The sequence below is a fragment of the Tamandua tetradactyla genome, chromosome 15 (genome assembly GCF_023851605.1).
Source record: "Tamandua tetradactyla isolate mTamTet1 chromosome 15, mTamTet1.pri, whole genome shotgun sequence".
Taxonomy (NCBI): domain Eukaryota; kingdom Metazoa; phylum Chordata; class Mammalia; order Pilosa; family Myrmecophagidae; genus Tamandua; species Tamandua tetradactyla.
In genome coordinates, this window is record NC_135341.1 from 90,620,285 (window position 1) to 90,692,373 (window position 72,089).

The 72,089-nt window shown below is 38.6% G+C and overlaps 1 pseudogene; it reads left to right on the top strand.

Moving 5' to 3' along the window:
* Positions 1 to 3,078: 3,078 nt before the first annotated feature.
* Positions 3,079 to 42,815, top strand: LOC143656766 (CYFIP-related Rac1 interactor B-like; annotated as a pseudogene).
* Positions 42,816 to 72,089: the final 29,274 nt, after the last annotated feature.

A 72,089-nucleotide genomic window follows, 5' to 3' on the forward strand; every position in this document is an offset into this window, starting at 1 on the left:
TTGATCCTTATTTAAAAATATGAAAGCTAGTACTGTTATAAAGGAATTGTTTCAAATCTTTGAAAATGATCATGAGATTTGTCCAGACACATCCTGATGTGAGTTGTATATGCAGTATTTTGTCCTGTGTGTTACACATTAGACGTAATCTCTGAATCTTTGGGCTGTTGTACCTGATCAGTGGTTCTCAGCTAGGGACAGGTTTGTCCCTCAGGGGACATTTGGCAATGTCTGGAGATTTTTTTTATCATAATGTGGCAAGGGCAGAGAGAGGATGCACTACTGACACCTAATGCATAGAGGCCCAAGATACTGCTAAATATTTATATTTACAAGGTTGGACAGACCCTCCCACAACTAATTATGTGGGCCCATATGTCAGTAACACTGAGATTGAGACACCCTGAACTAAATAAAATGAACTGTTTTCCAGGCTAAGTGTCTGTGTATGGGATAAAGATGTAAGACTATTTTCAGAACCTGAGTACTTCGGAGAGTGTAAAAATCAAGCCCAGTAGCAAATGGTACAGGATCATTTAGGTCAAGGTGCCTGGAAAGAAGAACTAGACAGAGGAAGAAGTTTGTAGAGGGGGCTGTAGGAAAATGCAGTGGGCAAACTTGGCTTCTTTCATCATTTTCCTGAGAGTTGACAGACTGTGGGTACATCCAGGTAAAAGGTGAAGAAACCTAACTTTTCTTTTCTCCCTCTGAGTGCAAGAATCAGCAAGATTCTTGTTTTGAGAAAATGGGCTAAAAATGGCCTTTGTGTGATTTAGTCTGATTTATAACCTTGAAATTCATATTGATAAATGAAGACTTTGGTTTATGTTATAAGATATAGTCATTATTTTTAAAGTTATCTGTGATTTTGGGTTGTAAAAACAGCTAATATTTATTGGATGCTTTCTCTGTGCCAGACACTGTGCTTGATTCCAGTAAACCCCACAGTAATCCTTTGAGAGAGTCATTGTAATTATCTACATTTTACTGAATTAAGAAAATGAGTTCTAGAGAGATTTAACTACCATCCTCACAGTCATAGAGCTGTTAAGCTAGAGTTTGGAATTCTGGTTGGATTCCAGAGACCGAACTCTAAACACCATGCGGTATGTTACCTTTTTCTCACTAAAACCAGTTACAGCCCTTTTTCATGACATGTTGTCAGTCTGTGGTCACACTGTAGTATATGGATACCTCTTGATAATTATTTGTATATTTGGTTGTAGTTGTTAAAGAATTTGGTCCAGATGAATTTGAAAGCTTTTAAAATCGAAGTTATGAGCTGGCCACAGTGACTCAGACAGCAGAGTTCTCACCTGCCATGCTGGAGACCTGGGTTTGATTCATGTTGCCTGCCCATGTAAAAGAAAAAAACATTAAAGTTATGAAATGTTCTATTTCCAAATGGTTCCTAAAAATTGATTGAATGAATTTAATAACTAATTTGAGGTAAATTTTTGGATATGATGATATAGGAAATGCTTATCTTTTCCTTAAATTTAAAGCTTTGTATTAGTACATTTTTATAATGTATAAGATAGTTTAGATGAAACAGTAAATATTTTACCCCTTACCTTTAATCCCAACTAATCAATCCATCTATGTAAAATGCTGGGAAAAAATCAGATTGTTGGAATTCAGTGTAACATTTTTTCCTGAAACTTTTTATTTTGAAATAATTTCAAACTCACAGGACAGTTGCAAAAATAATACGAAACCCAAACAGAATTTTAACATACCCTCACCCCAGCAGATATCCAGCTAGACCAATTGTAATATTTTGCCACATTTGCTGTATCATTCTATCTCTCCACCTATTCTGTCAATATATCAATAAAATAGAAATATTTACTATCAAACCTAAGATAGAGCCCTACTCCAGTTGGGGGATTACTTTTCAAAAGTGAGGGACCATTCAGTGTTTACCATATTTGGGAATAAATTGACATATTTTAACATTTTAAAAGAAATGTATATCTCAATCCATCAGACTTTAGCCTCTAAAGCAGATAATTTTTATATTGTTTTCCTCTCTGGGAAGCTTGAAGCTTAAAGTAGAAGAACAGAAAGCACACCGGTAGCTAGAACTACTAACTCTTCCATGCTTGTAATCAAGATTAATAATAGGGTGTTTTCTTCCACTGATGAAAATATTGTCATTTTTGTTATGTTTACATTACAAGCAGTTTGGTATTTGAATAGAAAGTATTGAGACAGAGATTGGGGGTGGGTGGGATCATGGGAGCTGTGATACTGTCACTTGCCTCCTCTCTAACTACTGCAAATTTGAGGTTTGAACCTGGTTTTCTAGATGTTCCTGACACCTTCATCCTCCTCATCCTTATTGTGTTATGACACATTTTGGGGCAATGTTTATGCCAGTGCCTTATTTGTACTTGCTTCTCTGCAAATTGACTAAAAGTTGTGATAATTGTTGAATCCCTATATTTGCTATTTTAACTTTTAAGTGATGAGATACAGTTAAATATTCAGTCTGAGTTAAATAATACAAAATTTGATTGATCTCAGTATAAAAGATATAAGAAATACTTGTTTATGTGGTAAAAATTTTTAAATGGGTTGTTATTGATAACTTACTTTATTCTTTAATGGTTAAATGTGGTGTGAACATTAGCATCCATTTAATCCCAAATAGGATTTGAGTCTGCAGAAAGGAAAAATATCTTTTATTATTTAAAAATAATGCTCTCAATATATATTCTGAGAAATCTATTTTTGATGTTAATTTAAATTGAGAAGATATGCATCAAAAATTTTAAGCATAATACTAGCGTAGATATTAATCAAATGTAAATATTGGGAGTTATATCTGAACTATAATCTTTTCTCCCATCTTGATTTATGTAACTTTTTTGATATGTGGAAAAGAGGGACAGAAGTTATAAACTAAGAATCCAAAGTGTTTTTGTTGTTCCAAGTTTTCAGTGCCAAAAGCATATAAACCTGCACCTGCTGGTAATTATGAGCAAACCAGCCTTTGCCAAATCCCAGACCTTTGCTTAAATATTTTTACTGGAACTAAATGATGTTGCCATTTTTATTTTTAGGTTTGCTGACATGGGTAATCTCATTAAGGTGCTAACCAGGGACGTAGACCACAATGCAGCATGTTTTTTCTTGGACTTTGAAAGTAAGTCTCTATAGCCCTTCACAGCTGGTGCATAATGGTAAATTTGCAAGATTAATTATACTCACACCACAGTGAAGGCCAGCCAGAGTATCTGTTGCTAAAACATGGGGATCACAAAAAGGTTGCATGATTTTTTTTCTTAATCGTAGGCAAACATCACCATCATGTATAATTCTTTAGTTTTTCATTTGCTAAACTCACATTGAGTCTGTAGCCAGTGCTGTCCTTTCATTAGTCCATGAAGCAAGTAGCCTTATGATGAACATTCTAACAGTATACTTTAGTGACTATGTTGAAGTTTGTTGATTTATAATCCTGTAATTTTTTTAAAAAAATCAGAATTGTGCTGCATGTCCAGAATCAGTCCTTTAAATGACCTCCAAATTACTATTCATCCAAATTTGCTTAGGAATATATACTATATTTAATGGTATATAGGAAGTAAGTTTTACGTTCTGCTATGAATTGTAAAGGTGAGTTTTAGCCAAAACTCTTAATATTTGGCTTTGAAATAAATTGTTGTTTCAGTGCAATATTAAACAAGATGGCATGTAAATAATTCTTAATCAGAGTTTTATTTTTCAGAATACTAGCACTTTTGGAATACTTAAAAGAATTTTTCATTATAAGGCCATTAATGAAACTGACTTGGGAGAATTTTGAGAAGAATTAGAGCAACAGGTGTGCCATTTTGTATGGGAAAACCACAGTTCACCTCTAGGTCCTACAAATCAACATGTTGAGAAGCAGGTTTGCTGTCTGCCAGAGTACAGTCTGGGTAACCAAAAGACAAATTCATGGCCTAAAGAACATTTTCCCTGTTACTATTTTTTAAAATAAATTTCAGATGTTCTTTATATAAAGTGATATTTTCTCTTTCTCATTCTTGTCTTGACAGGTACCTTAACATGGGGAATATTCTTAAGGTTTTAACATGCACAGACCTTGAGCAGGGGCCAAATTTTTTCCTTGATTTTGAAAGTAAGAATATGATTTTATATCTATTTATCTTTGCCTGCAGTAGACTGTGTTTGTCTTGCACTAAATGAATGTTTCCGCTTTGCCATCTTTTATAACTGCTCTGCATGAATGAGCTATGAATTGTTTGGTAAAATTTCTGGTGCCTTCTAGAACTGGAAGTCATATTTTATAGACTAAATTGTGATGATAAAATAAAATTTCATTTTGACTTTGTAAGAGATTTTATATCTCTTAATTGGGCATTATTTTATAATTTGAAATCTGTTCTCCAATGAAAACATTTATATGAAAAAATTTTGGTGGAAAATGCAAATACTGTCTCCAGACTTATTAACAGAGCCAATATCATGGGGAGAAATTTTATTACAATTGTGAAAGATGGACCTAAGTTTCAACAATTTTGTGTACATGTTGAAGTGTTTTAAATACAAATCTGTTCATGAAGGCCATTCAGAGCTCAGTAATTTGGGCATAATATTAAAAGGTAAGTGTGAACCTAAATTATTTAATCTTTGCAGGTAATTAATTTGAAAAGTTAAAAAATTATATATATTTATTTCAGGAATTCATTTTTTTCTAAACTGAATAAAAGAAAAATAATGGGTTCACAGACCTTTAAGTAATTTGCCTTCTGTTTGTTTTATGTTGCATGACCTATTGTAATATGGTCTAAGAGTGGAAGGTAAGTGTCATTGAGCCCAGCGCATGTTAAAAAGCTTTTGCTGTTTTTTGGCTGTCAGTATTGCTTTAGCTTGTCTGTATGTCAAATTGAAAAAATATATATATTAAATTGATGTTTTAGTGTGAATGTTGCAATTTTAACTGATCATTAGCAAATTGTTAGGAAAGGGTGAAGAGATAGCCTACAGGTTTTTAATTTATATGACCCCTTACCTGAGATACAACACTTATCCAGATTTAAAAATACTTAAACCTTTTCTGGTTTTAAAAGCAAAAGAAACGAAACAAAAGAAAACAAACAGAAAAAACCCACAAAGAAGCAAAAGAAACAAATCCTTTAAACTAACCCCCCTCAAGATGCACTGCATTTTCCTTCATCTTCTATTAGTTTATATGATGTTATACAATATAATTCATTCTATTTTATAAATTATTCTTTAAACCAGAGTAGTTCATATGAGCACATTAATGTATAGCTTATCTCCATTTTACAGAATAATTTGTGTCCTCTGATATTTTTCTACTTTAGTACATTTCTATAAAAATTCTGTAACAATTTGGATACTATGTGCAGGCTATCAAAGAGTAGTAATGTCTGTATTAGGATCATATTAAATTGTTGGGTTTTAGGGGCAAAAAAATGTATTAGAAAATAATAGTTTTCTTGATCCTTCTCAACAATTTAACAATGCTATTTTAAGTGCATGCTTAGCATGAATTTTAATCAGCTTGGGAACATTGAGCAGAATTGCTGACTTGAAGATTATTCTTTTAGATGAGGCAACTTACATTAGAGCTGTATTTTAGTTTATTTGCATCTGTTTCAAACTTGGTCTTGTATATCTTTCTGCTATTCTGTCCCCTTTTTCCCTTTGTCTCAAATTCCTTACATTTGCAGAATCTTGGCTTTGATCCAGTCAAGATCTTGTTCAAGACTTAGCACCTGATCTTTTTATAAACCTAGCATTATGTTGTGGTCAAATGATAAGCAGAAATTTTATGTAGTATATTTATAATAATATTTGGTCTTGGTGTCCCAGTCTGGGACTTTGGTTCATTATTTTAAAATTTTAAATAGCTAATTTACTGACAGGAAAAAGTTAAAATTGTTAACAACAATAATAATAATCAGCAATGTAGAATGACAAGAAAAGTATTAACAGATATACATTAGAATATGATACTTGTTGCTTGTAGCAGCTAATGTTGAATTTTTGTTTTAACACTTAACTGACATACTGTAAAAGAATATTAGTGAAGATATACTATGTACCAGGCCAGGGTTTGTCCATTATTATTTCTTATTTAGATTTGTAAATATGTTTCCTTTTTATTCTAACTGTAGTTCTGTTATTCAATTTCATCTTTCATCTATTTACATGTTCTTCTTGTTGGAAATAAGACCTTATAAAAATTTACCTTATTGTTGAGCTACTGTAGTGACCCTGGCCATCAGAAGGATTCTTCTTATATTGTTAATGCCAGACTCAAAATTTCCAACACAATTGACTTTGCCAATTGTTTATGATTATGTGGAATAAAGCTACATTCTATTTAGTAAGCAGGGTATTTAGTACTATAGGTTTATTTCTAGATACACAATAATATCAGAATAATTTAAAGTTTCACTATTTCTATTATTCTAATTGATTAAATCTAGACATTTCTTCATGGTTGAACAACTGCAGAAATAATTCCAGCTAATATAGCTAATTCCAGCTAGTATCTCACCTTTTGTGTCAGATTTTATATAAATGAACTATTCCAATGTATTTTAAATGTGATTTAATGGAATCCTGTAGTTTACAAAATGAAGATGATATCTTTAAATAATTATTCTCTTAATTCACATTTTTTTCTCCCCTCTTCACTCCCCCTCTCCAGTACCAATTTTCACTTGAGTTCAAGGTACATTTATGACATGCCTCCCATGTGCCAACAAGTAGGTGCTGGAGATACAGAGGTAATTATGATAAAACCCCTGTCTTCAGAGAGCTAGTAGGGTAGATAGTACCCTATCTAGTAGGGTAGATAGAAATGGAAGCTAAGGATTTCATTTACATAATTTACATTCAAGGTATAGCTTAGGAACAGATTAATTTTGCAAAGCAATGAGGAGTGGAATGGAAATCATGGAAGATTTTGGTGATATTTGAGTTGGGTTTTGCAGGGTGATTTAGAACATTTCAGGTTAATTTAGTGAAGGCCATTGTAGACAGAAGAAACAGTGTTGTAAATGCTTTTGTAATGATGGTCTGTGTTCACTGAAACATTGTTTTTTACTCTCATGGTACTAGGGGAATATTTTCCCTTTAAAACAATTCATATCTATATATTAAGATTTTCTTTTAAGAATGTCTCAGTTAAGACAAAAGCCCCAAATTGCCCCATAAAATTTAACAGTAGTTGCACTACTGACAGCCTATAGAAAGCACTGAATGTAGGTCTTTACAGCCACTTCTAAATCTTGGAATTTCCTAATACTTTATGATATTGTAAATGTATAGCCATTCTAATGATAAGCCTTTATTGCCACAAATATTTATTAGTATCTACTTGTTCACTAAGTTGTGGTTCTTGGGAGAAGAGGGAGTTTTTATTTTTTGTGTCCCTTTCCAGTATATATGTGCTTTGTAAAATGGCAGAAACCTAGTATTTGTTCATTGAACTAGACTTCTTTAGTTATTTATCTCTAGATAGACCAAAATAGGAGAATAGAGAGAGGTGGTGGTTTGTAAGGGGGAAATAGAATCTATCTCTGATTCTTTGTGTCAGTGTCTTTCCACTTAGTCATACTTTTCCTCTAGTTCTTGTGTCTTTTGTGTTACTTGTTTCCCCATCTTTAAAAAATATTGATACCAACTCTTTTAGCCTAATTTATTGTTCCCTTTCACTTGTCTTGCATATCTTCAGCTGCTTTTGTATTGTACCTAAAAAAAATCTTCATCCTAGTGGCATCTTTTGTATACTTATTTTTCTAAAACTTATAGAATTACCTTTGCTCAGAGATGAAAATACCTAATAGCCTCCTTTAAGTAGCCTCCTTTAATACTAGAACTATTTATGTCTCTGTAACTTTTTATTCATCCTTTTTTATATTCATTCAACAGATATTTATTATAGAAAATCTAAATATTGAGTTCACATACTGTATAGAGGTTCATACTGTACATTTGATGAACTTATGGAGATAGATAGTAAACATTTATTGGATAAATGAAAGCACAATTAAAGTAGAAAGCTTCCTTGTCACAGTTATACAATTTTTGTGTTGACTTTTAATTTTTCCTTTCAAATTAACTTTGCCTCATTTAGTGCATAGCTTTTTCAACTTTGGCAATTATTTTTAGTGGCTTTTCTTCTTCCTTCTACCCTGAAGGAAATGGGTGTGAAATTAAAATATTTCATTTAACCTTAGGAGTAGTAGTCATTGAAACATGCTTTAATTTCCTTTGAAGAGCCTTTAAAGCTCAGCATGGTGAATAATCACTATTGACTACTCTCAGTAGTAGAAACATTATTTGCTATCACATGAATGTCCTTTTGTTAGCTAGCTAAGTAGTACATTTTTCTTCAAATAGTAAAGCCATTCATTGCTCTGAAAAATCAAAGTGACAAGTCTTGGTTGCATTGTATAATAACCATTTTTAAAATGCTTTATTTTATAGTCTTTTGCCCTGCTTAGTATTTCACCCTTTTGCATGACTTGCTATCATATCAAAGTAGTGCTTACTTGTCTGCTATTTTCTGTTTGTCTTCATTTCTACAGCAGTCTTCAGCAGCTTTCAAAATTATAAATGTGACTTTCCTGTGACAGTCTAAAAATGTTCAATCAGTGTGATGCTGGGTGTTTATCCCACCCTAAGGGGAAACATGAATCATCTCCTTTATTTTTTAATTTCACGGTACTTATTAAACCTTTAATTTAATAATTATTAACCACTTACAAGTTATTTTTTAAGGCTACTTGATAATGTTTTGTTTGTATGTAAGTCTCAGTGTCACATTTTTATGTTAAAGCTAATCACCACACCAAAGAAGGCATAGTATTTTCAGACTTCACGAATACCTTTTAATAGTTAATGATAAAATCTTGTCCTTTGTCATGAATTCCCACTTCATGAATTCAAACAATAATATGTGTCTACTATTGATGTTATGTCTGTAGTTCCACAGCTCCATATGAAAAGGATAAAATTGCCAATTTTGCGTGTAGAACATATTTATCTTTACCACATCTGGTGTAAGTATAAAAATATGAGGTGTACTTTTTTAGCATGTCTATTACTTTAGAAAATATAGTCTAGCTAAATATGAAAAGTATTACTGCTAAATGACAGGTCTAATTTTCAAAATAATTAATCATTTAGCCATAGTATCAGTATTTGCTTCTAGCAATACCTTTATTGCTGTGGACAGTCTTTAATTTTTCAATTGGCTCCTCTTGTGTAATTATTTTGTCACAGTGTTTTCATTCTAAAAATGTAATAAATGATTTCTGAAAAGAAATTTGAAAAAAATAAGTGAATCTGTAAACACAAATTCTTAAGTTGGCTTTGCACAGAATGTTATTTTTGTTACTGTAGTACTGTTCATGTTGAATTTGAAATTTGGTACTGTAAATGACTTTTTTAAAGTATATGGTATATTTTTTGACTAGAGAGTTTTGATACATGGAATTTAATTATGATTTTATCCCAAGCACAAAATAAAATTTTAGTTTTAGGCATCTTATTCCTAGTTTCATGTATGAACTTAATTTATTTTTAAAATTTCAAGGTAAAGAAATGAATACATCATTTTGAATTAGTGGGGAGGTAAAGTGAGTAGAGAAAAGTCTAGGTGCTAGTTTTATATTATTCTTAGAGAGAGTTACCAGAAACTTTAATTCATATTATAAATTTGGACACCTCTCTCACCCAAAAGGAAGAAATTTTAATGTGGAAGAATTTTGCCAGCATAATTTTTTTTTCAAAAACATTGTGGTGAACATAATGTTTAACATATTAAGTGCTTTATACCTTATGCATTGTGTTGAATTTGGGCTACTTGGAAACATTTATGAAAAACATGGCTTCTTAGTGGATTCCCATTTTTCTGTGTAAAAGAATCAATTGTATTAAATAATAAAGATTGATCCTTAGAGATACAAATGACCAAGTTATTTAAAATATTTATGGGGTTTCTGTTGCCTAAAATCTAGCAGAGAGAAGTCCATATACAGCTGTTCATTAACGTATGTTTTGTGGCTAATACCACAGGTGGTAAAAATGCCTATACTCTGATTATACTTTTTTTACTGTAATTCTCTCTTCAATTTTTTCTCACTCAGTCCCAACTGAATAGAAACTCAGATTTGCTTTAGTGTTTCAAATTTTCAAAGATAAGTATCATGGCTTAAAGCATATCATTTTCAGCAGCTCAATAATTCAGGAGCAGTTTCATAATTAGAACTCCAACACAAGAATCTTGATCTTGTGTTCATCATCAGAGAAATTCATTGACACTGTCCTGGATTTGGACTTTGATGCATATTTTCTCCCTTCCTTAATTTATAGAATCATATAAATTGAGCTAGATTTAAAGTGATGTCCAGAAAAGGGGAGCATCTAAAAACTATTGTTTTAAAATGGTTTTTATTTTTTGTATCAGAATTCAGTTGGTTAAAAGTAAAATTACTTTTATGGAAAAATAGTTTCAATCTTAAACTATAGTTGAGCAAGGTATGAATAGCCCTTTCACTTCTGTCACATTAAAACAGATTATTATTAATAAAGTTTCACTTATTGACTGATGAATGATGTGGGAAAAAAGTGATTATTTAGACTGTCACTGTTTGAATTTTTTGTTATAATTCTCAAGGTGGCTTAATATACCAGGTTATGATTTGTAGCTTAAACTAAATAGTAAATGCTTTGTGTCCCCTTGTTTCCCTGTGATACTTGCAAACTTCAGGCTGGTTATTCAAATGTAGAATGATGGAAAAATGATTGATCTCTTCCAAGAAGTGCAAAGTTAACACATTGACTAAAAAGTAACTAATCTGTGGAAATTTGTATTTTTAATTGTTTAGGATTTTACATGTACTTAAACAAATTCATGTCACTGTAAATTTTCTTCTGCTTTCCTGCTGTTTAGATGCCCAGCCTACAGAATCTGAGAAGGACATTTATAAGCAGGTGAATGTGGTATTAAAAGATGCAGAAGGCATCTTGGAGGACTTGCAGTTGTATAGAGGAGCCGGCCATGAAATACGAGAGGTAAAACATGTGTTATTTTTCAGAAGACTAAATGTTACTAGGTCCCTCCCTCCTTTGCTCTGTTGTTTTCTGTACTTTAAAATTCTCAGTTGTGTATTATTAAGTATTATAGGAAGATCACTTGCGTTATTTCAGAAATGGTTGCAGTGATGTAAAAATAAAATAAAAACGTTTCCTAAGTGTGTAAATTACTTACATCAAAGAAAATTCCACTTGTTTATTTGTTTATTTTTGGTTGTTCTCAAACCTGGAATTTAAAATATCTGTGAATTAGGACTATTTGTAATCACTTGGGTTTTTTTGAGGGAGCATAACTCTCTGTGGTTTTGTTCTGCCAGTCTTTTTTCCACTCCCCTTAAATTTCCTAGGAGAAAGTTAAAATCATCCTTGCCATCTGGACCCTATCCTCAACTTTCTCCACTGATTTTACACCACAGAGAAAATGTTTGGTATGGGTTCCCTCAACTTTGTTCTCCCAGACCTCTGAACTTAGCCAAGTTTCCATCCATCCCCATTTCCATTTTTTCTGTTTTCAGGAGAAGTTGTGTGTCCTATGTCTTTCCAAGAGTAACTTCCCTCTCTGTGTTCCCTCTCCTACTCTAGACCTTTATTCTTTTAATTATCCCTTTTCTTACTTAAATTTTTCCTCTCTTTCTTTGACTTTGTCCCATCAACATATGTATAGTTAGGTGTCTTGTACTACTCAAAGAAACTCCTGTGTCTTTCTAGACCTCATTTCTCTTTTTCTTATTACCAGATTCCTTAAAGGCATAGTCCTCATGCTCTTTGTTCATTTTCTTTTCACCTTATTCCTCTCATTCTTCTTTTCTGTAACTGATAGTACCAAGGTTATCAAGGGCTTGGTGTAAAGGCTATGCCAGTTTAATTTCTCAGTTGGCTTTTGGAGGTCTGGTGAAAGCAGAAAATAGTACAAGCACCAGGAGATGACAATTGAAGAGATGTTTTAGATCAAAGAGCCATGGTCCAAATTGTCATTGATGATTGACAGGTATTTAGAATAAGGGAGAAAGGAAGCTCAGTGATTCCTTGGTCTTTAGATTAGCAGATGATGATATTATTAACTGAGGGAAATTGTAGATAATGTGAATCATTTCTTACCTCTCCTGTACTAACTGCTTGTTTCTTGAGGGTCTTGCCCATGCACAGTTTCCTGCCTTTGTTTGGAATGCTTTGCCTTTTTTCTTTCCTGTTGAATTCCTCTTTTCCCTTCAAATCCCAATATTGCCCTCCTTCTCCTTACTCTTTTGCATTAGCACTTTGCATGTTTATTACAAAGCCATCTTTTTTTTTTTTTGTAATGGGGTCTCCAGCATGGCAGATGAGAATTCTGCCACTGAACCACCATTTCCCACCCTTTTTTTTGTCAATGGATATTTGATGTTTATCTCTCCACTACTGTACCTCCAGCTTGGGGAGGGGTAAATCTGGCTACTTACTTTTTGCAGATCACTATTCTACCACAGTATTTATTAAACTGTCAGTGTCTGTCTTTGCAATATCATTAGCTTAAGTGAAACCATAAGGATTCAGTAGATGAAGTCACGTAACCACTTCTGTGAAATTCATGTTCTCTATTTAAGTGTATATTGGAATATCAAACATTTATGATGGTGGAAGATTGAAATGATTAAGCAGGACCTAATTAAATAACTGGTATATTCTTCCCCTCCTAATCACACCAGTTCACACACTGTCCTGAAAATGTTTGGTAGTGTCTCTCTGTTAATTATTAGTGACAGATCTTACTTTTAATCATTTATCAGTATTTTTCATTAAACTTAAAAATAAATTTTTAAATCATATTGTTTTGGATAGTGTAGGGCCCATTTATTTAGTTTATAACTGATTTATTCAGAACATGCTTTAAATCTGTCAGGGTACAATTTTATTTTGCTTTCTGGTTTTTTGTGTGTGGATAGAATGAGTACTAGTGCTTTGGGAAAATCTAATCACATAGATCTTGATAATGTTTAAAGCAAGCCTTGGTTATGAGTTTCAGCTTTCAGATGAGGTGTTTAGTTTGTTTGAACATGTTAGAGAAAACAAAGTAATTTGTTGAGAAAAGTATTAAGTTTATAAATGTTCAAGTAGAACATCTGTCAGCAGAAGGGAGATAAAAGCAAGAAAGCCTGTTTCTTTGGAAATAACCCTCTGTAATCAGAAAAGGTTGCCTAGGCACATTCATGTTTTTGGTTAAGGATCTCTAGATTATGTTTTATTTTTCTCCCCTTTCAGATTTGAATCTAGTTTTTTATCTATTATTCCTATTCAGGAACACCTGAGAAAACTTGGACTCTGGGTTGGGCTTCTAGTTACAGAGAATAAGTTTCTATGCAATGCTTAGCCAATTTCTAAATCTTGTTTTTCAGGTTGATTTAGATTCTTAAGTGTTTGGCTGGTTTTCTTAGAGTTAGTTTGGACCCCGGAATTTGAATTACTGAAAAGTTCTCAGCCTGTTCCTAGAGTTGGCTTCTTATTTAATTTCTTGCCATACTTTTTTGGTTCCCTTTTATTCTACCAAAGTATTATTTAAGAAAGAAATACTACCACAGTTTTTCTGATATATGGGAAGTAGCAATATAAAATGTGTTATTTTTGTAAATCTAAAAGGCACCAAGGCATAATATTGTTAACAAATATATATTATGTCCTTAATTTTTCCCCAATATATTCATACCCATTGCAAGGATAGCAAAGAATATATTGCAATATGTTTAATGTATCCATGGAGTTGAGAAGGCCTTTTCAGCATTTTGGTCCATAACTCTGAATTTTAGAGATTTATAGTAGAGTTTCATATGTTTGGTAAAACCTGTATTTATTTTATTTTTTGCATGGGCAGTCACCTCCTACATGACAGACAAGAATTCTGCCACTGAGCCACCATTGCTTCACTCAAAACCTGTATTTTAATGTTAAAAATTATGTTGTTGTGATTTTACAAAATCTAACTATTTTTATTATTTGGATTTTAAGGCAATCCAGCATCTGGAAGATGAGAAGTTGCAAGAGAAGTCATGGAGTGCAGTTGCTCCACTAGTAGGCAAATTAAAGAAATTTTATGAATTTTCTCAGAGGTTAGGTAAGTTAAAAGTTTTGTGACTATGACTTTCCTAGTGAAAAAGATAATACCAGATGTGAGAGTATTTTATATTCACATTGCTGAATTTGATTGAATATACATGTTGTATAGGTAAAGTAAACATGTTAGACTATAAATGCCACATAGCATTCTTATCATTCCTGTAAAGATAGGTCTTAAATTTATGCAAACCATTTTCCTTTACAAATTATACTTTCCCCAAGAAAATTGTTTTGACTTTTTTTTGGCATACTGAAGTGTGGTATGAGACCCACTCAGCTGAATTTCTCTCAAGCTTTGCAGCAGAACCTTTCCCATATAGAGGAGCTAAACTTCAAACCCTTGGGTTATTTAGATTTTGGGATTCTTAAAATCAGATCTGAGTATGATCCATTTATGTATCTAAAGCTATAGAAGAAAAGACATAGGAAGCTAACCATATACCCAAAGTAATCATAGGGAGTTATTAAAACAAACAAATTCAAAACAATTTGGAAAAAGATTTTCCCATGCATGGAAAAATTATTCAGAAGTCAGAATTATACTTTAAATGCTGTAAGTAAGGAAAATTGGAATTCCCCTCTTTGGAAATGAGGAGGCAGAGGAGGTAGGATTTAGATATCATCTCCTTGTGTAATTAGGAAGATATAAATTTGAAGGACTTTAAATGAATTTGTGGGTACAGAGAAGAGCAGTATAGACACATGCCAGAAATTTGAAGTATTTTAAGTTCTTAACATATGCTTTTTATACAGTATTGGTTTTTGAATTATATAAATCTGTTACATACTCTAAATTAAATACATAAAAACTTAAGAAAAACATACCATAAGAGAGAAGTCAAACTGGGGGCTGGCTTGCTTGTGAGTTAAGGACCCCAGATGTGATTTGTTTGGTCTACATAATTTTTTTAGTTGACAGGTTTAAGCATTGGTAATTATGTAAGCTTCCAGTTGTTTTAGAAAAATAAGTAGCTTAGGCAACAGTTGATCTGGATTTCAGTTGGCTGGAGTCTGTGGCAGCTTCAAGTCTATCTCATTTAAGCCATATTTCAGGAGAGTAAGCAAATTACTATTTTTGCTTTAGATGCAGTACAGATTGATATATGCAGTGGTAAGACAACTAATATTTGGGATGGAAGTATTTGCATAAATTATCATTTTCTTTAAAAAAAGGGAGGATTCCTTTTCCAAAGCAGGAAATCAGTTCCTTTACCTTTTTGCTATTCAATCAAGTATCTATATGGTCTAGCTTTGTAAACCTCTGTAACATCAGTCTGCCTAGGTCTTTTAATCTTGTCTTTCTTGACTACTAGAGGATTTTTCTTGTGCTGCTAGTTCCTAGCTGCATTTGAGGTTTAGATGGTGCACAGGTCCCATTTAAGCTCACCCTGGTCCCTTAGCATTTGCCATGGGAAAAAGAATACTTATAAATAGGTCAAAACTGTTGGACCTTAAGTGTTTTCTTATAGTTTAACCATTGGAATTAATCATGCTGGTGGTGTGTGTCCCTTTAAGTATGCTGTGCTCCATTTTAGTAGAGAATTAAACCGAAAGAAGTAATAGCAAAAGATATCAGTTTCCATGCTGTCATTGGGAATCTTGAACCTTCATAATTGTACTAGGAGCTTCTGTAAGATTATGAGCAGATTGCAATTAAAATCTGGTCAGTTACCCCTGACCTCTTGTCTAGTACTTTACTTAATAATGTTTCCAATTTCTTTGATGATAGGTGAGGGCTGCTTGCATAGATGGAGATTCAGTGTTTCTTGAGTGAGCAAACAAGTGAATGATTAATGTATACACATATCTGATATATCAAATATGTGTTGGATATTTATGAGAAGGAGTAATAAGGCATTTTAGGCTTTGTAGACAAGCAGACATGTGTTGAATCCTGATGCCACTCCTTTGCTGTGTAGTCTCGATCATCTCACTTAATTTCTGTGAGCATTTGTATCCAAACTAGACTTTCATTCAGTCCATTGAGTCCTCTATTTTATATCCACTAAACTCTCTCATTGATTCTCCTCCTTCCTCACTGTTGAGCCAGAGATGAGGAAAAAAATAACACACATAGTACATGGTGCGCCATACAACTATCAAGGTACAAAAGGTACAATGTCCTTCAGAATCTTGGAATCCCAGGGAGAGGGTTGTCTGGGCTGAGCGTTACCAATGTACAATGGGTAGTAATCCAGAACAGGGACCCTGACTCCCTGCCAGTTTTGCATACTTTTAGAGGGAAGGCATAGGTATCACCTTACTAGTACAGAAGATTCTGAGGTTTGATGAGAACAGTTTAATCTTGTTGGCCTGGAAAACATCCTCTACTTGCTTATTTCATCCTGAGGACCCAGAACCTTACCTGCTGAACCAATTACCTGAGGTAACATTGTGTGTGGACAGCAGACAAACTGCTTCAACTTTGCTCAGTCTTCCTCCTGCCCTGGAGGCTTAGTATAGAGATTACCTCCAGGGGTCATGATGAATGAGTCCATCCAGCACGTTGGCCCTTTTTCACTCAGCAAAGTTGATAAAATCAATTCACATGATCCTAAAGTGTGTTTAAAAAGTTGAAAAAGGGATTAGACATCGAATAGAGATATGAAGGAAGCTGATCTAGATAGGACTAAGGTATATCAGAATGCAGGGTTAAGGATGATATTGTCCATATTTTAAAACCTCACCCTCTGTGTGAGAACAAAGGGAGAGATGTTTATTTGGTGCAAAATTTATATTTTGGGTAGTTTCATTTCCTAATTTAACTTGTATGGTCAGTTTAGTTGAATCCCATAAACACATGGAATCTTGAACAGGGCATGATGTTTTATTGTTTTGTCCTGGTTAGTGTGATGCCCCACTATATGCTAGAGTAATTTGGGGGGTGAATAAATAAGTATTTGTAAAGTCCCCTTGTGGGGCTGGAGAGAAAGGAAGAAATATTCAGCATCCCCATTTGGAGAATTTCTAATATTCTTATAAGCAGTGGGAATAACTAAATCAATAGCCTGAGCCTTCTGTCTTGAGGTTTGCCCCTATGAAACTCAGTCCTGCAAAGGATAAGCTTAGCCAACTTAAAGTTAGGCCTAAGAATCACCCCCAGACAACCTCTTTTATTGCTCATATGTGGCCTCTCTAAGCCAACTCGGCGGGTGAACTCACTGTCCTCCTGCCTACATGGGACATGACTCCTGGGGTGTAAATCTGACAACATGGGACAGAAGTCCCAAGATGAGCTAGGACCTGGCATCAAGGGATTGAGAAAGCCTTCTTGACATAAAGGGGTAAGAGAGAAATGAGACAAAGTGTCAGTGGCTGAGAGATTTCATACAGAGTTGAGAGGTTATCCTGGAGGTTATTCTTACGCATTTTATAGATATCCCTTTTTAGTTTATGGTGTATTGGAGTGGCTAGAGGGAAGTACCTGAAACTCTTTTGCTGTGTTCCAGTAGTACTGATTCTTGAAGACAATTGTATAAAGATATAATTTTTACAATGTGACTGCATGATTGTGAAAACCTTGTGTCCGATGCTCCTTTTATACAGGGTATAGATAGAGAAATTTAAAAATATGGATAAAAAATAAATAAATAATGGGGTAAAATAAATTAGGTAGATGAAAATACTAGTGGTCAGTGAGAGGGAGGTGTAAGGTGTATGGTACGTGTGAGTTTTTTCTTTTTATTTTTCTGGAATGATGCGAATCTAAAAAAATGATCATGGTTATGAATATACAACTATGTAATGATACCGTGAGCCATTGATTGCACACTATGTATGGAATGTATGTTTATGAAGATTTGTCCTATAAAAATATTTTTTAAAAAAGTACATTAGGGGTAACAGTAATATGTGATATGAAGTAAAAGTGATATGAAGGTAGTGCTTAATGGAAACAAAGTTTTCTGCTTGGGGTGACTAAACATTTTGGAAATAGGTAGTGGTAATGATTGCACAACACTGTGAGTATAGCATAATTCATGCCACTAAATTGTACACACAAAATGGTTAAAATGTCAACTTGTTTTATATATATATATGTATATACATGCACACACACACATATATTACACCGTTTTGTTTTGTTTTTAACTACCACTGAAAATTAAAAATTGAAGAAAAAAAGATCCTAAATCAAGCAACTATAATCATTGTAATCAAGTCTCTTGGTTGTAAGTTTACCAGTACTGAATCCCTAAATGGAATTTATGTTTTCATACCAAAGTCATTATTGGTTCCAGGGACAATATTTACTAGATCTCCTGTGTTTATATGCTAAAAATTATTTGTGATTATCCCCCATCCTTCCCCCCAGCCCTCACCCCCACACTATTAGAAATTAGAGCCTTTGGTTCCTAATACCTCTGGGGTAGAGAGAGAGAGGTCAGGGCAATAGGCTCTAGTCACAAAAGAGCAAGTCAGGATTTAGACATCTACCCAGATTAGAATCAGCTCACAAGACAAGCTAGGGCTTGTCTCTTCATTTTAATTTCATTTCTACCAATACTTACTGATGTGCATCAACCCACCCTCAAAATTTAGTAGCTTAAAACAACAACCCGTTTACTATTTCACTATTTTCTTGATTGACTTGGCTCAGTCAGGCAGTTCTTCTGCTCCATGTGGCTTGGTTGAGGCCATAGTCATTCAGAGGTTCTAGCAGTTCAGCTGGAGCTGTTGGCCAGAGTGTCTACATGTGACATCTTGGTGTGGCTTGGACTTCTAATGGCATGTGAGCTGAATTTTAAGAGGAAGTGTCCCAAAGCAGTTGTTTCAAGAGAAGGAAGTAGAAGCTTCCAATCCTCTCAAAGACAGAACCAGGAACTGGTAGAAGACTGTCACTTCTGCCATATTCTGTTCACTTAGCATCATGGGGAAGGCCAGATTCAAGTGAAAGGGGCACAAACTCCTATCTCTCATTGAAAAACTTGGCAAAAAATTGGTAGTGTCTTAAAATCCCTCACAGTCCCTATCCCTTGGATTTTCTTGTGAGAATTCATGGACTAGGGTGGGTCTTTGACACTAGATAGATAGCAGTTAGTGAGAATAAATGGCTCTTATCTCTAAAAGGGAAGTCTTCCCAGGGTCTTCTCTTCCTAGCCATTCAGTTTTTCCCCCATTTTCCTTGTTCTAGTTTGTGGACCAGCCTGTCTTCTTTATTTTTCCTAACAACCTTCTTGCATAGCATTGATTTCTGCATTTTTCTACTAGGTGCCTTTATTTCTTTGGAATTAAGGTAGCCTATTTTATTTTAAGTACAGTTTTATTGGGATAGATTCACATACCATATAATCATCCAAAGTGTACAATCAGTGGTTCACAGTATCATCACATAGTTGTATATTCATTCCCATCATCAATTTTTGGACACTTTCTTTTCTCCAAAAAATTAAGAATTAAAAAAAGAATACCCAAAACATCCCATACCTCTTATCTCCCTCTATTATTTATTTTTTATCTTTATTTTCTTACTCATCTGTCGATACACTGAATAAAGGGAGTGTCACCCAAGGTTTTCACAATTACGTGGTCACACCTTAAAGCTGTGTAGTTAAACAGTCATCTTTAAGAATCAAGGCTACTGGATTACAGTTCAACAGCTTCAGATATTCTGCCTGGTAAAAACTACAGAGGGTTATCTATATAATTCATAAGAATAACTCCAGAATGATCTCTCAACTCTATTTGAAATCTCTCATTCACTGAAACTTCATTTTGTTTCATTTCTCTTCTCCCTTTTGGTGAAGAAGGCTTTCTCAAACCCATAATGCCAGGGCCAGGCTCATCCCCAGGAATCATATCCTATGCTGCCAGAGTGATTTATACCCCAGGGAGTCATGTATTGAGGAGAGGGTGGTGAGTTTACCTGAGAGTTGGCTTACAGATAGAGGCCACAGCTGAGCTTCAAAAGAGGTTCTCTAGGGGTGACTCTTCGGCATAATTTTAAGTAGGCTTAGTTCTCCTTTGCAGGAGGAAATTTTGTAAGGAGAAGCCCCAAGATTGAGGGCTTGGCCTATTAAATTATTAAACCCCAGTGCTTGTGAGAATGTAAGGAATTCCTCAGGTGGGGACGCTTAATATTTCCACATTTTCCCATCTCTCAAGGAGTGTTTGCAAATATTTTTGGGGGGGAGGGGGCTGGGTGTTGGGGATGGAGAGTACATGGTCCAGGAATCAAACCCAGGACTCTCAAACCCAGGAAGGCAAGTACTCTACCACTGAACCACCCATACATCCCTGCAAATACTTTTTTATCTTCTGCCCAGATTACTCTGAGATGTTTCATGCAGCACACTTACCTGTACAAATTGATAGCCTTTAAGTTTCCTTCTTGTCATCCTCTTCTAAGACTCATAGCCACATGACTTTGTTTTAGAGAACTTTACTGCAGAGTCTGGTCCATAGATCACCTTTACTTTGATGTTCCTTTTCTTCTAACTCAGCCAAATGACCTTGGACCACCTTCTGGGGTCCTTCATCATTGCTTCTCTTGAGGTAGATCATTATTAGGCAGGACTATCTACTACCAGAACAGGACCCCCTCCAGGTTAAGAGGCTGATCTAGCTGTTTCTCAGACCAATAAACAACCTTATCACCTTGAGTTTGCCTTGTGATAAATCTACCATTGCTGCATTAAACATTCATGGACAGTCTTACAGTTATCCTTCACTGCCCATTTCAACTCAGCCAAAGCACCTGACCCCAAACTCATAGAGCATTTTAAATGCTGAAATTAGCCCCTAAGACCTGATAAAATCTAGGGAAATGAAATCAAATTTCTCCTTCTTTTAAAAAGAAAATTCTTAACTCTCATTTATTTAAAATGGTTTCTCCTGTTTCCATATCTCTCAGACCTTGATTTCTCTTATATTAACATCAACATATGGATAGACTCTTAGGGAAAGTAAAGTATTATCTCAAAAGAGCCAAAAATGTTTTTCCTCTAATTGTTCTTGTTCACACCCACTCTTATACCTCTACAGACCATTTGTACTTCTACAATCCATTCTCCATATGGCAAATGAAGTGGAGTTTTTAAATGCTAATCTGATGATGTCACTACTCTGTTTAGATGTATATTAGAATGACAAAGCCAGAGTTCCTAATATGACACACAAAATATATGCATACTGTTTTAGCTTTTCATTATTAGTCAGGGTTCTCCAAGAGAAACAGAGTGATAGGAATGATATATATGTAAATATTTTGAGATTTATTATAGGCATTGGCTTATACAACTGTGGAAATTGGCAAGTCCAAATTCTGTAGGGCAGGTCACAAGTTAGGAACTCTATTGAAGGTTTCAGTGGCTTCCCCAGGAGAAGCTGGTTGTTTGAAGTAGATAGAAATTCTTCTCTCTGACTGCTGAAATCCTATATTCTTGCTGACTGTTGAAATCCTCAGTTCTCCCTTTAAAACCCTCAACTGTTTAAATGAGATTTCTCTCACTGCTGAAGGCAATCTCCTTTGTTAATTATAGATGTATCATCCATAGATGTTATTAACTGACTAATGATTTAAATCCACAAAATACCATCATGGTAATAATCAGACCAGTGCTTTCTTGACCCAACAACTGGACACCATAACCTGGCCAAGCTAACATGTGAATTGAATACCACAGTTTCTCTCCTTGCCCTCTTCCATATCCACCTACATTGGTCTTCTTGGAGTTAGTTCCTTGACTGTCATGGTCTTCTCAGCTCAGGATCTGCAAGGACATTTTGTGGACTTAAATCATCATAAGTTGACTGAATTTATGGCTGATTACATCTACAATCAACTAAGAAGTGCCTTCAACAATGAGAAATATTTAATCCAATCACTGAAGGCTTTAAAAGAAGAAGTGATGACTTAAGCAGTTAGAAGAGAAAATTTTCATCTCTACTTCAGCCAGTCAGCCTGTCCTATCTGTTTGCAAACTCCTGCTCATCCTTAGTGCACAGTCCAGTCTCTGCCCAGATGTCTCTTCAGGGAAGTCCTTTCCTGAGTCTTCAACTAGGTGAGGTCCCATTTTTATAGCTTTTTATTGTACTTTATACTTCTCCTTTTCAGCACACATCACAGTTCTAGTTCTTTATTTTTCTTCTTTCTGTATTATAAAGCTTCATCTGGGCATAGGGAGCATGTCCACTTTATCTCTGTTTCCCCAGTGTCTGGCACATAAGTTCTCTTATTTACTATAAAACACTAGCTATCATTTGAAGTTATTGTGTGGATAAGAAATAATGTCTGTCAAGTGTCTAGCTCAGTGCCCAGGGCATAATAAGAAGTACCTACTATTGGTAGTTGTATTCATCAGGGGAAACAGAACCAATAGAAGATATCTGTAAATATGAAATAAAAGTGTCTCACACAGCTCTGGGATGCACAAGTCCTAATTCACTGGGCAGGCTTTCAAGCTGGCAACTCTGGTGAAGGTTTTCAATGAATTCCCCAGGAAAAGCTGACTGGCTGAAGTAGAGATGAAAATTTTCTCTTCTAACTGCTTAAGTCATCACTTCTTCTTTTAAAGCCTTCAGTGATTGGATTAAATATTTCTCATTGTTGAAGGCACTTCTTAGTTGATTGTAGATGTAATCAGCCATAAATTCAGTCAACTTATGATGATTTAAGTCCACAAAATGTCCTTGCAGTAACAGGCCAGTGCTTGTTGACCAGAAAACTGGGCACCATTATTATCTGGCCACGTTGACTCATGAGCTTAACCATCATAGTAGTATTAGTAGATTTATACTTTATAATGTTATGGAAGGTTATGCAAAACATTGCTTATTTGTGAGAGAGTTTATTCTAGTAGAAGGAATACGGCTAGCTATTACCTGGGTTGTAACCTCTCTCATGCTCAGTATAATTATCTCTGAAATGGGGTAAGTGTTCCTCATGTTGTAGTTGGTGGTGAAAATTGAAGGGAGAATGCATTAAGTGTCCTGTGTGGAGTTGGCTCAATTTAGCTTTATATATAGTTTTAATTTACATTAGTAAATATTTATTATTAATCTGGTATTTCATTATCAGTGTTAGACTGTCTTCTAACTCTTTAAGCTTTTGTTTTCTCTGAATGGAATCTAATGTTTTTTGATTCTACAATTTGTAACTAATTTAAGTACAGAAATATCAGTATTTCCACATTTAAACCCAGTATATAATAGTTTGGCATCTAAAAGTAGCACTGATTTCAAAGGAACTGTTTTGCTTATGTAATGAATTGAATATTTATATTACAGTCCTGAGATGCCAGGCTCTAAGACACATAAATATAATATTTAAATAATATTAAACCAGATATTTTGTTCTCTTTCAGTAAGTGAAAGTTTGTGTTTATCAACAAGCAGCCTAATCTCAGTATATAGGAGTTGAATAATTTACTCATCCATGAACAGATTTGACTGTATATTCTTATAGTCAAATGGATATATGGCCCGCATAGCCATATAGGTTTGACTATATGTACAGTTACCATCAAAGAAGCTCCTCAGTTGCAGGTAACAATTACCATTTCATAAAGCTAAATTCCTTACTGTATGGGAATAATGCAAGTAATATAAAATTTACCCTTTGATCCTGATATTTAATTTAAATTCACATTCTGCATTTTTTGCATACATTTGGCATTATTTTGAATTTGAGTTTACAGAATTATAAAATTAAGTTTGTTCCTTTTTAAGTTTTTTCCACTTGGAAACAGTATTCAGTCGGGTATATTCAATACAATGGTAAAATTTTGAACTTTATTTGATTCTATTATATATACAATGTATATTTAGGTAATCTGATTTATAAAAAAAACTTTTATGGGAATAGAAATCATAACATTTGTGGATTGTATGCTTTTTAATAAACAAATATCAGAAAAACACCAACAAAATAATTTTAACCTTTTTTTTTCTTTAGAAGCAGCATCAAGGGGTCTTCTGGGAGCCTTGACAAGTACACCATGTTCTCCCACCCAGCATCTAGAGTGAGAGCAGGCTCTTGCTAAACAGTTTGCAGAAATTCTTCACTTCACACTCTGGTTTGATGATATCAAGGTAGAATTTTCTGTCGCCCTGATTTTATGAAAGTCTTGATTCTTCAGTGAACACTAGAATGCAAAGCCTGTTAGAGTGTATTGAAGTAATGACTACTGGACCTTAGGAAAAGTGGAAAACTGTATTTACAAGTAGTGGAGTGTCTTTTGATATATAACTTAGCAAATACCAAATGACCCAATATTCAGTCTTCATTTAACTTCATTTTTAAAATTCTCTGAAACAGTAACATTGACCTTATTTTCTAATGTTTTTTCTTTTCTTCTAATCCCTAGTTTTTTCCAGCATTCTTTTGTATAAAAATGTTTAACTATTTTATTTGTTTTTTAAGCTAGAGTATAAATGTAAATATTCCTTTGTTTAGAAAGAATGAGCATAATGGAATATGCACTAGATTTCATATTAGGAGAACTGAGTTGTAACCAATTTTGTGACCATCAGGGCCTTAGTTATCTCCTCTAGAAAGTAGAAACATTGAATTCCTAACTCAGACATTTTTGTATCATAGATAACAGCTGGTTCTCTTTCATTAATATGTTAAGCACAATTGATTTACATATAAAATTTTGGTTCTTTTGAAGATTGCCCTGTTGAACAAATGCACATATTTTTATTGTAATATTTGAAAAACACATACACATATATTTTTGTTTTCATTTTGTTTATTTGGTAATACCATTTTTTTGGTAAGCTGTCTTGTTAGTATATTATCTGAAATTATTGAAAAGAAGGAGGAAAGTATTGTAACTGTGACTGAAATAGTCACATAGTCTTATATTTTCAGTAAGTGCCATACAGCATTACCTAATTAAAGTATAAAAAGTCATCTTGGATGATGTCAATTGTAGTTCTTAAAATATTAGTATAACTTCAGGAATGTTACAGAACTAATTAAAACTATTTAGTAGATTTTTCATCTGTGTTTTATGTTAGTATTTATTACTTAATATACTTTTCCCTCATAAATGTCTTCTTTAGATGACAAATCCTGCCATACAGAATGACTACAGTTATTATAGAAGAACATTGAGCTGTATGAAGATTAATAATGTTCAGGTAAGTAAATGCTTTGAATTATGGGTTGGTAAGAATAACTCAGATCTTGATTTTTCAGTTTTATATTTTTAGTCACCCATTCATTAATTTGCTCATTCATTCTGATGATTGTAAAGCTAGTAATAAAGTTAGTAATGAGGAGCCACTTAATTATTGTGGAGGAGAGAACAAAATGTAGCAAACCATATGGTGTTTACCTATTTTTCCTCTCAGTCTTTCAGATTCCTTGGAGTACTTCAATAAATTACAAAATTTCTCTGTTCTCATTTTAATTGCACAAAATTTTTATGAATAATTGGGTATGGGTAACTTGTCCCTATATTCTTAGAACAATAAGTCTGAAGGGCAAATTGACCTGGGGTAGGAGAAATACTAGTATTAGTAAGAGGTGAATGAGAGGTCATAGCTTTTTTACACATCTGAACTTTATATGGCTGTTGGAGAAAATTATTTCATGCATATTCCATAACTAGTATAGCCTCTTCTGGGATCTTTAGGAGTTTAAACCTCTTGATTCCTCTTCTCAAAGTGTTTAATACCTTTTTCTACTTCCACAGAGTTAAGTACCATTAAGTAAAACCTTAAATATAACAAAATATTATCTTTTTCTCTAGGTATTTTGAGGACTGTCATGGTTAGGGACAGGTGTCAACTTGGCCAAGTTGTGGTACCTGTTCATCTGATTGGGCAAGCGCTGGCCTGTCTGTTGCAATGAGGACATTTCATAGGATTAGGTCATGATCACGTCAGCTACATCCACAGCTGATTCCATTTGTAATCAGCCAAAGGGGAGTGTCTTCTGCAATTAGTGATGCTAAATCCAATCATGGGAAGCCTTTTAAGGAGGACTCAGAGGAGACAGGTTCCATTCCTGCTTTGGCTGGTGAGCCTCTCCTGTGGAGTTCATCCAGGCCATCCATTGGAGTCATCGGATTCGCAGCCTGCCCTGTGGATTTTGGACTCTGCATTCCTACGGTCATGTGAGACACTTTCATAAATTTTATATTTGCAAGTGTTCCTTGTTGATTCTGTTTCTCTAGAGAACCCTAACTAATACATCTTGGTACCAGGAGTGGTTCTTAAGGAACAGAATCTTAAAAATGGGTTTTTATGAATGGTTTTCTACTCTGACTGGGCTCAGAGACACTAAGGACTCTGATTCCCGTAATCAGAATGACACTCCCAATCCATGGACTGAGTTGGCAAAGGAGATAGTCAAAATATCATCATTCGATTCTCCTAATGCTTCACTTGTACGAAGCCAGACTCTGGGGGATAATGTTTTTGACACCTTTACAGAGTTTTGTAGAAATAAGAGTTATAGAGATGTTGGTTGGTTGTTGTTAGATACACTGTCTACATTAAAGGGTGAAAGGGATGGGCTTAAGGCTTCAAACAAGAAGCTTAAGTGCCGTCTGAAAGATGTAGAGGTTTCTATGAGTATCCTGAAGGAAAATTTTATTTCCTACAGGAAATAAAATTGAGATCTCTGAAATTCAGACTCAGAATCTTATTGTTAGAGTAGCAACTTTACAACGTAAACTGAAATCTCAGTCTTGCATGGTGTCTGCCGTTAAAGTGAGGGCATTGATTGGAAAGGAGTGGGACCCTGAAAAATGGGATGGTGACATATGGATTGATAATGATGTTGGGGGTGAGGTTGAAACCCTAGACCATGCTGAGTCTTCTTTAGATAACCCTGTAATAGTCTGCCCTGAGGACATAGCCGCCCCACCTCCAGCCTGCCTTGAGGAATTGGCCACCCAACCTCCTCCTGAAGGGATTAGCCCTAGAGTTATTAATCCTGTTTCACCAGATGAAACTGCAAATGAAAGTCCTGAAGCAAATGGCTTGGAAGATATTTCTAATTCTTTTCATGACCCACCCCCGCCACCCCTCATTTCTTCTAGACCTATAACTAGACTAAAGTCCCAACAGGCCCCTAAAGGTGAGGTACAAAGTATCACACATGAGGACGTACGTTATACTCCAAAAGAACTGTGTGAGTTTTCCAATTTATATAGACAGAAATCAGGGGAATATGTGTGGCAATGGATTTTAAGAGTGTGGGATAATGGTGGGAGGAATATAAGGCTGGATCAGGCTGAATTTATTGATATGGGCCCACTAAGCAGAGATTCTGCATTCAATGTTATAGCTAGAGCAGTTAGAAAAGGTGTTAACAGCTTGTTTGGGTGGTTGGTTGAAACATGGATCAAAAGGTGGCCAACATTACCTGAGGTTGAAATGCCAGAACTGCCCTGGTATAATGTAGATGAGGGGATCCAGAGGCTTAGAGAGATTGGGATGTTAGAGTGGATTTATCATGCAAAGCCTGCTCTTACACCCCAGGAATGTCCAGAGGATGCACCTTTTACCAGAACAGTGAGAAATAAATTTGTGAGACTAGCACCATCATCCCTCAAGAGCTCTGTGGTTGCACTTCTCTGTAGGTCAGATATTACTGTAGGAACTGCTGTCACTGAGCTGGAATCCTTAAACACAATGGGGATGACAGGATCCCGAGTTGGCAGAAGCCAGGTGGCAGCACTTAATCACCAAAGAAAGGGTAGACGTGGGTATTATAATAGACAACAAACTCAAAGGAGGCATCAAAATTATATGACACGCAGAGATTTGTGGCATTGGCTAGTAAATCATGGGGTGCCTAGAAATACAATAGAAGGGCAGTCTACTAAATCCTTGTTGGAGCTGTATAAACAAAAGAGCTCTAGGTCAAGGGAACAGAAGTCTAACCTGAATTACAAAAACACAGAGTCCCGGCCCCTTAACCAATTTCCAGACTTGAAACAGTTTACAGACCCTGAGGCCCTTGAATGAAGGGGAGGCCAGGTCCCTATGGGGGAGAAACCTGCTACACTGCCACAGATTTATACTGTTAACCTTCCTCTAAGTCTTCCCCAAGGAGACCGACGGCCTTTTACCAGGGTAACTGTGCATTGGGGAAAAGGAAATGATCAGATATTTCGGGGATTATTAGACACTGGTTCAGAAGTGACATTAATTCCAGGGAACCCAAAACATCACTCTGGACCACCAGTCAGAGTGGGGGCTTATGGAGGCCAGGTGATCAATGGAGTTTTAGCTCAGGTCCGTCTCACAGTGGGTCCAGTGGGCCCCAGGACCCATCCTGTAGTTATTTCCCCAGTTCCGGAATGTATAATTGGCATAGACATACTGAGCAACTGGCAGAATCCCCACGTTGGTTCTCTGACTCGTGCAGTGAGGGCTATTATGGTGGGAAAGGCCAAGTGGAAGCCACTGGAACTGCCCCTACCAAGCAAAATAGTAAATCAAAAGCAATACCGTATTCCTGGAGGGATTGCAGGGATTACTGCCACTCTTAAGGACTTGAAAGATGCAGGGGTGGTGATTCCCACCACATCCCCGTTCAACTCTCCTATTTGGCCTGTGCAGAAAACAGATGGGTCTTGGAGAATGACAGTGGATTATCGTAAACTCAACCAGGTAGTAACTCCAATTGCAGCTGCTGTTCCAGATGTAGTATCATTGCTTGAGCAAATCAGTACATCCCCTGGTACCTGGTATGCAGCTATTGATCTGGCAAATGCTTTTTTCTCAATAGCTATTAGTAAGGACCACCAGAAACAGTTTGCTTTCAGCTGGCAAGGTCAGCAATATACTTTCACTGTCCTACCTCAGGGGTATATCAACTCTCCAGCCCTATGTCATAATCTTGTTCGCAGAGACCTTGATCGTTTCTCCCTCCCACAAGACATCACACTGGTTATATTGATGATATCATGTTGATTGGACCTAGTGAGCAAGAAGTAGCAACTACTCTAGATTTACTGGTAAGGCATTTGTGTGTCAGAGGATGGGAGATAAATCCAACAAAAATACAGGGGCCTTCCACCTCAGTAAAATTTTTAGGTGTCCAGTGGTGTGGGGCATGTCGAGATATCCCTTCTAAGGTGAAGGATAAATTGCTGCATCTGGCCCCTCCCACAACCAAAAAAGAGGCACAATGCCTAGTTGGTCTTTTTGGATTTTGGCGACAACATATTCCTCATTTGGGTGTGCTACTCCGGCCCATTTATCGAGTGACCAGAAAAGCTGCTAATTTTGAGTGGGGACCTGAACAAGAGGAGGCTCTGCGACAGGTCCAGGCTGCTGTGCAAGCTGCTCTGCCACTTGGGCCATATGATCCAGCAGATCCAATGGTGCTGGAAGTGTCAGTGGCAAATAGAGATGCTGTCTGGAGCCTTTGGCAGGCCCCTGTAGGAGAATCACAACGCAGACCCTTAGGATTTTGGAGCAAAGCCTTACCATCTGCTGCAGATAACTACTCTCCTTTTGAGAAACAGCTTTTGGCCTGCTACTGGGCCTTAGTAGAGACTGAACGCTTAACCATGGGCCACCAAGTTACCATGAGACCTGAGTTGCCTATCATGAGTTGGGTGTTGTCTGACCCACCAAGCCATAAAGTTGGGCATGCACAGCAGCACTCTATTGTAAAGTGGAAATGGTATATACGAGATAGAGCCAGAGCAGGTCCTGAAGGCACAAGTAAGTTACATGAAGAAGTGGCACAGATGCCCATGGTTTCCACTCCTGCTGCCACATTACCTTTTCTTTCCCAGACCAGAGCTATGGCCTCTTGGGGTGTTCCTTACAGTGAATTGACTGAGGAAGAGAAAACTCGGGCCTGGTTTACAGATGGTTCAGCACGATATGCAGGTACCACCCGAAAGTGGACAGCTGCAGCATTACAACCCCTTTCTGGGGTGTCCTTGAAGGACAGTGGTGAGGGGAAATCCTCCCAGTGGGCAGAACTTCGAGCAGTGCACCTGGTTGTTCATTTTGCTTGGAAGGAAAACTGGCCAGAGGTGCGTTTGTATACTGACTCATGGGCTGTTGCTAATGGTTTGGCTGGATGGTCAGGGACTTGGAAAGACCATAATTGGAAAATTGGTGACAAAGAGGTCTGGGGAAGAAGTATGTGGATAGACCTTTCTGAGTGGGCTAAAAACATGAAGATATTTGTGTGCCATGTGAATGCACACCAGAGGGTGACTTCAGCAGAGGAAGATTTTAATAATCAAGTGGATAAGATGACCCGTCCTATGGATAACAGTCAGCCTGTTTCCCCAGCAACTCCTGTTATTGCCCAATGGGCTCATGAACAAAGTGGTCATGGTGGTAGGGATGGAGGTTATGCATGGGCTCAGCAACATGGACTTCCACTCACCAAGGCTGACCTGGCTACAGCCACTGCTGAGTGCCCAATCTGCCAGCAGCAGAGACCCACACTCAGCCCCTGATATGGCACCATTCCCCGAGGTGACCAGCCAGCTACATGGTGGCAGGTTGATTACATTGGGCCACTCCCTTCATGGAAGGGGCAGTGATTTGTTCTAACTGGAATAGACACATACTCTGGATATGGGTTTGTTTTCCCTGCACGCAATGCTTCTGCCAAAACTACTATCCGTGGGCTTACAGAATGCCTTATCCATCGTCATGGTATTCCACATAGCATTGCTTCGGATCAAGGAACACACTTCACAGCAAATGAAGTGTGGGAATGGGCACATGCTCATGGAATTCTCTGGTCTTACCATGTTCCCCATCATCCAGAAGATGCTGGATTGATAGAACGGTGGAATGGCCTTTTGAAAACTCAATTACGGTGCCAACTAGGTGGCAAAAACTTGAAAGGCTGGGGTAATGTTCTCCAGGAAGCTGTGTATGCTCTGAATCAGCGTCCGCTGTATGGTGCTGTTTCTCCCATAGCCAGGATCCATGGGTCCAGGAACCAAGGGGTGGAAATGTGTGTGGTGCCACTCACTATTACTCCTAGTGATCCACTGGGAAAATTTTTGCTTCCTGTCCCTGCTACCCTGAGTTCTGCTGGTCTACAGGTTTTAGTTCCAAAACGGGGTGTGCTTTCTCCAGGAGAAACAACAGTGATACCACTGAACTGGAAGTTAACATTGCCACCTGGCCACTTTGGGCTACTTATGCCTCTGGATCAACATACCAAGAAGGGGATTACATTATTGTCTGGGGTAATTGACCCAGACTATCAGAAGGAAGTAGGACTGCAACTACATAATGGAGGTAAAGAAGAGTTTTCTTGGAATATAGGAGATCCCCTGGGGCGTCTATTAGTACTACCATGCCCTGTGATTAAAATCAATGGAAAACTGCAACAACACAATCCAGGCAGGACCACTAATGGCTCTGAGACTTCAGGAATGAAGGTTTGGGTCACCCCACCAGGCAAAGAACCACGGCCAGCTGAAGTGCTTGCTGAGGGGAAAGGGAACATGGAATGGGTAGTGGAAGAAGGTAGTGATAAATATGAACTTCGACCACGTGATCAGTTACAGAAACGAGGACTGTAATGCTGTTTTGTTTGTGTTATACTATTTAAGTTGTAAGATATCAAGTTTAAGAATGAATGCTGCCCAAGGATTTGCACGCTATTCTGGAGAGATTTAATGTGTTTCCAGTTATATGCAGGACAGTTGAGTAGTGTCAGGTAAAAGAAAAAATGTGTGCTTATTTGTTTTCATTTGGAAATTAAGTATGGTCTAAGGTGATATATATATATATGTGCCAAGTTGACAAGGGGTGGACTGTCATGGTTAGGGACAGGTGTCAACTTGGCCAAGTTGTGGTACCTGTTCATCTGATTGGGCAAGCGCTGGCCTGTCTGTTGCAATGAGGACATTTCATAGGATTAGGTCATGATCACGTCAGCTACATCCACAGCTGATTCCATTTGTAATCAGCCAAAGGGGAGTGTCTTCTGCAATTAGTGATGCTAAATCCAATCATGGGAAGCCTTTTAAGGAGGGCTCAGAGGAGACAGGTTCCATTCCTGCTTTGGCTGGTGAGCCTCTCCTGTGGAGTTCATCCAGGCCATCCATTGGAGTCATCAGATTCGCAGCCTGCCCTGTGGATTTTGGACTCTGCATTCCTACGGTCATGTGAGACACTTTCATAAATTTTATATTTGCAAGTGTTCCCTGTTGATTCGGTTTCTCTAGAGAACCCTAACTAATACAAGGACCTACACTGTGGTAACTAAAATTTAAAATGAGAAATTTCAAAGATCAGCTCTAACCTCAAATAGATAGCAGATTGAGAAATACTCTAACTATGGAGGGAACAATAAGTGACGTGAGAGGTTTAAAAGAAAGGGGAGGGGGCATCTTTTTCCTTTAAATAAATATTTTATGAAGTGGTTGCTCTAAGATTGCCGGTGAGGAGGAAAGATTTCCCTTCCATGAAGCATGTTATTTTCATTAGTTTGGTTTTGCATAGCCCAGTGCCTAGCATGAAGTTGACCTTACTATCTGTCATTGTCATACCTACCATGTAAAAGAAAATAAAAGCAAAACACTTAGTCCTCTAAGATTATCAGATGCCTTTACTCAAGGCCAAAAACATTAAGTCACCTTTATGCAGTCTTTTTACCCTCTTTAATTAGAGGTAAATTCAGTCATTTGTCAAGTGAGATATCTTTCAAATCTCTTCCTCATCTCCTAGTAATTCTACATCAGTGAGAGCCCCATTCGCAATCTCTTTGGCAGTCATTCTATAGCTGTGTGATTCTTTTTCCTTTTTAGAGTACTGTACCCCCTATCATCAGTTAACTTTCTCTAGAAAATTGACTTGTCTTTTCTTTCCTGTAACACTCTAAATGACTCCCCATTACATAAGAAAAATCAGAATTTAAGCTAAGATCCAAGGCACTCCACAATCTGACCCAAAACTTCCTTTCCAGCCTCATCTTTCACCATTTGCATCCCTACTGCACTCCATTCTACTGAGTGATTTGAAAATATGCTATTCCTTCTGCCTGGCTAGAATCCCTTGTTTACCTGCTCATTATCACCTGTGAAAGCCTCTCTTCCATGAATCCTTCATAATTTCTTCCAGTCTAACTTAATCTTTCTTGCAATCCTTTTCTAGCATGTTATGGCTGTGCATGGGTACTTGTGTGTTCATAAAGCAGGACACAATGTTATAATCATCTTTTTACCCTCCAGAACATTTAGCACAATCTCTTGCATAGAGTAGGCAGATCCGTCGAATTTTTATTTAGTTGTTTGATATCATTGCAAATATTTTAAGTGATTAGTCTTTTAAAAATGCTTAATATAATTTTTAATCTTTTAGTTTAAGGAACATTTAGGTGTTATATGTACTTGAAGGTCTAAAAATAGAATTTTTAAAAAGTACTCATTAGGCTAAGTTAACAAGCATTATGATGACACACAATGTGTCCTTTTATAAATGTTTTCATATTTAATAAGTTATGAACAGATGCCAAGTGCTCTTCACATACAGGCAGATGGAGAAAATGAAGTAAATAATGACTTGGCAAATCAAATGTCTTTGTTTTATGCTGAGGCAACTCCACTGCTGAAAACCTTAAGTGATGCCACAACAAAATTTGTATCAGAGGTAAGCCTGCTATAAGGAAATTATTTTTCACATTGCTATTGTTCTAGCTGCCTGCGACAATGATTTTCTGGGTTAAAGTACTTTTTAATGGTAGAACTTATATGAAATAACTTTTACTGGTCTAATTTTGCTATTGGATTTTTCATCATTTACTTTTTTTTAATCACAGTTGAAAGACTAGCTTATTTTGAACCTGTAAGACTAAATCTGATGATCTCAGTGAGTCCCATGACTTTAAATATTACTATTTTAAAGCTGATAGAATCCCTTGTGAAGCCCTAGCCCTTCCCTGAGGGCTACCTTTGCTCACCCACCTGCCTATCTCAATCTCTCTGTGGATGTGTAGTTGGCACTCAGTGATTTCATGACCAAACCAAGCTCTGAATTTTCTTTTCCTTTTGTCTGGTGTTTTCTATCTGAATTGTTAGTTCCATTGTGAAAGCAACAGATTTAGGGATTATCATCCTACATTCCTTTCATCTCACCCCCTATATCCATTCTTATCTGATGGGTCTCCCTCAACAATATGTGCTGAGTCTGAAAACATAGCCCTCTCTTGCTCCCTCTCCGGTTCGGACCACCACCCTCAGACCCAGACTACTGTGTTCCTATTCTCACTGTTCTTATTTTCTCCACTTTTGCCCCACTATTCTTTTCTCCTTATAGCAGCCAAGTGAACTTCTTAAAACATAAGTCCTGTTCTTTTCCTTCCCTGCTTAAAATATTTTCAGTGCCTTCCCAATGCCCATGACTTACAAGGCTCTACAACATCTGAACCTTGTCTGCCTGGTTGTTGTTGTTGTCCAGCCAGCGAGAATGTCGGTCAGTGCCTCTTGGAAGAGGGGAGGCTGTCACTCTTGCTCATAGATGCAGCCCCAGAGTCTAGAACAATGCCTGGGTAGAAACATGATTTTTTAGAAAATTGGGCTTAGTAACCAGATTTTAAAGTAGCTAATTTTTCATATGTTAGGTTTTAAATTACATTTAAGTAATGCTTTTTTATCACTTCAACTTTTTTGTTCTGCATATGCTTTTAAAGAATAAAAATTTATCAATAGAAAATACTACAGATTGTTTGAGCACCATGGCTAGTGTGTGCAGAATCATGCTCGAGACACCCTTTGAGCGATAATCCCAAAATGATTGATATATCTTAACATGTACTGAGCATTTCATATTTAGAAGGTGGAAATTAAGTATTCAAGGTAGTGAATGTTCATATTACATAAATAAAATTAACATAATTGTAACTCAGGTGAGACATAAGGTTCAGTTGGTTTTCAGGTGCCTCAGGCTAGTGAGATTAAGGTACATTGATCAGAATGGAGATTTTGTGGGGCTGAAGGGGGTGAGTTTGACAGCTTCTTCTGTTTGCTTATCAAATGTTCTTTATCCCTTTCTGTAAAGAATTTCCCCTTTTTTGCTAGAAGGCTACAGTTGTACTTCATATTCCCTTTCTCTGTTAATATTAGTTCTCAGTTTTTATTTTTTTTGACATAGGTCTGAATTCCTTCATGTAATAATGAATTTACATATATTACATAGCAACCACAGAAATAATTATTATAATATTAATTATAATGTCTCAAACTTGTACTTAGGAACATTTGATTTCTCTAACATTGATCTCAGCCAAGCATAAGAAGTCAGTGTACTAAAAACAGAGACTAGAATACGTGGGTGAAAACTGTCCCTTTTGTCATCTCTCTGAGATCTCATTGTGGAGAAAGGGCTGTAATGTTAGTATCTCTTTTGGAGGTTGATGGGTAGGTAGGTAAGGCTTGCAACATCACCTGTCAGTTGAATCTATTCATTACAGAGTTTTGTGAAGTGTCTCATCCACCCACACATTTCTACCCTCCAGGGAACACAGAAGCAGATTCACAAATGAGGAGACAGTGTCGTCCTGCTTGCGGGTCATGGTGGCCGTCATAATACTCTATGACCACATACATCCAGTGGAAGCATTTGCCAAAACTTCAAAACTTGATGTAAGTTAAATTGTTATTTGTAATTCCAAAGAATTTCCTTTGGAAATTCATGAACTTTTATTTAAAGAGCTGGCAAAATAGACTCTTTCACAGAGTGCAGGTTAGTACTTTGCATTGTATTCATGGTGGATTTTGGTCTCTTGTCCTGTTGTAGCACATAAACCAGTGGAGCAGACAGTTGAGGGATAAATATGTATTATCTTTGGAGTGCAGAAGAAACCTCACACTCATAAGTAGACCTATTGCATATTTGGCCATAAAAATAGATAGATACAGGACATTTTAATGCCTTTGGCCAAAGGCCATTTCAAACAAAATATTTATTTCCAAATTTATATAAAAAGTCATAGTGTGATGTAATGAGAAGAGGTTGAAGACTTGACTTACCCCACCCCCATTTATAATAATTTGTGACTGTGGCCTGGGTTTCTACTTTCCTTGTCTCTATAAAAGTATATATTAGAAATACAGTATTTTTCTGGCTACTCTTGTCATTTCTCTCCTCATCATCTCATATCAATTCATCAACTTTCTAACCTTTTGTGAGAAATGTTTTTCAGTCACAGTTAGTTCAGGATCTAGCAATTCTTTCCTCTCACATTCATCACATTTGAAGAGAAATGAGTTAGCATTTACTGATTACTATGCCCCAGGAATTTAACATTTATTCTTCCATTTAACTCTGAAAATAGTCTAGGAAGGATAGGTGGTGGTATTTCTCCTTTATCAGTAAAGAAAATAAAGTTTAGGGAAATTAGGAAATTTAATTATAGTGAATGCTAGGTAGAATGAAGTTTTGAACTTACATTTCTCTGGCTTCCAAAGCCAGTTATTTCTATTATGCCATACTTTTCAACAATAACCAGTATTAGGCTTTCTTAAATACAATCTCACTGAGTTGTTCCCTTTTTTAATAACCTATGAAAAGTCCCTGTTGCCTGGCCTCTGAGTGCCCAGTGAATCATCCTGGCCCTCAGGGCCCTCTCTGAGCACCCTGGTGAATCCTTTCAGCCCTGCAAAAGTTCTGTCTGTCTCCTGTGTGATGAATCTTTTGTCTTGGAGTTCCTCTGTCTAGAAGTGTTTTCTTTCCTTGTCAAGCAATGCTCCCTGGACTCGTTAAAACTTCACTTAAAATCCACCTCTTCCAGGGAGCCTTCCCTTAGCTGGCCCTTGGTTTTCTCACTAGTGGGGGTGATACTTCAGCTTGACTGATTGAAGACTGCATTTATTGCAGATATACTTTGAGCTTTTTACAAGCATGGGATATTTTTTCCTTTTTAAAAAATACTGTGCACAACAGAAGTTCTCAGAAAGTTTTTGTTGACGATGTAAAAGTAATAACATATTTGGTAGTTTTTTCCCAAGAATAATTATTTTAACATGTTTGATATATAATCTCTCACTACTTCCATAGTTGTGGTGCTTGGCTTATTTTGTTTGTTTTGCTTTAGGTTTTTTTTCCTTGTTTTTTCTAAGGATTATAAAATATAATTACACTTGTGATTTTTTTCATTCCACCTCTACCAGGTTAAAAAAACCATTTTTGTATTAGCACACTTATAGGTTTACAGAAATATGCAGAAAGTACAGAATTTTACATTTTACATTAGTATGGTCCCTTTGTTACAATTAGTGAAACAATGTTACTATAATTATGAACTGTGTAAGTTATGTTAGCATTCAGTCTTTTGTGTTATACAGTTATAAGAGGTTTTTTGTTTTAGCTTTTAAATTTTTATTCTGATAACATATATACAACCTAAAACTTCCCATTTTTGGATCTAGCTTATTGTTAAGTATTGCTATTTTGAAAATGAATGTTGTATGAAAAAGACAGATGTTTTATCTTTTTGTTTTCTTTTCTCCTTAGATGAAAGGTTGTATCAAAGTTCTTAAGGACCAGCCTCCTAATAGTGTAGAAGGTCTTCTAAATGCTCTCAGGTGAGTAGATGTCTATGAATTTGTACATATCTTTATGTTTAGAAAAATTTGTAAGGAAACTGCTTCAAAATGTGAAGAGGATAAAGAATATGACTGTAAATCTTCAGATTAGAAATATGAACATTTCATTGCTTATTGGTAATCTTGCTCCCAGTTTTGACTGTAATACTTTTATAAGGAAGTATTATTTGTGTGTGGGTGTACATGTAAGAGAGAAATAAGGCAGGGAGAGTGGCAACTTCATTTCTTAGCTGCGGATTCTGGCTTTCACTTTCTGTCCTTCTTAAAGCAGGGGTTGTTTATTGTTCATTTTTTTAAGTAAAGTAATGCATACTAATTATAAATAAAGTTCAGAAAACACAGGAAAATTTAAAGAAATAAAAAATCATCTCTCATCATTTTGAGATAAACCGCTATTGACATTTTGGTATATATCCTTCCAGAATGTTTTCCTTACACATACAGACAGGCATAGCTCTCTATAATAGTTATGCTGTTACAAAATGTTACTGTACTACAAACAGTTTTATTCCCAGCTCTTTTCCCTTCATATGCTATAAATACCTGTTCGTGTTCCAAATATAGATTTGTTATATTTGTGCATTTCTTATAATGAAAATAAACAATCATTTGATGTCTTTTCTCAGCTTAGACATAATTGATTTAATTATTGAAGCTCCTTAAAATGTTGGAGTATTTTTAAATGAAAATCTCAGCACTATAACATCTTGACCATGGATATTTAATGGGTAATATACTTTCTCTGACTTAAAAGATGATTTTCCCATTACTTAATGATTTGGGTCTCTCCAAAGCTAGCAAGTGACTGGAAATATATTTTTTTAATTAAGAAGTAGTTGAAGTCTTGGAGGTTATAATATTATTTGATCTACATTTAAAAATTTAATTTAAAAACCCAGAGTATACTTTTATTCTTCAGAGTTTAAGGATAGTTCTATCTCTGACTTTTTCTATAGAATTAAGGCAAAAGAATATAGTGACCATAAGTGAAAGATGGTGTTGAAGCCTCCCACATAATTAGCTGTGTTTGAGGGAAAGGGATAAAAAGAACCATAGAGGCAGGAGCCCCTGACATTTACTTTCTGTATGTATAATGGAAATTAGAAAATAAAACTTTGTTGAGGGAGGCAGCTAACTCTTGAACTATTTCTGTTCATGGTAAGTGTATTCTGTGCTGGGTTCTTATCATTTCACTTGGGTATATGTAGTAGCCAACATTTAAATTTACAAGACAATTTCATTTGGCTTCATATACTCCTCACTACAGCTCTGTAAGGTAGGTGAGTGAGCAGTGGGTGTGGGTAGCTTGTGGTGGTACCTTAAGCATTTGAGAGACTCAAGATTATGCAGTTAGTAAATGTTGGAATCTGTTTTCAAATTCATGACTTCATTCTTGAAATTCCATATACTTTATGCTCTGCTGTTGAGTCTTAAGTTTACCAATATAATGAACTTCAGTGTGCTTTAAGTCCCCTGGATAAGTATGAATTATCCATACTTATGGATAATTCCAAGATTCCCAGAGTCTTGACATTGGGCCTAGGGTGGGGCACTGACTCCTAAGTTTTACATCAACACCATAGGTGATGCAGATAATTCTGATGCTCTGAAAAACACTGCTTAAATTACATGAGAGATTGTTAAGAAAGCATTTTGAAATCTCCAAAAATGCTACACAAGTGTTGTTATTTACACCTCTAAAATATGGAACATTTGCCTTTGCTGAATGATTTCTTCTATAGTGAAAAGTCAGTTAACTCACAGTTGCGTACTTCATCATTTTCCTCAAAGCCAACAGTTCATGACCAAAAGATTTATATGGAGTATGTATGTATATATATGTCATTTTAAATGCTTTTCCATAATAAGTATTTATATAGTACCTCCAACTTAAAGTATGTGATTAAGAGAAAGCAGCAAGTCATGTCTACCTTTTACACATGGAGATTTCAAACTAAATGCCTTTCATCATATAGGGGAAAGAAAAAGAATGAGCCAGAGCTGGGAATTAAGGTCCACTGCTAGATAATTGCCTCCTTTATTAAATGTAAGAATTAAGACAAATAGTAGTTGCCTTTTCTTTGGTTGTAAAGTCATTTGTTTGATGTGTAGGGATATGCACTTGGAAAAGGACTTTGATTTTGTCATACAGAGGGAAATAATGCCATATATCTTTATAATACTTTTACATACATTAGATATTATTGGTCTTTTCTTGAAAAAAGAGTGTGGGGATTCAAGATGCTTCTAGATTGGCTCTGTCGAAGGAAGGATCTGAGCACTACTGGAAGCTAATAATCATCCCACAAGAGAGGGAGTTTGTGTCCTGTGTAGAGAGGGAAGAACTCCCAATTCTTTGAATACCACAATACATTGTGGTATTAAATATTCTGCCAGTGGAAATTTTACTGTACACATTACTTGGTTCTTTCCACTCTCTAGTTGTAAAAAGGGATGGGGGGCAGAAATGATGTTGAAAACTTTTATTTCATATGACATCAGGATTTTCTGAAGCTATATACATACAGATATCTGTACTTAGGAAATAAAACAGAAAGGTTAAGTCTTTGCTGTATCACCTACCACTTAATGTAAATATTTCTTTATGGATTTTTCTTTCTAGCCTGGCTGCCTACTTTCTCATCTTCCTTTCACAAATATTTATTGTGCATCTGTTATATGCCAGGCATTCTGGTCTCTATTAAGTAATGTGAGGACAGTCTGTAAAATGACTTCTAGGTATATAGAGAGTATATCTCATACCTAATAACCACATACTTGTCTCTTTGCCTCTTGAAACATTTACTTAAATACAAGTACTTTCTTGAATCTTTAAATTGATTATAAATAAACCTAAACGGAATTGAGTTTTAATTTCTTCAACACAGGAAGACCTTCTGTGTGTTTTGCTTAAAATGATATTCTTATAAACTAAATCAACCAATCTGGCATTAAGCTTTGTCTGAATTATCTCTAAAATGTATCCCACATTGAAACATTTAACACCCATCTCTATCAGCTACCCTGGTTCAAGCCTTTATCATCTCTCACTTGGGACCCTGTAACTGCATCTGAATTGGTCCTTCTGCTCCCTTATGGTACTCCCTCAACAGACAGAGTGCTCTTCCCAAAACATAACTAAAATTACATCACTCCCCTTCTTCTCATCCTCCACTGGCACTTAAAAAATCTCCAAACTGCTCATATGGCCTGCAGAATTCCATGTGACCTGGTCTTTGCCTTTCTCACTGACCTCATCTCACTCCTAGTCTTTACCCACATTCACCTTCATATGTTATCTCACTCCCTCCACTAGGTGGTCAGCTCCTGGAACAGCACCTGGCATGTAGTAGACTTCAAATAAGTATTTAATAAATATGTATTTGTTATATTTCTGCTATTTGAGAGAGTCCCATTGTGAATCACCATGAGACAGTCATCCTTAGTAATTCTTTTTTGGATGCTTAATTTGGAATTGCATTCTTTATAGCAAAATATAACTGCCTGGACATAAGGCATTTAGAGACTTGAAACATTTTAAGAATGTGACAGTTAATGGCTATAATAGTTGAGTGTTTTGAATAATGGATAGAGCAGGGTCAGCAATTTTTTTCCATAAGGGCCAGAGAGTAGGTAAATATTTTAGGTTTTGTAGATCATATGGTCTCTAGTGCAGCTACTCAGCTCTGCTATTGTTGCAAGAAAGTAACGTTTGACAATACATAAATGAATATGCATGGCTGTGTTCCAATAAAATTTTATTTATTAAAAAGTGGAATTAGAATTTCATAGTTTTCATATTGCCCAAAATATTATTCTCATGTTGATTTTTTTCCTCCAAACATTAAACTTGTAAAAATTATTCTTAGCTTGCAGCTGTACAAAAATAGATGGCAGGGTGGTGCAATGGTGGCTCAGTGGCAGAGTTGTCACCTGCCATGCTGGAGACCCATTTTGATTCCCAGTGCCTGCCCATGCAAAAAAAAAGATAGGTGGCAGACCAAATTTGGACCACAGGCTGTATTTGTTGACCCTTGGTGTGCTGGTTTGAAAGGAAGTATGCCCCTAAGAAAAGCCATGTTTTAATATAAATCCCATTTCATAAAGGTAGAATAATCTCTATTCAATGCTGTATGTTTGAAACTGTAATGAGATCATTTCCTTGGATGATGTGATTTAGTCAAGAATGGTTGTTATACTGGATTAAGTGATGACATGTCTCCACCCATTTGGGTGGGTCTTGATTGGTTTATTGGAATCCTATAAAAGAGGAAATATTTTGGAGAATGAGAAACTCAGAGAGAGTAGAGAATGCTGCAGCACCATGAAGCAGAGAGTCCACGAGCCAGCAACCTTTGGAGATGAAGAAGGAAAATGCCTCCTGAGGAGCTTCATGAAACAGGAAGCCAGGAGAGAAAGCTAGTGGATGATGCCATGTTCATTCGCTATATGCCCTTCCAGATGAGAGAGAAGCCCTGAATGTGTTTGCCATGTGCCTTCTCACTTGAGAGAGAACTCCATCAGCCTTCTTGAACCAAGGTATCTTTCCCTGTATAGATGCCTTAGATTGGACATTTCTATAGACTTGTTTTAATTGGGACATTTTCTCAGCCTTAGAACTGTAAACTAGCAACTCATTAAATTCCCCCTTTTAAAAGCCATTCTGTTTCTGGTATATTGCATTCTAGCAGCTAGAAAACTTGAACACTTGGCATAGAACAATAATTTTCTTCTGAGTGAGAATTTACAGCTAATTGTTTACTTTTAGAATTTAACCAGAACATTTTCAAAAGTAGTTCTAAGTTGAAGATAAATTTGAGTTTTGATGTCTCACTTTTTCTGTTCTGAAAATACATTTTTTAAATAACTTGAACAGCTATTGAATAATCTATATAAAAGTGGTGGGGAACATAAGCTGTGCAGAGCCTGGGATTTATCACTGGAATTTAAGGGTTAATTTTGTGAGAGATGATCTGTCTAACCAATTGCTGATCTTGTCAGAATTATAGAACCCCATATAGAGTGGGTTTTAAAAAATTCCCTAAAACTGATCATTTTTTTACTTTTAAGTACACAACAAAACATTTGAATGATGAGACTACCTCCAAGCAAATTAAATCTATGCTGCAGTAACAGTTCTGGAATAAGCACCTGCTGTAGAAAGAAGACAGGATTCTGCAATGACTGAGAATGCACAGCTTTTTTAGTGATTGCAATTACTATCTCATTTATTCTTGCTTTTTATTTCTTTCTTCTCTTCCTCTCCCCTCTTTTTAAATCATGTTGTTCTTGTTCTTAAGACTTCATTTCTGTGCCAAATAATAAAGTTACACCCTGAAGGGATATTGTCCTATCAAACAGGCCATCTAAGGCAGCAAATTATGCATTGCATTGGGGTCTTTACTGAGAAAAATTCTGTGACTTGAACTAAATATTTTTAAATGTGGATTTTTTTGAAAACTAATATTTAATATTGCTTCTCCTGCATGGCAAAACTGCCTATTCTGCTATTTAAAAACCCTCACTGACCATATTTTCTACTGCCGCTTTTTTCATGTGCAGTCAAAATGAAAAACGTTTAAATTGTGTTGTACAAAATGGTACCCAACACAAACTTTACTGAAATTAGTTAAGACTTTTGTTTAAAATTTTAAGTTTGCATTTTGACCTTTTTTGTAAGGATGTATGTTGTGTGTTTAACCTTTAATACTAACGTTAAAAACTGTGATGTGTGCGTAGAATATTATGTATGCATGTTCATGTTTAAAGAATGGCTGTTAATGATAAAATAAAAATTACCTTTCATTTATCTAAGTGTGGCTTGATTTACTGATGTTAGTTTTTAGGCTTCTAAAAATCCACACACCATCCCCTACCCCCTATATATTTTCAGGGAATGCATATACATGTTACATAATTTTCCCTTCTTTTATGAGAGATCTGGGTCTCTCAATGGTATTTTTCTTCATATTTGTCTATGTACATAATTTTTGTTATTTTTAAAATCTTCTCAGTACAATAAGACTAGTAATCTTGTCATAAACTTGAATTTTATTCTTGAATTGTTCCTGTGTGGCTGTAATAATAGAATGAAAACCTTACTCTTGCTTGACGCTCAGTTCTAACGGTGAGCAGACAGCGGCATGATGCAGAGTGTGCTGCTGAGTGTCGGTGGAGGAGCAGCCATTCACACTGGGAGGAGAGTGAGTATAAGAGGGACTTGCTAGATGAAAATTGAAGGCCATGATCTCACTAGTGGTAGAAAACTAATATGTCTGTTATTTTATGATCATAAACTCTAAATCACAAAATCTATATCTCATGATTGGTGAAGCTTCTTAAATGATATCTGCTTCTTGTTTAATGAGAAGACTTATCTGAGGCATAATATAATTAAAATGGTTAACTAGGGAAGAAAATCAAAGAAGCTACTATCAAAACTTCTAGCCAGTAGTGCCAGATCATGGCACTAACAGCCATTCACAATCAAATCCTTGCACATCTCTCTGGTCATCACTCTTATTGCTCAGCCAGGCTTAACTGCTTCCTATTTACAGATATTTCATGTGGCATCTCACATCCATAATTCTGGCTGGGCTAGTTCTGGCCTGAGCTGCTATCCCTTTCTTCCCTGGGGCCTATATGATGAACTCCATTCTCATCTTTCAAGGATCAGCTTGTGTCAACTCCTGAAGCCTTCGAGATAACATTGGTCATATCCTTATAGGTAACCTTAATGACCTTACAAAAGATATATCCACCTGGAACCTATAAATATGGTCTTCTTTGGAAAAAGGGTCTCTATAGATGTGATTCAGTTAAAGATCTTGAGATCATCCTAGATTAGGGTGGGCTCTAAATCCAGTGACAAGTCTTTGTAAGAGAAGAGAAGGGAAACAGATAAAGAGATGCACAGAGAAGAAGGCTATGTGAAGGTGGAGGCAGAGATTGGAGTGATAAAAGCCAAGGAATGCCAAGAATTGCCAGCAGCAACCAGAGCCAGGAGAGAAGATGGACAGATGATCCCTCAGAGCTTCTGGGAGGAACTAATCCTACCAGCACCTTGATTGTATCCTCAGAATTTCTGGAATGGCAGTTCCGCTCTCTCAAATGTTGTGGTATTTAGTTACGGCAGCCCTAGGAAACTAATGAAAGTAACTCTTCAGCTATCTTAGACATTTAGCTGTATTTGTGGGTGTGTTTTCTGATAATATATTTTGAGCAGCTTGAGAATAGGTCCATGATTGATTTTTTCTCAGCGTCCAAGGAATTTAACACAGTGCCTGCATTTGAGTAAGTGCCAAGTAAATGCTTGAAGGCAGAGAGTGAGTACCAATGAAAATGATACCACTTGAATAGATGTAGTAATAGTGCAGAGGCCTGAGCAGTTATAGTTAATGCTTACAATGTTGAAGAATAAATGGAAAAATCTAACTCTAGCACAGGTGTTAGAAATTATCCATCCCACTTCTTATTTTCATTCAGCCTGTGAGCTAAGAATGATTTTTACATTTTAAGTGGCTGAAAAAATCAAAAGAATATTATTTCTTGGCACTCAAAATGTATAATCAATTCAGATTTTGAAGTCCATTTTATTGGCCATAGCCTCACTCATCCATGTCCATATCTTAGAGCTACTTTTGTGTTACAACAGTAGATTTTAGTCATGTGTCCCCCAGAGGCTAAAATACTATCTGTCCCTTTACAGAAAAGTTTGCCAGCCCTCCTCTAGCTACAAAAGCAGGTTTATTTGAGAACCTAGTGTGGTAGAAGGAGCCATCTGCTCTGCTGTCAGGAGGGAGGTGGACTCATTTGCAGATCTAGTAGTTGCCATTCAGATAGCCCAGAAAGGGCAAATAGGCTGTCATTGTAATGATAGATTCTGGGTGTGGATTCATCAAGAAAGAGAACTTGATGAATTAGCAGGCTCTGCCCTGTGCTCTGAAGGGAGGTGTGACTGCCTATGCACACAGCAAAATAGTTCATTCTTCCAACCTCCACACAGCCCTGCTCAGATGTCAGTAAATGTTAGCACTCTAAGCCAATTTACATTTCCCCCATCTTATTTCTCAAACAGTTCAGTTCAGTATTCTGTTATCCTATGCCCATGTCCTTATGCTTTTTCCTTCACAATATAAAGTAGCCCATCACCTCATCTTTTCCACCAGCCATCCCCATGATTATCCAGTCACCGCTGCCCCATTCTACAGCCCTCAATGCAGATGAGTTGAACTTTTCAGTCAGCTTTGCTTCCTCACTTCAAAGATTTGGAATAAAAAGCATTCTGAACATAGTGTGTATATTTTAGAACCTCACCTGCTCTTTGAGACCAAAGGAAGAAAGGTTTATTTTGTCCAGAACCTAAATTTTCTGTAGCACATAATCTAACTCAGCCTGCCTAGGTAGCTCATTTAAACAACTGAAACACAGGGAGCCCAGAATCAAAGTGAGGGCCTTTGATCCTGTATAGTTTAATGTAATGCCTGGATATGTTAAGCAGATGATCAAAAAGTATTGACAAAGTTCCTTAAGGGATGGGAGAAAAAATATGAAACTGTTAAGCTTTACCACCAGGGAAACCCCTGATACTGTGTCAAACATTAGGGACAACCAAATGAATAGGCCAAGCCCTTAATCTTGAGGCTTACTCTTGTGAAGCTTATGTATGTAGTGGAGAAGTTTAGCCTACCTATAGGAATGCCTAGGAGTTACTTCTGGAGGACCTCTTTTGTTACTTAGATGTGGTCTCACTTTCTCTAAGCCCATCTCTGCAAGTGAAATCATTGCCCTCCCCTTACACGGCACATGATATCCAGAGGTGAATGTTTCCCTGCGGGCATGGAAGATGACTTCCAGGGATGAGTCTGGCCCTGACACCTTGGGATCAACAATGCCATCCTGACCAAAAGGGGGAAAAGAAGTGTAAGAAATAAGGTATCAGTGGCTGAGAGGGTTCAAATGCAAACTCCAGTTAGACATTGCTACCTATCATAACTTGCCAAACCCAACCAAAATCATTCAAGTGAATCCTAAAGAACAGCTAGGGCAATACATAAGATTCTACAAAGGTTAAATGCACCAGGGTAACTTTCCAGAAATCTACAACCTCAAGATGGGTCCCTGGACCAGATAAGTCCTGACACCTAGAGGGCCCAGCTTCTCCAGAGCATCAGCTAGTTCCATCTTCTGACCCCTTATTACTTCCAGTCCTTCCAACATGAAAAAGTTAGAACAGGCATAATCCCTAAAAAGTGGGAGAAAGATCTAAGGTGATGTTGGAGTTATACAGAGAAGGCAGGGTTTAAGAAACTAGTATGATTGCTGAATCATTATAGATATTTATTTTCATCTACAGCACCTTAGAGCAGTAGAAATAAAAACCTAAAATTGTGGAATTGTGACCCATACCAAACTCTGAACTCTGTTCTACAACTCATCGTTGTGCTGTGCTTTGAAATTTATTGCTTTTTTGTACATATGTTATTTTTCACACAAAAAAAAGATTTTTAAAAAAGTCTATTGTGATGATTAAAAAAAGTATTCCTTCTAGTCCTCAATGTTCTGGAGCACTAGAAGGAAAAATCTGAGATGATGGTGCAGTAATCCATGACAAACTCTCAGATCTGTTGTATAATACTTGTTGAATAGTGCTTTGAAAACTATTGCTTTTCTTTCTTTGCTTTGTATAAATCTTATATTATACAATAAAAAAAGTTAAAAAAAATAATCTGGGAGCATGGAACTCTGAAGCATCATATGCTGCCATCTTGGTAGACTAGGGCCCCCATCTGCTTGGATCTTGATTGAAATTGCATTGAATCTGCAGATCAATTTGGGAAGCACTGACATCTTAACAATATTGCATCTTCTAATCCATGAACTCAGATAGTTTCTCCATTTATTTACATTTTCTTTGATTTCTTTCATCAGAGTTTTGTAGTTTTCCCTATATAGATGCTGCACATAGTTTGTTGGAGTTACCTCATTATTTCATTTTTAAGCTAATATAAATGGTATTGTGTTATTATTTGCAAATTCTAATTGTTCATTGTTGGTATATGGAAAGTAATTTTCTTTTATATATTAAATTTATATCCTTTGAGTTTGCCATATTTTCTTCTAGGAGTTTTAAAAATTGATACTTTGAACTATTCCTGTGAAGCCTAAACAATATCTAGGGCATTAGATAAAATTCTACAAAGGTTCCATGCACTAGGGTAACTTTCTAAAACCTACAACCTCCAGATGGGTGCCTGGACCAGGTAAGTCCTGAATGCAGAAGGGCCAATCTTTCCAGAACACCAAGTTCCATCTCCCTATCCCATATTATCAACAGTCCCTTCTAACATGAAAAAGTTAGAATGGGAATAGCCAAATATCTCTAAGCAGTGGAAGAAAGATCAAAGGTGATGGTGGAGTTATACAGAGGAGGTCAGGTTTAAAAAATGAGTATGAGTGCTGAATCATTATATTGATATTTCTGTGTGTCTCCAGTAGAGCTAGAAGAAGTGTTGGTCTCCAAAGCAGCTAGAAGGAAAAACAAAAAATCATGGAACTGTAACCCATACCAAACTTTAAAATCTGTTCTATAACTAGTTGTTAAAATGTACTTGGAAGTGTATTGCTTTTTTGTATATATGTTATATTTCACAATTAAAAATGAGAAAAATATTCTGAACTATTTTTAAATTGCTATAAGTGTTTTAGAATGGTCATCAGGATATTAGCATTTGTGCTCAAATCTAGATCTTTTGAGTAAAATGCCATTCTGGTTCCATTGGAGATAGTAGAACTGCCATTCCAGAAGTCCTGATAAAATAATCTCAGAGCATATTTCAAAATCTTTAGAATCAGATGTGGTCATAGAAGGTTTAATAAGTCTGTGGATGAAGAGTCTGGGACCCCATGCCACCTCACTTCTTTGGGCTTCATTTTCCTCATCAGTAAAATGAGAGAATTGGAACAGATGATCTCTTACCACTGCTGCCAGCTCTGATTGTTTGGTGCCATGTCATATGGAACATAGGTCTTCTAAATACTGTGGAAAATGCAGCCGTGTGTGCAGCAGCTAAAACACCGGCTTTAGAGTCATATCTCTAGGGTGGCTGTGAGGGTTACACTTGACTATGCACACCAGGGGTGCTCCAGGTTAGTCTTCTTTTGACCATGGTGACATTCGACTACTGAAAACAAAATAATGGAGGGGGCCAAGATGGCAGCTTAGTAAGGTACGTGCGTCTTAGTTCCTCCTCCAGAGAAACTACTAGGTGAACAGAAACAGTGCAGAACAGCTCCCGGGGCCATGGTAGGGAATGGACACACAGCGTACCCCAGTCTGGACTGGCTAGTCTGACTGCGAGACACGGCTGCGGTGAGATCCCCAAGCGCCACGCAACCCCCCGAGCAAGGGCAGCTGTGGCGGCCGGAGCTCCTCCCTCCCTCCTTCCCGGGCTGGCCGAGAGTCTCGGAGAGGCAAGTTTCCCAAGCCGCGGCGGCCAGTGCCCCTCTTTTGCGGGTGGCTTCCTGATCCAGCTACGAGTCTCAGCTCAGAAGGCTACCCAAGCCGCGGTGGCCCTCCCCCGTGGGCGGCTTCCTGGTCTGGTGGGGAATTCCCCAGGCCGCTGCGGCCGGCACCAATAGGGAAATTAATAAAGGAGTCACAGGGTCAACTCAAGCCGCGGCGGCTGACGCCCCCACGACACGCGGCCCCCCGAACCAACTGAGAGAATTGGATTGGAAAACCCCAGGCCGTGGAGAACGGTGACCGGGGGGATCCCTTCCAAACATGTGAGACAAACGTGTGCCACAAGCGCCACCTACTGGGCAGGATAAGAAAAACAGAACCCACAGATTTCACAGAAAAATCTTACAACCTTGTTGGGTCCGACACCCAGGGAAATCTGACTAAATGCCCAGACACCAGCAGAAGATAACGGTCCATGCTCAGAAGATTGAGATTATGGCCCAGTCAAAGGAACAAATCAATAGTTCAAATGAGATACAGGAGCTGAGACAACTAATGCTGAATATATGAACAGAAATGGAAAACCTCTTCAAAAACGAAATCGATAAATTGAGGGTGGACATGAAGAAGACATGGGCTGAACAAAAAGAAGAAATAGAAAAACTGAAAAAACAAATCACAGAACTTATGGAAGTGAAGGATAAAGTAGAAAAGATGGAAAAAAACAATGGATACCTACAATGATAGATTTAAAGAGACAGAAGATAGAATTAGTGATTTGGAGGATGGAACATCTGAATTCCAAAAAGAAACAGAAACTATAGGGAAAAGAATGAAAAAATTTGAACAGGGTATCAGGGAACTCACGGACAATATGAACCGCACAAATATACGTGTTGTGGGTGTCCCAGAAGGAGAAGAGAAGGGAAAAGGAGGAGAAAAACTAATGGAAGAAACTATCACTGAAAATTTCCCAACTCTTATGAAAGACCTAAAATTACAGATCCAAGAAGTGCAGCGCACCCCAAAGAGATTAGACCCAAATAGGCGTTCTCCAAGACACTTACTAGTTAGAATGTCAGAGGTCAAAGAGAAAGAGAGGATCTTGAAAGCAGCAAGAGAAAAACAATCCATCACATACAAGGGAAACCCAATAAGACTATGTGTAGATTTCTCAGCAGAAACCATGGAAGCTAGAAGACAGTGGGATGATATATTTAAATTACTAAAAGAGAAAAACTGCCAACAAAGACTCCTATATCCAGCAAAATTATCCTTCAAAAATGAGGGAGAAATTAAAACATTCTCAGACAAAAAGTCACTGAGAGAACTGGTGACCAAGAGACCAGCTCTGCAAGAAATACTAAAGGGAGCACTAGAGTCAGATACAAAAAGACAGAAGAGAGAGGTATGGAGAAGAGTGTAGAAAGAAGGAAAATCAGATATGATATATATAATACAAAAGGCAAAATCTTAGAGGAAAATATTATCCAAACAGTAATAACACTAAATGTTAATGGACTGAATTCCCCAATCAAAAGACATAGATTGGCAGAATGGATTAAAAAACAGGATCCTTCTATATGCTGTCTACAGGAAACACATCTTAGACCCAAAGATAAACATAGGTTGAAAGTGAAAGGTTGGGAAAAGATATTTCATGCAAATAACAACCAGAAAATAGCAGGAGTGGCTATACTAATATCCAACAAGTTAGACTTCAAATGTAAAACAGTTAAAAGAGACAAAGAAGGACACTATATACTAATAAAAGGAACAATTAAACAAGAAGACATAACAATCATAAATATTTACGCACCGAACCAGAATGCCCCAAAATACGTGAGGAATACACTGCAAACACTTAAAAGGGAAATAGACTCATATACCATAATAGTTGGAGACTTCAATTCACCACTCTCATCAATGGACAGAACATCTAGACAGAGGATCAATAAAGAAATAGAGAATCTGAATATTACTATAAATGAGCTAGACTTAACAGACATTTATAGGACATTACATCCCACAACAGCAGGATACATCTTTTTCTCAAGTGCTCATGGATCATTCTCAAAGATAGACCATATGCTGGGTCACAAAGCAAGTCTTAACAAATTTAAAAAGATTGAAATCATACACAACACTTTCTTGGATCATAAAGGAATGAAGTTGGAAATCAATAATAGGCGGAGTGCCAGAAAATTCACAAATACGTGGAGGCTCAACAACACACTCTTAAACAACGACTGGGTCAAAGAAGAAATTGCAAGAGAAATTAGCAAATACCTCGAGGCGAATGAAAATGAAAACACAACATTTCAAAACTTATGGGATGCAGCAAAGGCAGTGCTAAGAGGGAAATTTATTGCCCTAAATGCCTATATCAGAAAAGAAGAAAAGGCAAAAATGCAGGAATTAACTGTCCACTTGGAAGAACTGGAGAAAGAACAGCAAACTAATCCCAAAGCAAGCAAAAGGAAAGAAATAACAAAGATCAGAGCAGAAATAAATGAAATTGAAAACATGAAAACAATAGAGAAAATCAATAAGACCAGAAGTTGGTTCTATGAGAAAATCAATAAGATTGATGGGCCCTTAGCAAGACTGACAAAAAGAAGAAGAGAGAGGATGCAAATAAATAAGATCAGAAATGGAAGAGGAGACATAACTACTGAACTCACAGAAATAAAGGAGGTAATAACAGGATACTATGAACAACTTTATGCTAATAAATACAACAATTTAGAGGAAATGGACGGGTTCCTGGAAAGACATGAACAACCAACTTTGACTCAAGAAGACATAGATGACCTCAAAAAACCAATCAGAAGTAAAGAAATTGAATTAGTCATTCAAAAGCTTCCTAAAAAGAAAAGTCCAGGACCAGATGGCTTCACATGTGAATTCTACCAAACGTTCCAGAAAGAATTAGTACCAACTCTCCTCAAACTCTTAAAAAAAAATCCAAGCGGAGGGAAAACTACCTAATTCATTCTATGAAGCCAACATCACCCTCATACCAAAACCAGGCAAAGATATTACAAAAAAAGAAAACTACAGGCCAATCTCTCTAATGAATATAGATGCAAAAATCCTCAATAAAATTCTAGCAAATCGTATCCAATAACACATTAAAAGAATTATACATCATGACCAAGTAGGATTCATCCCAGGTATGCAAGGATGGTTCAACATAAGAAAATCAATTAATGTAATACACCATATCAACAAATCAAAGCAGAAAAATCACATGATCATCTCAATTGATGCAGAGAAGGCATTTGACAAGATTCAACATCCTTTCCTGTTGAAAACACTTCAAAGGATAGGAATACAAAAGAACTTCCATAAAATGATAGAGGGAATATATGAAAAACCCACAGCTAATATCATCCTCAATGGGGAAAAATGGAAAACTTTCCCCCTAAGATCAGGAACAAGACAAGGATGTCCACTATCACCACTATTATTCAACATCGTGTTGGAGGTTCTAGCCAGAGCAATTGGACAAGAAAAAGAAATAAAGGCATCAAAATTGGAAAGGAGGAAGTAAATCTATCACTGTTTGCAGACAATATGATACTATACGTCAAAAACCCGGAAAAATCCACCACAAAACTACTAGAGCTAATAAATGAGTACAGCAAAGTAGCAGGTTACAAGATCAACATTCAAAAATCTGTAGCATTTCTCTACACTAGCAATGAACAAGCGGAGGGGGAAATCAAGAAACGAATCCCATTTACAATTGCAACTAAAAGAATAAAATACCTAGGAATAAATTTAACTAAAGAGACAAAAAACCTATATAAAGAAAACTACAAAAAACTGCTAAAAGAAATCACAGAAGACCTAAATAGATGGAAGGGCATACCGTGTTCATGGATTGGAAGACTAAATATAGTTAAGATGTCAATCCTACCTAAATTGATTTACAGATTCAATGCAATACCAATCAAAATCCCAACAACTTACTTTTCAGAAATAGAAAAACCAATAAGCAAATTTATCTGGAAGGGCAGAATGCCCAGAATTGCTAAAAACATCTTGAGGAGAAAAAACGAAGCTGGAGGTCTCGCACTGCCTGACTTTAAGGCATATTATGAAGCCACACTGGTCAAAACAGCATGGTATTGGCATAGATAGGTATATCGACCAATGGAATCGAATAGAGTGCTCAGATATAGACCCTCTCATCTATGGACATTTGATCTTTGATAAGGCAGTCAAGTCAACTCACCTGGGACAGAACAGTCTCTTCAATAAATGATGCCTAGAAAACTGGATATCCATATGCAAAAGAATGAAAGAGGACCTGTATCTGACACCCTATACAAAAGTTAACTCAAAATGGATCAAAGATCTAAACATTAGGTCTAAGACCATAAAACAGTTGGAGGAAAATGTAGGGAGATATCTTATGAATCTTACAATTGGAGGCAGTTTTATGGACCTTAAACCTAAAGCAAGAGCACTGAAGAAGGAAATAAATAAATGGGAACTCCTCAAAATTAAACACTTTTGTGCATCAAAGAACTTCATCAAGAAAGCAGAAAGACAGCCTACACAATGGGAGACAATATTTGGAAATGACATATCAGATAAAGGTCTAGTATCCAGAATTTATAAAGAGATTGTTCAACTCAACAACAAAAAGACAGCCAACCCAATTACAAAATGGGAAAAAGACTTGAATAGACACCTCTCAGAAGAGGAAATACAAATGGCCAAAAGGCACATGAAGAGATGCTCAATGTCCTTGGCCATTAGAGAAATGCAAATCAAAACCACAATGAGATATCATCTCACACCCACCAGAATGGCCATTATCAACAAAACAGAAAATGACAAGTGCTGGAGAGGATGCGGAGAAAGAGACACACTTATCCACTGTGGGTGGGAATGTCAAATGGTGCAACCACTGTGGAAGGTAGTTTGGCGGTTCCTCAAAAAGCTGAATATAGAATTGCCATACGACCCAGCAATACCATTGCTGGGAATCTACTCAAAGGAATCAAGGGCAAAAACTCAAACGGACATTTGCACATCAATGTTTATAGCAGCGTTATTTACAATTGCAAAAAGATGGAAACAGCCAAAATGTCCATCAACAGACGAGTGGCTAAACAAACTGTGGTATATACTTACGATGGAATATTATGCAGCTTTAAGACAGGATAAACTTATGAAGCATGTAATAACATGGATGGACCTAGAGAACATTATGCTGAGTGAGTCTAACCAAAAACTAAAAGACAAATACTGTATGGTCCCAATGATGTGAATCGACATTCGAGAATAAACTTGGAATATGTCATTGGTAACAGAGTCCAGCAGGAGTTAAAACAGGGTAAGATAATGGGTAATTGGAGCTGAAGGGATACAGACTGTGCAACAGGACTAGATATAAAAACTCAAAAATGGACAGCACAATAATATCTAATTGTAAAGTAATCATGTTAAAACACTGAATGAAGCTGCATCTGAGCTATAGGTTTTTGTTTTGTTTTGTTTTGTTTTGTTTTTACTATTATTACTTTTATTTTTTTCTCTATATTAACATTCTATATCTTTTTCGGTTGTGCTGCTAGTTCTTCTAAACCAATAGAAATGTACTAAGAAACGATGATCATGCATCTATGTGATGATGTTAAGAATTACTGATTGCATGTGTAGAATGGTATGATTTCTAAATGTTGGGTTAATTTCTTTTTTTCCGTTAATTAATAAAAAAAAGTAAATGATAGGGGAACAAATGTTAAAATAAATTTAGTTTGAAATGCTAGTGATCAATGAAAGGGAGGGATAAGGGGTATGGTAGGTAAAATTTTTTTTCTATTTTCATTTTATTTTTCTGTTGTCTTTTTGTTTCTTTTTCTGAATTGATACAAATGTTCTAAGAAATGATCATGATGATGAATATGCAACTATGTGATGATATTCTGAATTACTGATTATATATGTAGAACGGAATGAGCATATACTAAGAATGTTTGTATTTCTTTCCTGTAATTGTTTTTTTGTTAATTAATAAAAAATTAAAATAAAAAACAAAACAAAACAATGTAGTCAATTCCAACGATGTCTACCTTTTTATTGGCTTCCCAGTTTTGCTAGTGTAATCAATACTTTCCTACTACCTTCCTTAGTTGAAGCAAGACTTGGCAAAGCTGCACAATTTATAATTACCCTTTAGAGATCCTGTGAGTGATTAATAAAAACCTACTGACTTTAGTGCCAGGAGTCTAATTGGGCAGGTGATTAACTGCATATTTGGAACTAGAATTAGCAATGTAATTATCCTAAACAATGTACTCCAGTATACTCATCCATTGCTGGAGTGAGTTCAAGCAGAACTTTATTTCAATAAACACTAGTAGGTACCTGTCCAGAGGCACAGCAGACCATCCTGGGACTATAGAGATGGACGCCGAGGTCTTCAAAGACGAGAAGCAGTGGTTGTTTGGGTGTGTGAAGCAAGGGCTTCTGGGCAGAAAGTCACATAAGTAAAAGCAGATATTGGTGCATTTTCTCCAGTATATGATATGAATATCATATTAACACAAAACACCAGGATATTTGAAGTACTATTTTTGGGAAAAATTCTGAGAGACTGTGTGGGAGAAAATCGCATGGCTTGTGTAGATCAGATAGACTTGAGATCAAATTTTATCTCCCCCAGTTGCTGGCTCTGTGATCTTGGAAGCTGCTCAGACTCACTGAACCTCGGTTTCCTCTCTTTAAAAAGGAGATAATAAAATGGTGGTTGAGAGGATTAACCAGAGCAGGGCCTCCTGCAGAGTCAGCTTCCTCAGCTATAGCCTTCTGATGGGGACAACTGAAGTGCCTGGATTTTCTCAGAAGGAAGTCTGTCCTCAGAACCATTCCTTTCATTTGTAAACCATGGGGTGAATCTATTTTGTAACTAGTACATTAATTTTGCAATTTAAGTTCTTAATGATGAGTAAATTATGTTTGTTTGACATTTTAAGGTGCATGAAGCAATCAAATTCCTCCAATTCTGTTGGTCATAACCCTGAGAAGGCCTTGGGGCCTGAGGCGGAGCCACCCCTTCCCCTCTCCCTAGCCCCTGATAAAACCTTACTATGCTGTTTCTTCATGGCAGAATCACAGTCACATCTGTAAAGAATTAGGGGGGGGGGGTAAATTTTCCATTTTGATTTTATTATTTTGAGTGGGTAAGGGATGTTTGGGTGGTTCAAAATTCAGAAGCTATAAAGGGGACCAAACACTGAGAGCCCAACTACCCTGCATCTCACACCCTGTCCTGGAGTCAGCCAGTGACCTACTGCTGTCCAGTGCAAATTACAGAGAGATTCTGAGCCTAAATGAGCAGCTGTGTATATATTTACTCTTCTCATCCCTTTTACCCAAATGCAACTTATTACATACACTATTCCACACTTGTTTATTTATGCAATATGAGTTGGAGATTGTGTCATATCATTAAAGAAAGAGCATTTTCATTACTTTTAAATGCTGGACAGTATTCCATTATGTGGCCACATCCTAATTCACCTAACCAGTCCCCAATTAATGGGTTTTTAGGTTGTTTCCAGTCTTTTGTCATTATAAACCATAGTATGCTGACAATCTTGTACACACAGCATTTTGCATTTGTGCAAGTACAACTTACCTCTTTACTTCCCTTCAGTCAACTCCTGCCATGCTGACGTGCTGACCTTGGCACCACAGGCAGACAATCTGGAGAATGCTCTGAGGGAGCTGGGTGCGGGCTGGGGGGAGTGAAGGAGGACCGGTGGGAAGGCAGTTCCAGCTGTGCTCTGGTACTGGGCATCCTGGCGGGAAGCTGCAGTGCTACACCCCTCTTCTGCAGAGCTGTGCAGAATGCACAAAGAAACCCTCCTCCTGAGGGTCCAGAAGGGGCATTTACCCACCTGCCATTGGGCGGAGTTGCAGGAATGGGCGAGCCTGGCTCTGGCAGCGCTTGCCCGCCCTTCCCGCCCAACCCCCTCCCCTCCCCTCCCCCGCCCCCGCCGCCCCTCCAGATGGCCCCGAGCAGCATTCACCTTGCTCATCCGATCCAGCTGTGCGGAAGCCCTGTGTCTCCTTGGCAGTATCCGGCCATCTCCTTCCTAACGTCCCCACAGTTGGATTGAACACATCAACTGCATCATGTTTGCCCAGTGCCCGCAGAGGCAGGAGCCCTGTCCCCGCAGCGCAGCTGTAGTCCCGGGGCCTGGCCTAGCAGGACAACAGATCGCTGAGCACAGCGGCGGGGGCTCAGGGCTGTGGCAAGGGCAGGGGTGGGAGGGCTCGGCGGGGCCCGATTTGCAGAGGCTGGGCAGAGGCGGGTCGCATGAAGAAGATGACTCGGGAGCCGAACTCGAAGGAGGCGAGGCAGAGAGCAGGGCGGCATGGAGTCAGGGGAAAGGGGGAAAGGCTCCCAGCCGAGCTAGCGGCCGTGGGCGGTGGGCGGCTGAGGAGGGCTGGGTTTGAGGCCAGCGCAGGGCAGGGAGGTGCGGGAGGAGAAGCGGAGGGAGTCAGACGTCCCGAAGCCAGCGGCAGGCACAGGATCTGCCTCGGGGGAGGGCCCGGGAGACGGGAGGGGTCAGGCTCCATGCAGGACCCTTTAGACGGGAGCGGGGAAGTTAGGCTCCCTGCAGGCCCCCTGTATAGCTTCTGGATTTTGAACCACCAAACATCCGTGGAGAGCTTTGAGCGCATGCCCGCGAAGACCTGATTGATGGTGACAAGGTCCGAGTAGGCCGAGGGGAGGTCCCGTCAAGCAACTGCAGCGAGCGCGCCAGGAATGGTGGCAGCGATGGAAGCACCCAGATTCGGGACAGAGCCTGAAAAGGCCGGCAGACCTCGCGGGAGAGGACGGGCGCCGCATGGGCGGGGGTGGGGAGGCGGGGAGTCCTGCGGGAGCCACCACCTTCCCGCCCCAGCAGCGTCCCTCTGCCTGTGTCTGACACCGCGGGCCGCAGGCGAGCACTTCTCCGGGGAGCGCTGGGTAGCAAGCAGCTGGAGGAGGGAGGCGCAGACCCCTGCCCCGCTTTCAGTCCTGGGCTGCCCTGAACAGGCCTTCTTCTGACTTCCCCGGCCTCCTTGGCCCTACCTGTAGAGAGCCCATCTCTGGGACCCCACCCCTGGAAAAGCTGCCAAGGCAACAGTGGCCTTCTGATTGTGCCTCAGCTGCTTTGGGGGACCCCAAGATGGGGAAACCTGTCCAAGGGTGCACACAGGAAGATGGCCATCTATGCGCTGAGACAGCTGTTCCACCTAAATCCCCTGCAGCCACAAAGCAGGTCACCCATGCCACTGCCACAGCTCCTAGAGACACTGACTTAGCTACTGAAAGGCAATTTCAGTATGGGTGAACTCTCTAGGGGGCCCCAGAGAAGGGAGGACACTCTTTTTTATTGAAGGGTCATTGTATGGAAGCCTGCTCTTCAAGAGGCACAGACCCATGGAGATATTATTACCTTCCATTACAGATGAAGAAACAGAAGTTCAGAGAGGTTAAGGAACTTGACCAAGGTCACACAGCTACTAATAGAGGCAGGATTCACCCCCTAATCTACAGGTTTCAGAGTGCTTGCTCTGTCTTATTATTTTTTTCTATCTTGGGCAGTGATGACAGAACCCTTACTTTCTAGGACTAGTTTGATTTAATTAATTAGTATACTGTTTGTTCAAATTATGATCACCTTTAATAGCGGGTGAAAATTACTTTTCAACAAACAGATACTACAAAATTTATTAGCTTGTTCACTAGACCACAAGCCAGAATCCACTATTTGCCACTAAATGTCCACCCCTTCCCCTACACAGAAGAAAATTTCTTGCTGAGAGAGAAGCCAGGTCAATCTATATAATGAAGTGTATCCTCATTCTTCAGCTAGAGAGGCAGATGACTAGGGGATAAGAGCAGTTAGGGTACCGGGGGGCATGTGGCTTTAGAGGTTCTGGGACAGCTAACAGGAAGTAGCAAGGGGGACAGGGAAGGAAAGAGGATGTTAACAGAAACCATGTATATAGACTCTACTTAATGCCTTTAAGACATGAATAAACAATGAATTCTTTTCAAATGACTTGTGACTTCTGATGGATTCAGATGTCAACTTGGCCAGGTGATGATGCCCCTCTGTTCTGTTGCTGTGGGCTTAAATCATCAGTATGTGAAACTCATCTGTGGCTGATTAGATCTGCAGTCTGCTAAGGGGAGTGCCTTCTGCAATGAATGATGTGTAATTTAATTAACTGGAGGCTTAAAAGAGGTGGGAAAAGAGCTCAACACAGCACAGCCCAAACAGCTCAGCATACAAGCCCAGGTGTTTGGAGATGCAGAAAGGAATTGCCTTGGGGAGGGCCGTTGGAACCCAGAAGCCGGAAGAGAAAGCCAGCAAACATTGCCCCTGTGCCTTCCCATGTAACAGAGAAACCCAAATGAAAGCTAGCTAGCTGCCTTTCCTCTGAAGAACTATAAATCTGTAAGTAAATAAATCCCCTTATTAAAGGCCAATCCATCTCTGGTGTGCTGCATTCTGGCAGCTTTAGCAAACTAAAACATGGCTGTTTAACTTCATTTCTTGACTAAAATTCTGAGATTAAAGCATGGGAGTCTCTGAGCCCATAATATGCAGAAAGAGAGACATGATTGGTATAATAAATTGGATACCTTTGGCAAGTAAAAAAAAAAGACTGGAAAAATAACTGTTTTTGCTTCACCACGAGGGAAAGCCAATACCAGGACTTTCCAGACACAGCACTCCAAACACGCTCACATTGGAGAGAGCGTGACGTGGCCTTCTATTTCCAGCATAGGACTTTTCTAGGGGTCTGCAAGATCCCTGGCCTCAAATCCCACATCTCACGTTACCATGAGTATTTAACATACTACATTTTTAAAAGCAAGTTTACAAAATGTATATGTATATTTATAAAGATATAGATATATTGTTACCTAATTATCCTGCAAGATCATTTCTATATATGCGTACATGGAAAAGAGCCTGAAAAGATGAACACTAAAATGTCAAGGTGGGTTGTCTCTTCAGAGTGGGCTTATGGAAATGAAGTATTCTCCAAATGTTTCTGAACCTTTTTTTTTACAAAGACCACTGTGTTGGTTGCTAAGTAATTTTTATCATTAGAAAAGACTATCACAGGCTCCTGCTCCAAGTGGGCTGACCAGGAGGTGGGGGGGTGTTGTGCTGACCCGCGCTCCTGCTGAGGTTTATGCCGGGGGTCGCTCTGCGTTGGGGAGGGCGCCACGCGGGGAGCAGGGGCAGGTCCCAGTCAGAGGTGGGCCGCAGCCTCCGGCTCGCGAGGACCCCAGGACCACAGCTCTGCTCCTCGCCAAGGCCCTGCAGAGATGAGGCTACCCAGGGCTGGGGAAGAAACGGGGTTTCTGGCCCTGCCGCTGCCAGGAGTCCTGTCCCGGGGAGGGGGAGGGTCTGTCTCCCAGCCCCTCCTGCAGCGGCCTGCCAGCCTGAGCCACATCCCTGGCGGGGGGGGGCTCCGGTTTTCAACAGCGACCGTTCTGTGCACCCCGATATTTTTTCTCATCAGAGTTTTGCAGCCACAATGTTTAAAGGATCAACAAAAAGTTTTTTGAAGCCGCAGACCCCAGGCTCCCTCCCTGCCGTGCCCCTCCCTGGAGGAGACCCTTGTAACGGGTTTTGTTGCCTCTTTTGGCCACTGTCCTGCGCACAGCCAGCTTGCCTCCTGCTCCTGATTGTTCGGTTTTAGGCATTTTCCGTGGACTTAAACAAGGGAGGATGAGGATTTATGCACAAAATCCTTCACATGCACACACACACACACACACACACACACACACACACACACACACAAAATAGAGTTGCATCATGCTGCCATTTGTTTGATATTATTATAATGAATAAGTAGCACCATTCAGAGGTAAACTATTATGTAGTAGATCGTGATTAATTTTCCTTTCTGTGGGGTTTTGCTTTGTTCTTCGTTATCCTTTTCTTATCTTTTCCTATTTATTTATGTTCTTATTGCTTTCCATGCCTTTCTATTAAATCCAAACTCCACCAGTTGCTTAAATCTCCTTCTAACATGCTCCAGCTAAAGACATTCGTCCCATCAGCCTCATCTTTCTGGAGGATTCTCTCTGGCCCCGCCTGCCAGCTCCCAGCTCACTGGCCACTCTGCCCTGGCCAGAGCATCCTGGGAACCCCCCTCTGCTCAGACTAGATGCCCTTTCCCCGGTATTCAGTGTCTTCCTCATTCTTGGCTTTCTCTTTCGTTTTGGTGTTTCCTGTCCTCTTACAGTTTCCTGGAAAAAGGAATATGGGAATTCAAGATTTTGAGGCTTTTTCTGAGAATGTCCTTATTCTACTCTCAAACTTGACTGAGAATTCAGGTTGGAAACATTTTCCATGGGAACATAGGAAGGCACTGCTCCATTGCCTCTGGTCTCCTGCATGGTGCTGGGTGAAGTTATTCTCACATCTGGTCTTCTGTAAGTGACTTTATTTATCCCCTGGAGTTTCATTTTCTCCTTGATATTCTGAAATCTCAGGAAGATGTATCTGGCCTGGACTCAACTTCACCCACTTATGTCAGGTGCTCAACTGGCTCTAAAAACCTGGTTTAAATATCCTAATTGTGGGATGTCTTCTTGAGTTATTTCATTGATAACCTCCTTTCCTTGTGTGTGTTCTGCTTTTTTTCTTTCAATTTATTTTATTCAGATATTGGGTTTCTTGAACTGCTCCTCTAAAATTCTTATATTTTCTCTATTTTTCATCTCTTGAATTTTTTGCTCTACTTTTTGGAAAATTTCCATTTTTTTCTTCTGATCCTTCTGTTGAGTTATTTAATTCTGTTATCATAATTTTAATTCCCAAGAGTTCTTTTTTTTTCTCCTTCTTCTGGTATTCCTTTTTAAAATAGCATCCTGTGTATTATTGCAATATTTTTGACTCCTATTTCTCTAAGAATGTTAGTGAGTTTCTTACAAACACAGCCTACATACTTTCTTCTCTCTGCAAGGTCTCTGACTCCTCCCAGTTGCCCTGTTGGCTTGGTCTCTGTGGCTCAGATGTCTGTAGAGCCTTGTCAGCTCACATATGAGAGGGGCCTTAGGAACTGCTGGGAGGCTCAGAGCCAGTGGGTGGGCTGCGCTAGGGCCAGGCTTTCTTAACTTGACTGCTTATTAAAAGCACATGGGGAGCTTTTAAAGCTCCCAGTGCCCTCCCAGAAGAGCAATTGCATCACACTCAGTGGGGGTGGGGCCCAGGTGAGTGCTGAGGGTGGCTGTTAACTGTGTGCTCCAGGACTGTTTCCCTGGGGAGACCAGATGTCAGAGTCAGTAGGACTTTCTCTACCCCTGGGTCCCCAGGGACTCTGCCAGCCTCCTGCCTGCAAGGTAAAGTCTTGGCTGCCAGCATTTTAGGAGCTCAGTAGGGGAAGAGGAAGCAGGCAAGCCCTTTAAGTATCTCAGACCTCAGTATGTAAATGATCATTTATTCCTTTGATTTTCAGTTGATAAACTTTGCCTCCAACTGTGCCTGGTAATCTGCAGCCAGAGACCCAAGGCAGGTGCCAGCTGGGTGCAGCAAGGGAGGGGATCTGAAGGTCTGCTTTCCTAAAGAGACTTTTATCAAATATTAATTTAGCTATCCTTCCCCATTTCATCCCCAATTCCAGAGGCACCACAGTTTTTTGTGGCTACTGCAGGGTGAGTTGGTTTCCATCTTGCCTTTCCCCTTTACCTGCTTATGTCCAGCTACTCAGCTCTGCCAAACCACTTCACACTCATCCATCTGCTTTCCAGGTTGCAACTTGTCATGTTCATCTCTTCTGTTCTATCCACGTGCCTTTAAAGAAGTCCTTTGATGAGTTTTCTGAGTCTTTTGGTTGGTTTAATCTGACATCTTTAACCAAAACTTTATATTTGCATTATTAAGTGCAACTGAATTAAAAGTGCTTTTGAACATTAAAGCAATCCTTGCTAAACTTTTAAATAATACAGCATTGCATATAGGAAAAGGTCATCCCTGCTCCCCAAATCCTACTGTCCAGAGACAACAACTCAACACACTTTGGAATATATCATTACAGTTATTCTTCAGGAAAATAAAAGAATAATATTGAGATGTTGACTTTCAATTTCCCATGATTACCTCTTTTATCAACCCCCATACAGGCAAAGAGACAACTCTATGCATTTTCTCAGGGGGGAGAGTGGGGGTCAGGAAAGAAGCCCATGGTGCCAGGGAAGTTTCTAGAACTGTTTCACCAAAGGCCTAAGACCCAGGTGAGGCAATGGACTTGGGGATATATGCAAAATATCTTCACCTGAGCCTCAGTGCCAAGGCCCAGTTTATCTTCATGTGCCTAACTTGTCCTTCCATGGGAGGATTAAGAGGCAAGGAGAGAAAGTTCTAAAATGGTGCCATCAATTGAGAACTATCATATGAAGGGGTAGGAAAGGAGGGAGGGAATGGAGATAGAAACATAACTCCCTACTGAGAAAAACCAAGGTCTCAATCACAGCTTACACTTTGAGCGCTTTTCACATCCACAATTACATTTCAACATCATGACCACCCCCTTCCTGAAGGAGAGGAATGAAATGTTTTGAAGATTATCCCCATTTTATCAGGAACAGAGAGGTTGGGAGTCTTGAATGGTCACACAGCACTGCTAGGAGGCAAATTGTTCTGTTTTCTTTTACTCTAAAACAGTTCTATCCAATAGAAATACAATGTGCACCACATATGTACTTGCAAATTCACTAAAGCCACATTTAAAACACAAAAAGATGAAGTTGATTAAAAAATATTTTTAGTTTACCCAATATATTCAATATGTTATTATTTCAACACATTGTTGATATGAAACTATCAATGAGATATTTTACACTTTTTTTGTTTTTCATTCTAATTCTTCAAAATCCATTGTGCATTTCACTCCTACAGCATTTCTCAGTGCAGGCTAGCCCTGTGTCAGGTTCTCAGCAGCCACAGGAGCTGGTTATTACTGACTGGAATGGCACAATCTAAATTATGTGCTCTTAATCAGACTAGCCCTGAATCAGGCTGTTCCCCCTATGAACATGGAGGGTCAAAAGCTGTGGAAGCCACCAAGTAATTTGGGGACAGAAAGGAGAGCCGAATCCTCACTGGTCACCCCAGACTCAAGTCTCTCTGCAGACACTCTGAGTTCCCTTTGCAAAGTGCATCACTTCTTGTCTATATAACAGTTGTTTGTGGTTCTGTGTGCTGTAATTCAAGCAAGGCATGCCCCATTTTTTTTTCCAGGACACCTCTGACTTGAAATCTTCTGTTTTGGACTCTTCAGGAGCGTTTGAAAGGGGCAGAAATTTCAGTGTTTTTCACCTGCTTTCTATCCCTTAACCTGCCTTCTGCCCCCTGGGTATCAAGCATCCGATTTCCTTGTTGTTGAAAGGTGTGGGCCATAGAAAGAGCACGGCCTGGGACTGCTGCCAGGTCAGGGCAACTCCGTGCACTTCAGTGGCTCTCAGGTCACCAGGGGGCTCATTAGAGCCCACAGTCCTGGAAGGGGCTGGAGGATGCGCATGTCCCAGGTGAGGGTGATGCTGCTGGGCTGGGGACCACGGTGGGAGAATCAATGACCTGCGGGCAGCAGGGTGCTTGCTGACGTCAGCAGCCTGAGGAAGTCGGGGTGCCAGACCTTAAGGCATTTAAAACCCTGCTCTGGCAACATGCACGGGTGCATACTCGGCGGAGCGGCTGCAAATTGGGATTGAAGGCTACCCACTTTGGGATCCTTCATGAGACAAGATTGATGTAGTTGGATTTATTTCAAGGGCAATTAAAAGTCACTGGAGACTCAGGCTGCTGGGTTGGGAACGGGTTGGAAGGGGGCCCACAAAGGAAGTCAACAGAGCATTGAGGGAGTTTCTCTAATTGTCCAGGCACTAGATGATGTATTTTAAGAAGTAGGAGCTTGAAAACTGAATGTTGAATTCAAGTTTAAAGAGCTCTCAGGAATCCTGGATATATATATATATATATATATATATATAAACTTCTTGGCATATGAGATACCGTCTTTGCAGTTATCTATAGCATGACAAAGTGAATTGGTAATATTTTCTACTGAATTTCCAATTTATACCAGAAGGTGGCAGCATCGTCAAATAGCAGAAGCTTGCTCGTTTTCCTTTATTTGTTTTCGGGGTCTTAGGAGTGAAAGGCAGTGTGCTCTGTCCCTCTCGGGGCCCTCCTGACCCCGCCCCCACTTCCTCCTCCCATCCCCTTCAGCTTCCTTGTAGCTACCACACTGACCTGAAATGGGCTGGGAGAATGGGGGCCAGGGCAGAGAGGGCTGATTAACTCAGGTCGCCTTTTATTTCCTCAGAAAGGTATCTCCCTCTTAAACACTGCCATGATTGTTTTAAGCAGTTCTCTTAAAAATCTCTGGGAGCTGAGATCTGAATTATGGGGGACTTAGAGTTATTTCCAATGTTTTAGAAAAGCCATGGCCCGGCAAAATGATAAGTGCTTATGTTGTGAACTTTGTGGGTTCTGTGATAAATCTGGTTGTGTCACCCTGAGCAAAAGCTTGTGTGTTTTAAATATGCAGGGAGACATTTTTCTAAATCAATTCAGGCAGGCAATTAGAGTATTTCAAAATCTTGGAAACCTAAGCAAAGTGTGGGAAAGCAGGCCTGGGGAAAGTCTTGGGGATTCACTCTTTTGGTGGAAACTTGAAGGATGTCTGGAAGCATTTAGCTGACTGTTGTGACTGGGGGAGTTGGCACAGCTAAAAGGACCTATGCTGGAGGTCAGGCTGACCACCAGCTTTGCCACCTCTGATAGTTAATTCAAATTCTCTGAACCTCTTTTTTTGCTTGTTTTCTCTCTTTTATTTGGTTGCTGTTGGATCAAATTAATTCATGTCTATGAACAACAGCCTAGTAGAGCACCTGGTGCATTGTTGATGCTCATCTAGCTTTTGTTGAATGAATTGAACTCATGGCAATACTGACATTGAGTTTTGAGGCCCGCTGGATAGCAGATGAGAGAGCCATGGCTGGTAAGAAGAGAAGATTGAGTCTCTGGTTTGGGACATTTCAATTATTCTTTTTCAAGTTTTAGGTCTTCTTGGGCAACTGAGAGCATTTAAATGTGTGTCCCCCCCCCCCCCCCACTGATTGGGGAGATAGATGACTGGGATGCAGAGGCTAGGTACTACTTTCCTGACACTGATAGGATGTAGTGAATGTTCAATATGAACTCTGGAAGTTGAATAGTTGAAAAGAAAAGAAAGCATCAGCAGGTTTTTAACTTGAACACAGCCCTTGAGTACCTGAGGTTGGTCCTAATTGTCACAGAGAAAGCAAGACAGTCATTATTCTTTGTCTCATTTCCAGGGAGGTGTTCAGCCTGCCTCCAATTAGACAGTCTAATCAGACACTTAATGGAATTAGGGAGTGTGTGAGCTGGAATGTGGGAGGCTGTGGCCCGGCATCTTCCTCTTTAGTGTCCTCTGGGTCAACAGGGTATGGGGCCATCTTGACCTGCCTCCCAGCTGTCCAGGTTGCAGAGGCTGGACAGAGGGCTCGAGCCACAGCCACACCACTTGGAAATGTACTTACAGGTCATCTTATCCCACCAGTCCTCATGTGCTTGAGTTCCTTTTATGACATTGTTTCAGGAGGACATCAAGAAGACCCCCAGGGGGTCTGAGACCTCAGTCTTCCTATATCACCTTGTAAGGACTTTTCCTTCTCAGAAGAAGCTTGGATTTACCAGGATGTGCCTTTTGTCAATTGTTCTTACCTGGGCTAAGTCAAGACCTCATGTCTTTTCTAGGTATCACTCACACTACCCCCAGTGGAGAGGGAAGAGGACGTGCAAGGTATAATAGTCATTTTAAAAATGTTTTCTAATAATTTCTTTTTTGATAATTAGGTACACTGTCTTATGGTGGTCAAAAACTCTCCTTTTTAAATTGGTGAATTATGATTCCATTTTGATGTGTGATATGTATGTATGTCTTTCCATCAAAGATTAGGGACAAGCATGTCATTAAATTACTTGTTACCCATTGTTTATTGAGTGTATTCCAGGTGCCAGGTAGGGTTGTAGAAGCTGGGTATAAGGGGAACAAGATAGAGGCCCTGCCTGCAAGGATTTTATGTGTATCTCAAATAAGGTTAAAGGAGATGAATTATCCATTGATGTGTAACAGAGTACCCCAAATTTAGTAACTTAAAATAAGGAACATTTATAATTCCCTGTTTGCATGGATCAGTAGTTTGGGGGTGGCCACACTGGGTGGTCCTTGCTTGGGTCTTATGGGTGGTTGCCAGTGAATGTTGGCAGAAGCCAGCTGAAGGCTTCATTGAGGCTGGAGACTCTGTTTTGAAGATGGTTCTCTCCCATGGCTGTTGGCAGGAGGTCCCAGGTCTTTCCCACATGGTCCTTTCCATAGGACTGCTCGAGCGCCCTCACAACACAGCTGCTGCTCTCTCCCAGAGTCTGCAGAGAGAGAGGAAGAGAGAAAGAGGAGCAGAGCAGGCGAGAGACAGAGACAGAGACAGTTAAAGAGATGGAGAAACAAGAGAGTGAGAGTAAGAAGAAAGCTGCGAATGCCTTTTATGACCTGTCCGTACAAGGTCAATTATGCCCTATTCTATTTGTTAGAAGTGAGTCACTAAGCCCAGACCACACACTCAAGCTTCATCTCTTAAAGGGAGATGAGTTTGTTCTCCTATTTTAAAACCACCATGTACTTATTTTTACTCATTCATTCAAATCTTTGTTAAGCACCTATTTTCCAGGAGTCCCAGGATTGAAACCTATCTCCTTGTTTCTTCATTGCAACTCTGGAGAAGTTGAAAGAAAAAAAAAACACTTCCAGTTTAGTTAAAAATTTGAAGAGCTGGAGCAGTACTTTTTTAGAGTCAATAAGAACTAGATCATCTAACCAAGGTAAGGGTGAAGTCCAACCAACTGCAAATTAACAGTGCGATTGTACTTGATCCAAGTATGTTCTGGGTCCCTTTATATTTTGGAAATCCTTCTGCTTTTGTAGTGGTTACCTAGTGTTCTAGTTTGCTAGCTGCCAGGATGCAATATACCAGAAATGGAATGACTTTTAAAAGAGGGAATTTAATGAGTTGCTAGTTTACAGTTCTAAGGCCGAGAAAATGTCCCAATTACAACAAGTCTATAGAAATGTCCAATCAAAGGCATCCAGGGAAAGATACCTTGGTTCAAGAAGGCCAGTGAAGTTCAGGATTTCTCTCTCAAGTGAGAAGGCACATGGCGAACACAGTCAGGGCTTCTCTCTTGGCTGGAAGGGCACATGGCAAACATGGTGTCATCTGCTAGCTTTGTTACCTGGCTTCCTGTTTCATGAAGCTCCTCAGGAGGTGTTTTCCTTCTTCATCTCCAAAGGTCACTGGCTGGTGGACTCTGCTTCTTCTCATGGCATTGTTGTTCTGCTCTCTCTGAATCTCTCATTCTCCAAAATATTTCCTGTTTTATAGGACTCCAATAAACCAATCAAGTCTGACCCAAATGGGTGGAGACATGTCGTCCTTCAATCCAGTTTAACAACCACTCTTGACTAAATTAAATCATCCAGGGAGATGATCTGTTTACAGTTTCAAACATACAGTATTGAATAGAGATTACTCTACCTTTATGAAATGGGATTTATATCAAAACATGGCTTTTCTTAGGGGGCATACTTCCTTTCAAACCAACACACCTAGCAACTGGAGCTTTGCTGAGTTGATGCCAGGAGTGTTTGACTGGAGTTGCTCAATAGCATTAAAATTCACTGCACTTCTTGAGTAGCTGAAAAGCTGCTAGATGCTGGTCCCTGAGGGTCCCTGGCAGTGCAGAGGTGGGCTATCATGGTGGGGTGACCCCAAGGGGTATGGGTTTGCCTGCGTCGGAGAGGCATGTGCCTGTGTGGCTGGTGTTTCTTCTGCCATGTGGAGGAGAATGACATGATTCACACTGAAGAATGGAGAGCATTTATTTATAAACATCCTTGGCACTTGCTTCAGCAGTGCTTACCCTGAAATAGGAATGATACAGAAAAATAAAACATAGCTTGTCTGTGAGTAAGCCCCTCACATTTGTGTGCATTCCACAATTTCAGAATTAGAAACCATATATGTCCGGGACACTGGCTCATAGCTGACTCAGATCAGCCCATTTCCCAAAATATGCACTGGCCCAATCATTTTTATGTTTTAAAATAAATCCAATATATATCTCTTAGCACAGGTTGCATGCAAGACTCTGGTTTGAGTGCTGTGGAAGTGAAAATAATGTCATTTTGCCTCTATGATTCATTCATTCAGCCAAGGAATATTTATTGACAACACCATTTGTCAGGTGCTCTAGTAGGCATTGGAACACAGACATAAATAAAATTGACCTATTTCTTGTCCTGCTGGCATTCCATTCCAGTGGAGCTCATGACCTAATGGGGAAGAGATGTGTAGCCCTTTTGGGGAGGGGAGAAGAGAGGAGAAAGAACTCCAGTGGGAGGCGAACAGGGGTTTTTAATAACAACCCAGGGAAGCCCAGAGTTGCCAACATATGCATTTCCAGATGCTTGGCTGTGAATCCCACCCATCTTATGTAGCACACTTGATTCCAAGTCTCCCCAGCCCCAGGTACCCAGCTGGGGTACAGTAAGTTAAGCCAAAACTCTTACTCACCCATGTGGATCATGTCATTAAAGCCTCACCTCTTTCCAAGTCTCTCCCTCTCCTTCAAGGAGGCTCTGAAGTTTCTCACGTGGTCTCCAGAATTGCCATTCCCTGGAGTGCCTAAGCAGTCAGTGTGGGGCTCTTTGAAGGCCTGTGAGCAGTGGAAGGAAATGATCGAAGGTGTCTTTAATTGGTTGACAGCAAATTGAGTGAATAGAAGTGGAGTGCTTGGCAGCTGTCATTTTGCTTTATTTATTTTTTGGCTGATTAGTGGCTTTTTCCATTTTGGGGTAACAGTTCCTCCATTTTACTTTGGGGAACCTCCCTACCCATTCTTAGTCTTTGTGACTTGGGTGGGACTGATTTAACCCCTACCTCAGGTAGTGGTTCTGTGGGTTAGGTCTGGCCAATGAGAATGCATATAGCACATTGTTCTACCATTGTAGAACTTTTGCTGGAAGCATGGGGGAGGCACCTTCTTACTGGAGGGATTGTCAGTGGGTAAGGTGTAAGCCCAGAGCTGTGTTTGCCATCACATAAGGAAAGCGTGATTGAGAGTGAGGTCAACTCAGAGACAAGAGAGCAGAGAGATGGAGAGCATTATTGGTATCAGCGAAGCTCTGGATCCAGTCTTGCATGAAGCCTGCTTTCCTGTTATGTTGTCAACAAATTAATACTATTAATTAATAATAATAATTGTTATTAATTATTATTAAAGGTAGTTAAGTTGGAATTTCTGCTACTTTCAGAGAAAAAAGCCCTGGCTAATACAGTGCAATTCTTTTATTTTATTATTTTTTTTTACATGGGTAGGCACCGGGAATCAAACCCGGGTCCTTGGGCATGGCAGGCAAGCACTCTTACCTGCTGAGCCACCGTGGCCCACCCTACAGTGCAATTCTTAATTGCACAGGTGAGAAATATCAAAGCTTTTACCCAGACAGTACTAAAGTAATAGAAGTTAGGGATATTTTTTAGAAGAACTAAAAAGAATGTGGTGGGTGAAGGAAGAGGGATGAGTCAGTAAGATTCAGAGGCTTGATCCTGATGGCAGAGTCCTTAACTGAACAAAGGAAATCAGGAAATGATCTGGAATGAGGCCCACGGGAGAGAGTGGAACCCTTTGTAGAGTGACTGTGGGCTTTGGGCCACATGGTTGGACATTTGGGACTGACGCAAGGGAGATAGACAATTTCCAAAATGGGATGCAATAATTAAAAAAAAATTGTGCATGAAATCACTAAAGGAAAGCTTAGGGGTTGTGGTGTGTGTGGGTTTGATGCTCTTATGTACTCCAGAAAATTGTATTTTTTTCTTAACCAATTTTGTGGGGGCACACCTGTTGTTGGATGGGATCTTTTTGATTATGCTGTTTCCATGGAGATGTGGCTCACCCAAGTATGGGTGGAACCTTTCTTTTCATTCTCAAACAGATTTAATTATTTGAATTGCATAAAAGGGGATAGTACATTTAAATCTCTGCTATATCACAAACTGCTATTTTTATTTTAGTCGTTGTTGTTTATCTTATCAAAGATGCACTAGTTCTCCCATCTTCAGGTTTATGGCTGTAGAATGTGGGGAAAACAGACATTCAGAACAGAATAGAAAAAAGAAGAAAGAGTCTGTTCTGTTCACCAGAAAGCCTTCTTGGGTGGGACCTTTTGATTAGGTTTCCATGGAGATGTATCTCTACCCATTGAAGGTGAGTCTTAATCTGCTTCTTGGAGTTCTTTAAGAAGGAACCATTCTGGAAAAGTCTGAGCTGACCCAGACAGAGACATCTGGAGATGCAGGAAGAAAAAGCCCCCAGGAAAGCTGTTTGAGACCAGAGGACAGAGAACTAGAAGGTGCCAGCCCCATGCCTCCAGCTGACAGACGTGTTCCAGACAGTGCCAGCCTTTCTTGTGTCAAGGTGTCTCTCTCTGGATGCTCAGTTTGGACATTTTTAAACTGGCTTAGGATTGTAAACTTGTAACTTAATAAACACATTCTGAGCCTTAGGAAACTAAAACAGGGTGGTAAGAAAAATGGGTAGAATCAAGGAAAGGATCCCAGCTTAGGACACAGAAGCAGGAGGCAAAGCCGAGGACAGTGATTTCCTGTCCTGGTGGCCCTGATCCCTGGAGATCCACTGCTCTTTTGCTGCTTAAAGACAGTCCAGCCTCACCCCTTCCAACCGTTTTCCCTAGTCACACACCAAGGCTGCCCTTTCCTGTGCCCACATTGTTTCCCACTCACCACATTT